The 72,089-nt window shown below is 35.7% G+C and overlaps 1 long non-coding RNA gene across 1 annotated transcript; it reads right to left on the reverse strand.

Annotated features, from left to right (window-relative positions):
- Nucleotides 1-5,306: 5,306 nt before the first annotated feature.
- On the reverse strand, nt 5,307-49,639 carry LOC129532357 (uncharacterized). The gene is made up of 4 exons (XR_008678058.1): nt 49,565-49,639; nt 48,807-48,843; nt 40,709-40,838; nt 5,307-5,407 (listed from the first exon to the last, which is right to left on the reverse strand). It is a non-coding gene; the product is annotated as an uncharacterized lncRNA (long non-coding RNA).
- Nucleotides 49,640-72,089: the final 22,450 nt, after the last annotated feature.

Consider the following 72,089-nt stretch of genomic DNA (forward strand, 5'->3'; position numbering starts at 1 on the left):
AAAGGACCACCTGGGCTGTGGCAGGACTTTGTCTGAAGGCAATGAAGCACACTGATATGGAACCTTTGCATTTCATTTAAAATAAATTTATTTTTTATTTCCATAGGTTTTTTGGGGAACAAGTGTGTTTGGTTACATGAGTAAGTTCTTTAGTGGTGATTTCTGAGATTTTGGTGCACCCATCGCCCAGGCAGTATACCCTGTACCCAATTTGTAGTCTTTTATCCGTCACCATCTTCCACTCTTCTCCCTAGGTCTCCAAAGTCCATTGTATCATTCTGATGCCTTTGAATCCTCATAGCTTAGCTCCCACTTATGAATGAGAACATATGATGTTTGGTTTTCCCATCTTGAGTTAATTCATTTAGAATAATGGTCTCTGATTCCATCCAGGTTTCTCTGAATGCCGTTATTTTGTTCCTTTTTATGGCTGAGTAGTATTCCATGGTATGTATGTGTGTATATACATATATATGTTACATATATATATATCACAATTTATGTATACACTCATTGATTGATGGGCATTTGGGCTGGTTCCATATTTTCGCAATTGCAAATCGTGCTGCTATAAACATGTGTGTACAAGTAACTTTTTCGTATAATGACTTATTTTCCTGTGGGTAGATACCCAGCAGTGGGATTGTTGGATCAAATTATAGTTCTACTTTTAGTTCTTTAAGGAATCTCACGCTGTTTTCCACAGTGGCTGAGCTACTTTACATTCCCACCAGCAGTGTGAAAGTATTTCCTTTTCACCACATCCCTGCCAACATCTATTATTTTTTGATTTTCTTTTATTATGGCCATTCTTGCAAGAGTAAGATGGTATGGCATTGTGGTTTTGATTTGCATTTCTCTGATCATTAGTGATGTTGAGCGTTTTTTTCATGTTGTTGGCCATTTGTATAACTTTTTGTTTTGTTTTGCTTTTGAGATAGTATCTTGCTGTGTCACCCAGTCTGGAGTGCAGGGGTAAGATATTGGCTTACTGCAACATCAGCCTCCTGGGTTCAAGTGATTCTCCTGCCTCAGCCCCCCTAGTAGCTGGGATTACAGGCATGTGCCACCACACTGAGCTAATTTTTATATTTTAGTAGAGACGGTGTTTCACCAGATTTGTCAGGCTGGACTTAAACTCCTGACCTCAGGTGATCTGCCCACCTTGGCCTCCTAAAGTGCTGGTATTACAGGCATGAGCCACCATGCCCGGCCCATTTGTATATCTTCTTTTGAGAATTGTCTGTTCATATCCTTAGCCCACTTTTGGATGGGATTGTTTTTTTCTTGCTGATTCGTTTGAGTTCCCTAGATTCCTAATATTAGTCCTTTGTCAGATGTGTAGATTATGAAGATTTTTTTGCACTCTGTGGTTTGTCTGTTTACTCTGCTGATTGCTTCTTTCACTGTGTGGAAACTTTTTAGTTTAATTAAGTCCCATCTATTTATCTTTGTTTTTGTTGCATTTGCTTTTGGGTTTTTGGTCATGAAATCTTTGTGTAAGCCAATGTCTAGAGGGGTTTTTCCAACGATATCTTCTAGAATTTTTATGGTTTCAGGTCTTAGATTTAAGTCCTTGATTCATCTGGAGTTGAGTTTTGTATAAGGTGGGAGATGAGGATTCAGTTTCATTCTTCTACATGTGGCTTGCCAATTATCCCAGCACCATTTGTTGAAGGGAGTGTCCTTTCCCCACTTTATGCTTTTATTTGCTTTGTCAAAGATCAGTTGGCTTTAAGTATTTGGCATTATTTCTAGGTTCTCTATTATTTTCCATTGATCTATGTTCTTATCTTATTCAAAAACCTTGTCTTTGAGTCTTCAAGCTCTGAAGTTCTTTCTTCTGCTTGTTCGATTCTATTGCTGAGACTTTTCAGTGCATTTTGCAATTCTCTAAGTGTGTCCTTCATTTCCAGGAGTTGTGATCATTTTTTATTTATGCTATTATTTTTCACTGAAGATATTTTTCATTCATATCCTGTATCATGTTTTTGATTTCTTTAATTTGGACTTCACCTTTCTCTGGCACCTCTGTGATTAGCTTAAGAATTGACTTTCTGAATTCTTTTTCTGGCAGTTCAGAGATTTTGTCTCTGTTTGGATCCATTGCTGGTGAGTGAGTGTGATCTTTTGTGGGTGTTAAAGAACCTTGTTTTGCCATATTACCAGAATTGTTTTCCTGGATTCTTCTCATTTGGGTAGACTATGTCAGAGGGAAGATCTGAGGTACAAGGGCTGCTGTTCGGTTTCCTTTGTCCTGTGGTGTTCCATTGATATAGTGCTCTTCCCCTTTTTCTAGGGATGTGGCTTCTTGAGATCCAAACTGCAGTGATTGTTATTTCTCTTCTGGATCTAGCTACCAAGCAGAGCTACCTGGCTCCAGGCTGGTACTGGGTGGTATCTGCACAGAAACCTGTGATGTGAGCCATCTTCAGATTTCTCAGCAGTGGATAGTAGCATCTGCTCTGGTGGAGGTGGCAGGGGAACAAAATGGTCTCTGTGTGGGTCCTTAGTTGTAGTTTTATTTATTGCACCAGTTTTGTGCTCGTTGGCCTCGAGCCAGTAGGTGGCACTCTCAAGAGAGCATCAACTGTGGTAGTATAGGGAGGATCAGGTGGTGGGTGGGGCTCTAGAGCTCTGAAGATAATATGTTATTTGTCTTTGGCTACTAGGGCAGGTAGAGAAAGACCATCAGGTTGGGGCTGGACTAGGTATGTCTGAGCTCAGACTCTCCTTGGGCAGGGCTTGCCGCAGCTGCTGTGGGGGATCCGGGTGTGGTTCTCAGGCCAATGGAGTTATGTTCCCAGGAGGATTACAGCTGCTTCTGCTGTTTCATGCAGGTCACCAGGGAAGTGGGGGAAAGCCAGCAGTTACAGGCCTCACCTAGCTCCCATGCAACACAAAGGCCCGTCTCAGTCTCACAGTGCCCCCATTGACAGCACCACATTTGTTTCTGGGCAATGGGTGAGCAGGGCTGAGAATCTGTCTTATGCTACCAGCCCTCTGGCTGTGAAAGTAAGCAGAGTTTTCAGGTTTCATGCCTCCCTGGCTGCTGTGGCTTCTGTGCTGTGTCTGCACTCCAGATTCACCCCTGCCCCCGAGTCCTGTCCAGGAAACTTTGTTAGGTTGAAATCATTACAAAGTTCAGCTGGAAGTTTCTTTCTCCCTGTGGTCTTTTCCCAGTTCCTCTAGCAGCCCTCCCCAAGGACCTCTGCAAGGCAAAGTCATAAATGGCTTTCCTGGGGACTGAGAGAACCCACGGGGCTCTTCCCACTGCTTCTTCTACCCCTGTATTTTGCTCAGCTCTCTAAAATTGTCTCAGCTTCAGATAAGGTCAAATTCTTCTCTTGTGATCTGGACCTTCAGGTTCCCCAGTGAGGGTGTGTGTTCAGGGGTGGATGATCCCCCTTTCACACTTTCACACTTAGGGTATTCACAGTTGTTGGGCTGTCCCCAGGGGGCCTGCAGGAGCAATCAACTTCCTTCAAAGAGTCTGTGGATTCTCTCGGCTTTTCTGGTATGTTCCTGCAGTAGTTCTTGGAGCAAAAGTTCACAATGTGAGTCTCCACACGCTACTCTGTCTGAGTGAGAGATGAAATTTAGTTCTGCCTCCTATCTACCATTTTTCTTTGCATTTCAGAAAGGTGTTTCTGGGTGTATTACAGAGGATAGATGGAAGGTACAGAAATTTGGAGAAGGGGAGTTGTCATAGTAAAAGAGAAGCACTGATGGCCGAACTGAAGTGATTTGCGAGAACAAAACAGAGAGGGATAGGGAAATAGGGAATGATGTGGATGGAGGTTAGAGATTCACCATAGAGTATTGGTAGTTTAAAATCATTCATGGTTGGAAGAGCCACAACACATAAATTAGCAAACACAAAAAATGACTTTTTTTTTTTTTTTTGGAGAGCTCTTTGTTAAATATTTACCGGCATATGTCACTGAGAATATATTTGGAATAGAAACAAATTTATATTCTATATTTCTTTAGCTTGTAAAGATAGTCATATATTATGTTAGTGGCACTGAGAGCAAACTACCTACTAAATTATTTTCATTATTTGGAGTCTTTTACAAAGACCATCCCTTCTGTTTTGCAAGGAAAAAAAAATAAAGGAAAAGGGTTGCGTTTAGGGGTTATCACATGACTGGAAAAAGTGTTGAAAAGTCCTCTGCAGGTCTCTGCAGCTTCAGGCAGCTTCTGAGTTGCCAAGTATATTTATTTATATGGGCTCAGAGGGGCTTTATGATTAGAGTTGTATACTGTGTGAATTTTTGAGTTTTATAATATGAACAAATGAAAGAAATACATTCTAAAGAATGGAGTTATATTAAGAATGTTGCCTGAAATAATAGTCCCTGTAATAAAAAATAAAGGATAATGCTATAATTTGAACGGATTTTTGAGGGTGTATATAAGTTACAATTATTGATATATGGCTCTATAGAAAGCCATTCATAAATAGATGTATTTACAATGTTGACCTGGTCTTTCCATTATGAATACAGATAACTACTTTTAGTGTCTTTCTCTGATCATGAGTGCATTTATAATAGATTAGCTGATGTAATTATTTAAAGTTTATTCCGTAAGTAGTCATAGAAATGAGACTTTGATACTGGAAGTAACTTTCATAAAATGCATTAAGACCCTTTTCTTCCATTTTCCATATTAGATATATTTAAGTTCTGTATGCGGCTATAGCATACAGAACTAACTTCCTTCCTTCCTTCCTTCTTTCCTTCCTTCCTTTTCCTTTCCTTTCTTCCTTTTATTTCCATCCTACTTCCTTCATTCACTCTTTGTTTCTTTATTAGTTCTTAAATTAAAATTTTGAGTTAACTTAATCACATGCCTCAAACATTTAAAAATCAAATAAAAATTCACAGTGGAAAATATTTTCACATTTCTGGTCCTTCATCCTTCCTGTTCCCATTTCCTTCTTCCTCACAAGTGACAAGCATGGCACGTCTAATAACAGCTTTAACCAGACTCCTATGCATATATATATATATAGAGAGAGAGAGAGAGAGAGTTATAAGCATCTATATAAATATAAATATATATATTTATATTTAGATCTTATCTATAGATTGATCTATAGATCTATCTTATCTATCTTAAATGTGTATGTATTTAGATTTAGATTTAGATCTTATCCATATATAGATCTTATCTATATATATTTTATGACAACTATGAAAATAACTGTTATTTTGCATTTTAAGTATTAATTTGTCTACTTACTTTTAGTAAGGATCAAGATGCAGTCTAGAAAATGATCTCAAACATCCCTCACTTATGCCTGGTAAAATTTACTCATAGGTTCTTGAGGATCTACCTTCCAACAGGCCAACCAATCAGAAACCTAGTCGGATTTGAATAGGTCTGCCTTACGTTCCACCTAGGAATTAACAAGGGTGACAGAGCTGAGATTTATCAGAAGGTAAAACAAAAATTGGCTGAGCACGGTGGCTCACGCCTGTAATCCCAGCACTTTGGGGGACTGAGGAGGGCAGATCACGAGGTCAGGAGATGAGACCATCCTGGCTAACACGGTGAAACCCCGTCTCCACTAAAAATACAAAAAAAAAATTAGCTGAGCGTGGTAGTGGGTGCCTGCGGTCCCACCTACTTGGGAGGCTGAGGCAGGAGAATGGGGTGAATCCGGGAGGCGGAGGTGGTAGTGAGCCGAGATCGTGCCACTGCTTGGGCGACAGAGCGAGACTCCGTCTCAAAAAAAAAAAAAAAGAAAAGAAAAAGAAAAAAGGGGGGGATGAGATAGCCTCCAAAGTGAGGGAGAACAGCAGGAACAAGCCTTTGAAAGAATTGTACCTTTCTACATGGCCTCTGCTTTCCTTCTGCCAAGCAGTTCTCCAAAATGAGAAGGTTAAGAAACTTTGTCACAGACACAAGGACATATGTGTATAGAACCAAGAACTCTCAAGACAGGGGAAAAGAAAACAACTCTAGGAATCCCAGGGTATGGTTCAAAAAAGAATGAAAATAATTTGATTTTAAAGAGATCTGAATATGTTATCCACCCCAAAAGTATATTTCACAACTATCCAGTTTAGTGATATGCAAGTTTGTCTTCTTGGTTTCATGTTAATAAACACACCAGCAGCATTCTGATAAAGAATATGTAGATCTCACACCTAGTTTAGCAATACTAATAAAATATACTTTTTCTCATCTTCTATTTTATAAAAAACAGTGTTGACATAACCTTTCTATTGTAGTTCATTTTTGGCTCCACTTATTTTTCGACGTGTCTTTTTCTTACCTATATGTTTTTTCATATCACATTTATCTTTGTTATACATCATAAGTTCTTTATTTTTAGAGAAACATTGCATATGGTTGAATTACAAAAGTAAATTATTCAAGTAGAGAAATGTTGATGGTGACATTTCATTTGAAAATTGTTTCTGGAACAATATGGTTACAGGTAAGTAAATTAAATAAGGCCCATAGGGAAATGTTAGAACACACATTTCATCCAGGATATAGCCACTTGAATGTCTTGAGGTCAATTGTTTACCCAGAAATACCAATAGTATCTGCTTGCTCCCTGGCTTGCTGAGTGGGTGTACATTCTCTTCTCTCCTCCTTTACCCCTTCTCCTTTGTAAACGTACACTGTTTTAAAATCTCGGAGGCACAGACAGAAGATCATGACTCATAAATTTTGTTTTGTTTGGTTTTGATTCAGAATTATATACCTGTTGGATTGTACTCAATAGTAAACCTTGCAGAAGTATATGAAGCAAAACCTCATTATATTTACCAAAATGTAAACATAGAGATTGTTGATTGAAATAAACAGACTTCAAAACAGTATGTATAATATCACATTTGTTTGTTAAACAAATATACATTTTTTTAAAAAGTATTTCTTTCACAGAGTAAGATCTGGGAAGACATCCACTAAGATATTAGCAGTGTAGATCTCAGGGTGATAAGAATATTTCTTATTTATTTTTCAAAAACTTCATTGTAGCATAAATTACCATTCTATGAACTCAGATGTATCAAGTGTAAACCGCTTCACTACTCACACGTACATTATGTTCTACTAGTAATCATTAATATTGCAGGCTTCTTACATTAGTGTTATTACAAAAACCAATTTTATGAAAATAAAAAAATTAATAAAAGCAACCAGTCAGAGAATGTGCCAGAACAGTGCTTGATGCTGGGATATAATAAAGAGCCAAATACCTATAGTCTTTTTTCTCATGATGCTCAGAGGCTAGTGGGACAGAAAAACAGACAAACTGATTAAGGGTTGCACTTACCACAGTGTATAGCCATAGAAATGTACAATCTGTTCACTTTAATGTATACATGTTTGGTATCTTAGAGGCTACTGATAATTTAAATTTAAAATAAATTTCAGGTTGAGCATGGTGGCCCATGCCTATAAACCTAGCACTTTGGGAGGCCAAGACGAGAGAACGGCGTGAGCCCAGGAATTTGAGACTAGCTTGGGCAGCATGGCAAGACCCCATCTCTATAAAAAATTTAAAGGTCAGCCAAGCATGATGGCGTGTGCCTGTGGTGGCAGCTATCTGGGAGGCTGAGGTGGGAGAATCACATGGGCTCAGGAGGTCGAGGCTACAGTGAGCCATGTTTGTACCACTGCACTCCAGGCTGGGTGACAGAGTGAGACCCTGCATCAAAAAAATTAAAAGTATAAACATAAATAAAATACATTTAATGGGAGATCAAATAAGCAGCTAGACCTCATAAGAATCTGAATAAACCATTTCTGATATTATTGATTTACACGATGCATTGAAAAGTGAATTTATATCCCTCCAAAAAACTTTTATGTGGGCATGTGAATTTGTATATGCTTTCAGAAAAAACATGATATCCGACAATACCTATTATTTGAATCTAGCTTTTCACTTAATATTCCTAGGGCAGTTTTCCAGATCATCATATAAATCTACTTTATTCTTTTAAATTCTGCATTAAGCTTGGCAATTTATTTAACCAGTGATCAACATTGATTTCAAGTTTCTTGTTATTAAACACATTTCATGGAATATCTAATATCTATGTATCCATATATTTTTGTGGTCTGTGTAATATAATTGTAAAATAAATTTCTAAATTGGTAATTATGGCTAAAGAGTGTTAAATATTAATTTAAATAAATAGGTCCAAATTGTTCTTTAAACAGTTTTGCCTCTACTATCTGTGTATGAAAGTTTTTGCTTTATCACACTAATTTTGTCAGGTTATTTAGTATTTAGTAAATTTCTTTGCATATTTAAATTCTAAATACAGTTAAACATATTTTCAGATTTTTGTTAAATTTTTTAGTAAATTAACATTTGCTTTTTTCTCATTCCTTTCACTCCATTCATTTCACAATATTTGTTTATGGCCAATAATGTGCTAAGCATAATTAGAGATACTAGAAGCATAACAGTCAAAAAACAGAAGAAAACATTTTCCTTATAGAACCTATATTATAGAAGAAAGACAAAAAAGAACAAAATAGATACTATAGTATTAGAAATGTTAGGTGGTGATAAGCTCAATGGTGAAAAAATGATTAAGAAAAATGGGATAGGAAATGTGAGGCATGAGGTTGGGCTATTGGGTAGCACATTCAGTGAAGGCTTCAGAGAAGGTGACCTTTGCATAAAGACCATAGGAGGTAACAGGAAAGCCATGTTATATCCAGGCCAAGAACAGCCCATACTCAGGACCTGCAGGTGCAAAGACTCTGAGCAAAGATCAACCCAGGATGCTAGAGTTGCTGGAGCTGAGCAAGCAAGGGAGGGGAGCCTCCCTCTACTAAGCTGATCTTGAGTCAAAATTGTAGGAATTATTTTCTATTTTCCACCTCCTATCTGGACTATACTACTTATCCTTCTCTTTCCTAAGGCTGTGGGTCCCATCAAGCTCAGAAAATAAGGGGAGGGAAAACTAGACAACCTTAGCAATGCTTTCTAAGTTTAAAAAAATATAGTCAAGGCAAATATAATCACACTTCTGAGTTATGCTGTAAGTGGCAAATAAAGTCAACAAAAATAAAAAAAAAAAACTAAACAAGAAAAACAAAACCAGTCCGATTGTCTCCTAGATAAGTGGTCCTCAATGGAATAAGGTGATGATTTTGGCACCCAGGGGATATTTGGCCATGTCTGTAGACATTTTTGGTTGTCATAACTGGGTGGAAATTTGCCACTGACATTTAATGGGTAGAGGGCAAGGATCCTGGTAAAAATTATACAATGCATGGAGCAACTACTCACAGCAAAGAATCATCTGGCCCAAAATGTCAATAGTTCTGAGATTCTGAAACTCTGACCCAGATAAACGTTCTTAAAATATAAAATCTAAGTATTATGAATTAGCAAATAAAGCCCTACAACTATTAATGCTGGTTTATCTAAAATACTTATCTCTATGGATGTTATCTACTTTGGTATTATTAGTCAAAATATTGAAGCAGATTAAATGAACAACAAAATCTGAAAAGTATGTCATCACAAAATTAATTTTAAGATTAACTATTTTGCCCAAGGTCATGAAGTGAAAATAAAAGAGATACAGCTGGAAAACATATCACATATCAAGACTTTGACAATAGAGAGCTAAAGACAATGTGAAATAAACCGTGAATTCATCTGGGTTATACTGTGAAATCTACTCCTGTAAGCAGACCTGTATGGGAACTAAATTATAATCAGAAGATAACTTCATGATTATGGAATTAAACACAAAAAGATTTATTTATTATCTAAATGATTATGTGTATGTTATACAATACCAAGTAAATAAACCATTTTAACCATCATTAAATCATAAATGTTTTAACTATTGACAAAGATATTAAACATATTCCTAACATATGACTATAAATAAGCAATTACAAAAGGAAACACTAAAGATATAATAACTATAAATTCTGTGTCATTTAGAATGATTTTGTTGCAAGTTAAAAAAAAAAGGCCTATCTCAAAATGTTATGGACAATAAGTGGGTTTTCTAGTTCACATAACAAGAAGTAAAGAGGTGGTTTGGGTTTGATCCTTAACTATATCATCAAGGGTTGAGGTTCTTTTGATCTTTCTGTTCTGACATGTTGACCTGTTGGCTCCTGTCCTTAAGCTTGTCCTTTTGTGGTTGTAAAAATGACTGCACCAGCACCATGCACACATCCTCAGATAATGGTATAAAACGTTACAAGAGGATTTCATGTTTTTGTGTTCCTTTTAAAGAGAAAGAAATTCTCTTATTTGACCAATGAAACAAGAGGACATTTCCTGCTTTAAAGGAAATTTCAAATTAGTCTCATTGATCAAATAAGTCACATGCCCATTTTGTAAACAAATCTTTTATGGGAATGAAATGACCATGATTTTTCTGCATCATTGGTCCACAAATTTTGGTCTCAGACCACTTTATAACCCTAAACATTATTAAAGATTTCTAAAAGTCTTTGTTAATGTGGTACATCTATCAATATTTACCCTATTTGAAATTAAAATAATTTTTGATAATTGATTTACTAATTAATTTTTAAATAATAAACCTATTACATAACATAAATATTTTTATAAAATATCTATATTTTCAAAAAATATTTAAAGAGAAGGGTAGCATTGTTTTCCATTATTCCAAATCTCTTTAACATCTAACTTCGTATAAAACATTTAGATTCTCATATCTGTTTCTGCATTCAATCTCTTGTGATGCATTCTTTTGGTTGAAGTATATAAAGAAAATCCAGCCTCACTGAGCTATGTAGTTGAAAAGGGAGAATTTAATAATCTTTTCAAAATAATTGTAGCTGTTCTTTAATACTACATCAAAACTTGACATGTTTTAATATCTTAGAGGTTCGTTGTAATGTGGAATCTGAAGCCATATCAATTACTTTTCTTACTATGTTACCTTAACAATCTATTTGTTTATTTTGCACTTTGAATGGGTCTTCTACACATGCATGATTTTGTAATAGCTTGAATTGATCATTTACAAAATATTTGTTTTCTGAATTATACAGATATTCCAAGTGTTGACACATTTCCTTCTATGATATCAAAGCACCATATTTTAAATGTCTCCACTAATTTCATCCAAAGATTCGTTAAGAGTGAGGAAGCTGTGCATGCTCACAGTGGAGTATACATTTTCTAAAATTCTAAATTTTGCTTAAAAGCCCAAATTTTATCATAGGCAACAAATGTTACACATTGACAGTTTATTGAGAAATGGCTGTTAAAAACTGAAGTCTGATAACCATAGCTTTTCTGTGGGTCATCTTTCAAATAAAAATGCTGCTCCATGAAAAAAACAGTGGTTAATTCAGCTCTCAACTTTAAAAATCAAACAAGCATTTTTCTGTGAAATAATCATTATACTTCAAAATGCAGTGTGTTTTCCACGTATAACAATAAACCTAATGTATTAATGAGTTTGTTTCTTCACAAGGAATTCCAAAATGACAAGCATTCAAGAGTCAAGTTTTAACAAAAGTAATAATTTGTACTGTTTCATGAAGAAAATTCTTAATGAAACTTGATATTCTTTCTGTCTTATTTTGAGTGTATGGTGGTGAACAATACAATGGCTATCGGTAAAGTTTTCGCCCTTGCCTTGCTTTGTGTTGAGGTGCTAGAAATTTTACCCAGCATTACTTTTGAGCTATCAGTTCAAATGTCAACACAATAACACAATAAAAAGGTAATTAGTTCATTACTATTTGTATAAGAATAATTTTGATATTTTAAAATTGTTTTTCTCATATTGATATTTGATTATTTGATAATATTGTGTATTGTCTGTAAACAACATTTTGAGAACCACAGCTCCAAACTGAGATTCACCCACTGGGGTTAGAGTTTAACTGAGCGCCCTGGGAGCATATTCACCCATCACCTGAACAAGCTTATGGTTCTGTTAACAGGAACTATGGCATGATTGATGAGCAAGCAACTATTAACAACATTGTATGCCATGGTTTATACATTTAAGATAAGCTTAGTTTATTAAGTGAAACTATTTTCTGTCAGGTGAAATAAGCACTATGCCTGTCTGTAAAGTGAAATTTGAGAGTGGAAAACGTACGTAGTATAAAATGTCTTACATATTGCTGTAAATTCAGTAATTTACAACCTTATTCCCTTACTGGTTAGATCTATTTTAGTAGTATTCCTGATTTCATTACTTACTAACTGTGGATTTAGGTAAGTTGCTTTGCTTCTTTAGGTCTTAATTTTGTACATTTAAAGTGGATACCTTGTAACATGTTCTACTACGTGGTTATGGATAAGTATATTCTATTTCTAGCTAAAAAATAACTTAGTGCTCAGAGTGCTTATGCTGAAGCCAAAAAATTGGAAGAAATATTTCTTTAATCTCGATAAGAAGCCTAACGGAGCCACCATTAGTTGCCGTTGGCATACAATTTAACAAACCTTACCTTCTATTGTATGCTACCTTTGTACTTACCTGCTGTGGGTGTAAGAATATATTTAACTTCTGAGTGATTTGTGTAATAATTTCCCTTAGAAGTTAGCAGCATATTCAAGGAAAGACTTTTGTGTCTAATTTTATTTGAAATATGTGTTTCCAATTTGGTTTTTACTGAGAAAAAAATAGTGTCTCTTCAAGAGAACAACAGGTGACCTTTAAAAATAAAATGACAGAAGAACTATGTGTACTCAATGAAATTTGCATAATTTCATATTCAGAAATTAACTCAAGGGAGGACTCTTAAGTCTTCAAGCAACCTTAGTGTACTTTGAGAGCCCAGAGATGAAGCATTGGGAAGTGTATTTCAACTAAAATAAGAAAAGGAAATTTTTTAAAAATTAACATTTATAGAATTTAGTAAACTGCCCAAGCTCTTCTCTATTTCTTTTATCTGTTCAAATTTGTTTCATTCTTTAAAGTGTCAGTTTGAATCCTTCCTCTTGTATGCAGTTTCTCCTACCTTCTTCAAGCCTCAGAAATTTAATTTTCCTCTGGATACCTACATTCTGTACAAAATATTTTAACACTTTATTCCATTGCATATTGTTGTTTCATGACTTTTAGTCTTGTTACCTGGATTACAGGTTTCTTTTGGTAAGAAATTATAATGTATAGGTCTTTCATTGTTCCCTATTGCTTAATACAGTGATGAGCACATAGTGGGTACGTAGTAAATGTTTGCTGCTTATTTTCAACTCTTTATTATGGTAAACTTGAAAATAATATAATGAACCCATGAGTCTATCACCAGTCTCAACAATTATCAACTTATGACCAATTTTATCATCTCATCTGTATCCCTACATATTTCCTATCCCTGGATTGTTCTGAAGCACATACCTAAGATCTTATCATTATGTCTGTGCTTCAGTATATTTATCTAAATGTAAGAATTATTTTAAAGAATAAATCATTATTCAATTATACCTAAAGAGAATTAAATATAATTACATGACAATATATAATAATTTGTCATTGTTCAAAATTTTCTTGGTTATCACACTTTATTTTATAGTTTGTTGGAATCAGGATCTATCTATATAAGATCCATAATTACCATTGATATATGCCTCTTAACTCTCTAATAATCTCTAGGTTACCCTCTTATCATCCATTTTTTCCTGAGATTTATTTGTTGAAGAAAGAGAATGGTTTGTCCTATGGAGTTGCCAACACTTGGATTTTGTTGAAAGTATCTCTGTTATGTTATTTAATAAGTTTCTATGTTCTCTGCTTCTAAAATCATTGTAGTAAGATCTAAAGGCTTGATAGGATTCCAATTTTTTCTTTTTCAAAACTACTTCATAGATGAAAAGTGTGTAATTCCATCTGGAGACACAAAATAACTGATTGTCTCTCTATGATTTTAGCCGCCTTTGATGTTTGTTGCATAAATCCATTCATTCATTAGAGTGGTGAAAGTCGACATCTACTATTTGTTAGTTGGAATATTTCTTTAGAGAGGAACATCCACTAATCAAATTTGAGGGACATTTTATTACTATGATGAACAGTTCTCATAAAAAGACAGGAAAATGATTTGTCCTTTAACTCTATTTACTACTTTTCAATTGGTTCCCTAGCAGTCCCCAAAGGTAGTCAATGAATTATTTTGTATTATTAGGATTTAAAGAATTGTTACATTGGCATCAAATGATCTCAACTTTGGCCCTTAAAGATCTCTTTGAGTTGACTTCAGAATATTTTTGATATGAGCACAAGAGTTTTTTTATAGCCTTCTAGTTATCTGGTATGACAAAATATTCCAAAATAATCTTAAATATTTCCTGATATGAAATGTATAAGATGATTATACATCTATACATTTGACCTGTGGTCAGCCATTTCCACAAGGAGCTCTTTTTTTTTCTTAGTAAGGAATGGTATTTATAGACCCAAGTCTGATTGCTGGGGTACTCATTTCTATTTGCTGTTCAGTGAACAGAAGTAAGAGGATATTTCATGCTGATGTTTCCAATATATATTCAGGTCCATAGGATTATTTTCCTAACTTCATCTCTCTTACACTTACATCTATCCTTTTTCTCCCGACCTGGAAACCCCAGTTCTCAATGATACCAACATAAGTACTAATTATCATTATCCCACCATACACAGACAATGGTCTCAGATTTACAGTACCAACACTACTATTGATTACTGAAAATAGGTTAAGCTTTTTCAGTTTTTCTTGACCTTATAATATATCCAATTAGTGATGTACAGTCAGATCCCTGTGTTTTAAAGTCAGTTAAAGTTATTTATCACTGGTTATACCATTGACTTGATACACAAGTAAGTGCATTTGCTTCATATTACCTTTTATGTTAAGGGTTACTGTATTTAAAACATGTTTTATAACTAGGTAAAATATGTGCAACTTTCATATTTAAATCTACAAAACAAAGCATATTTAGAAAAATCTAGTTTATATTCCAATCCACTCTCCTATAGGATAATAAAATTATAATTTATTCTCTCATTAAATGTATAATATAAATAATATAAATATATTTAACATACATTTGTTTACAAATGATACATATTCATATAGAAATACACATATAATTATATTTAATATGCCCCTTCTTGGACAGTTGCATTCTCTAAACACTTTTATCTATTTTTCTTTTTCACTTAACATATACTGGAGAATATTTCATAGCAAAATAAAGAAATAGCCGCACTGCTTCACTGCTTTTGCATCTGCCTATTAGTTCATTGTGTGTATGTGTACCATATTTTATTCAATCAACTTTCTATTGCTAGGTATTTAATGCTGTAATTGATAGACTTGGCTATACTTTTTTTTTTTTTTGAAATGGAGTTTTGCTCTTGTTGTCCAAGCCAGAATGCGATGGTGCAATCTTGGCTCACTGCAACCTCTGCCTCCCTGGTTCAAGCGATTCTCCTGCCTCTGCCTCCCAAGTAGCTGGAATTACAGGCATTTAACAATGTATCTTTGAGTTAAATTTCTACAAGAGGATTTGCTACGTCACAAGGAAAATACATATGTAAGCACTAAGTACTGCAAATTTTCTTCCTTCTGAAATGGATAAATGGTATCTCAGAATAGCATAATTTGCATTTTTAAATTATAGTGGAGCCTGGGTATTTTTTTTCACGTTGTCAAAGGCCATTTGCTTTTTATTTTCAAATTTTTTCTTCATGTTTCTAGACCTTTTTTTTTCTGTTTTATGTATTAGGTTGTTAACTTATTTGTGTGTGATAAATGTTGTTTTGTTGTTCAATTTTTTTTGTTTGTCTTTGCATATGATGGTTTTGGTATGCAAAGAGATTTTGAAATTATGTAATCAAACATTATTTTGCCTTATTGCTTTTGAATTCTGGTCATAGTTGGGAAAATATTCTTCAAAGTTTCTACAGAAGAAAGTTACAGTAGGTAGCTAGTCAGACATAAGCAGAACAGGAGAGGGCTCCTTCCTGCACGCCCCACCAGGAATGTCAGGTGACCATTTAGGTGATGGTCAGGTGGTTGTTAACTGTCTCTCCAAAATAATAATTGGTCACAGCCAGTGCCAGGGAAAGGAAGTCTCCCAATAGATGCAAAACACCTGAAACTGGTGATCAGCAGCTTCCTGGAAAGATCTCAGGGGTTGGGGGAGTGGACTCAAGCATGTGTATTAAGGGGCAAAATGGCAGAGTTTAACTGGTATATAACTTGTTAGGGACATTTGACTGGCAAAGGAAGAATGCCTCAAGGGAGCATGTGTACAACTCCAGTAAGCACACTGTGCATGCTCCCTTCCCAAATGCTAGCAGGACGCTGCACATGCAGACAGCCCACCCCAAGGGAAGAATCAGGGGAGATGGGATGCAAGACTCCAGAAGTATGCATGCCAGTGTATAAAATCCCAAGTCAAAAGGTCAAAGTGCACACTTGATCTCTCAAGTTGCACACTTAGCCCTCTTTCAAATGTACTTCACTTCCTTTTCATTTCATTCTAAAGCTTTTTAATAAACTTTTACTCTTACTCTAAAACTTGCCTTGTTCTCGCCTTCTGCCTTATGCCCCTCAGTTGAATTCTTTCTTCTGAGGAGGCAAGAACTGAGGTTGCTGCAGACATGTAGGAATTTGCTGCTGGTAACATATTTTGTTTCGGGGAGACTTGGATACATTCTGCTGCTAACAAGAAGCAACTGGCATTTATTCTAGTACTTATCCCTATTCCATACTATTCTATATTTGAAAACAATAGCGCAATCAGCTGGCAATTAGTTGAGGTTAAGGATAGCATGTGAAACCAGTAATGACAAACCAGACAGAAACTTAATGGGGAGATCAGGAAAAGAGACAGTCAAGAGGGCAGACTAAAATCACAGTCATCCGTGGTGCAACTGTTCATGCCCAAGGTTGTGCCCTGTGAAGAATGATGTCAGAGACTGCATACTATGGGGGAAATAGTCTTCACTAATTCAGTGCAGGTGAGTAAAAAAAAATCCCAGAACCAATAAACAAGGAAACAACAACAAGAAGCTTAAGGAATAAGAATCAGTAGCAGAGTTGCTACAATGTGTTATAAAAAATAGCCAGTTTTTAGCAAAGGATTGTGAGACACAAAGAAACAAAAAGGTGCAACCCACACTGAGGGATAGAAAGCAATAGAAAACTACCTATGAGAAAGTCTAAAGATTGGACTTCTCAGATATTTTAAAGCAGTTATATGAATACACCAAAAACCAAGGACAAATATGTTTACACAATTCAAGGAAGGTATGACAATGTCACATCAAATAGTTGAAATTATAGTACAAAATGACCAGACGAAAATTCTAGAGTTGAAACTAGAGAGCTCAAAAATAAGTTAGAGCTTATAGAAGAATGAACCCATGAACTTGAAGATAGAGTAATAGAGATTATACAATCTGAAGAACAAAGAAAAAATAATGGAGAAAAATAAAAATAATAATGGAGAAAAATAAAAATAAAGGGAACCTCAAAGAAATGTGATGTCATTAACTGCATCAACATATGTGTAATGGAAGTGCCAGAAAGGGGGAGAAAGAGAAAAAAATTTGAAGAAATAATGAGTGAAAGCTTTCCATTTTGAGGTAAAACAGCAATCTACACATTCATGAGGCTCAATAAGCTCCACGTAAAATAAACACAAAAAGATTCATGCCAAAACACATCATAGGTCAGGAGCAGTGGCTCATGCCTGTAATCCCAGCACTTTGGGAGGCCAAGGCGGGTGGATCACCTGAGGTCAGGAGTTCAAGACAAGCCTGGGCAACATGGTGAAACCTCATCTTTACAAAAATACAAAATTAGCTGTGCATGATGGTTGGTGCCTGTAATCCCAGCTACTTGGAAGGCTGAGGCGGGAGAATCGCTTGAACCCAGGAAGCTGAGGTTGCAGTGAGCCGAGATCATGCCATCTCACTCCAGCTTGGAAGACAGACTGGGACTCTGTCTCAAAAAGAAAAAAAAAGAGACATATCATGGTCAAAATGTACAAAGACAAAGAGAAAGATCTTGAAAACTTCTAGAGAATAATGACTCAGCAGATAAAAATGAATGCAGATAAAATTAATGCTGACTTCTCATCAGAAACAACATGCTGAAAGTAAAATATGTCCATTAAAAATCACAGTCGGCAAAACTATCTTTGAGAAACAAAGCCAAAATAGAGACTTTTCAGGTAAATAAATCTGAGAGAATTCATTGATAGCAGATCTATCTTATAAGAAATACTAAAGGAAATTCTCTAGGCTGAAAGCAAGTGACCCCCAGACAGTAATCCAGCTTACAGAAGAGAAACATAGAGTGCCAGTAAAGGAATTAAGTAGGTAATTATAAAAGGCAGTATAATTTCATACTTCTTCTTTCTTCTCTTAAGTAATTTTAAAAACAATTGCATTAAACAATATATATAATTATATTGTTTGGCCTGTAACATACAGATATGTGATATATTTGACAATAACAGCACAAAGAAGGTGGGTGGGAACAAAGCTGTATTAGAATAAGGAATGACTCCTCAAATTCATAAGAACAAATGAAAATAACTATAAATGGTATATTAGAAGACTAATATAAAAATCTGTAAATATATACTTTCTCTCCATTCTTCTTTCAGCTTCTTGAAAAGACATATATCATAATTTTGACAATATATTCTTGAATTTGTCACAGATGTATATATAATCAACATGTTTAACAAAAATAACACACAAAAATGAAGACAGAGCTATATAGAATCAAATTTTATATAATCTCAATAGAAATCATTAGTATAAACCAGAGGTAGATTTTGATGGCTATTGTAAGCCACAAAGCAATTACTAAAAATATAATTCAAAAAACATAATTCAAAAAATATAATTTGAAAAACATTTAAAGAAATCAACACATTATACTAGAAAATATTTCCCAAGTACAAAAGAAAAAAAAGAAGAAATAAGACATGAGACAAATAGAAAACAAAAAGCAAACTGGCAAACTAAAATCCAACCATGTCAAGAGTAACATTAAATGTAAATTCATTAATCAATTCAACCAAAAGGCAGATATTATCAGTTTGGATTAAGAAATGAAGATTCAACCATAACCATATGCTGTCTACAGAAGGTATACTTTAGACTCAAAGATACAAATAGGCCGAAAATAGGAAAATGGAAAAAGATATACGAGGCAAACTACAACCATAAGCTGGAGAAAAATGAACTTGAAAATAGAGCAACAGATAAATCAATAATCTCAAAAGTTAGTTCGTTTTATTTTTTGAGACAGGGTCTCACTCTGCCACTCAGCCTGGCGTCCACTGGTGAAATCACAGTTCACTGCAGCCTCAATATCCCAGGCTCAGGTGATTCTCCTACTTTTTCCTCCCATGTAGCTGAAATTATAGGCACCCAACACTACGCTCAGCTAATTTTTTGTATTTTTTGAAGAGACGGGGTTTCACCATGTTGCCCAGACTGGTCTTGAATTCCTGGGCTTAAGCAATCCACACCTTGGCCTCCCAAAGTGCTGGGATTACAGGCATGAGCCACAGCGACCAGTCAAAAGTCAGTTCTTTTAAAAGACCAGTAAAGTTGACAAACGGAGAACACTCAAAATTTCTAAAATCAGGAATGACAGAGTGAACCTCAGTACTCAACTTACAAAAAATAAAAAGAAATTGCATAGGAATACTATGAACAACAGTATGCCTACAAATTAGATTACTTAGATAAAATGGATGAATTCTTAGAAATATGAGAGCTATAAAACTGATTCAATAATAAATAGATAATTCAAACAAACAAATAGTGTGTAGTGAGGTTGAACTAGTAGTTAAAAAAATTCACAAAGAAAGACTAGGGCATATAACTTCACTGGTGAATTCTACCTAACATTTAAAGCGGAATTAATACTAACCCTTCACCAACTCTTTCAAACAATAGAAGAGGAAAGAATACTTCCTAACTCATTCTCTAAGGCCACTGTTATTATCTTGACACCAAAGCAGACAAAAACAGCACAAGAAAACTATAAAAAATATCTCTTATATAAATGCAAAAGTCTTCAACACTATACTAGTAAACCAAATCTAGCAAAATACAAAAAGGATTATATACCAGGGACAAATAGTATTTATACTATACAAGGTTAGATTAATATAGAAAAATCAGCTCATGCAATATACTCTATTAATAGAATAAAGACCAAAACTACATTATTATATCAGTAGATGCAGGAGAAGACATTTGACAAAATACCATACCCACTTATAATAAAAACACTAAGCAAACTAGGAATAGAAGGGAACTTCATAACTTAATAAAAGGTCTCTACAGAATTAGCTAACCTCACACTGAATGATGAATCTCTGAAGACAATAGTCAAGAACAAGCAAAAAATGTGTCCTCTTACCATTTCTATTCAACATTGTCCTGGATGTAGTAACCAGATCAATTAGGTAAGAAAAAGACATAAAAGGTATCCAGACTGGAAAGGAAGAAATAAACCTATCTCTTGTCTGTAGATGTTATGCTTTTGTATACAGAAAATCCTAAGGAATCTACAGAAAAATGTATCTTAACAAATACATGATTTCAGTAAGGTTGATACAAGATCAATACACAAAAATCAACTGTATTTCTATAAAAAATAAACAATCTGAAAATGAATTTAAGAAAATAATTCAATTTGTAACATCAAAAATAATAAAGTACTTAGAAGTAAGCATAAGGAAAGAAGTGCAAGGCTTACATACTAAAAACTATAAAACATTGCCAATTAAAATTAAAGAAGACCTAAATAAATGGGAAGACATCTTATAGTTATAAATTGGAAGACTTAATGTTGTTAATATGGTCATTCTTTCCAAGTACTGATCTACAGATTTAATGCAACTCTTAAAGTCACAGCTGACTTTTTTGGTGCAGAAATTGAGAATCTGAGCCAAAAATTTATATGAAAATGCAAGGGACCCAGAATAGCCAAAATAATTCTGAAGAAGTGTAAAATTGGTAGACAAAATTCAGGATTTCAAACTTTACTGAAATTCAAGAGAGTATGGTACTAGCATGAGAATAGGTATGTACATCAATGAATATAATTGAGAGTCCAGAAATAAGCCCTTTCATTTTCTCTTAATTGATTTTCAATAAGGGTGCTAAGACCATTCATTAAGGAAAAATAGTCTTTTCAATGAATGGTACTGAGACAACTAGATATCCAGATGCAAAAGATTGAAGTTAGACCAGATTAACTCAAACTGGTTACCTAAACATAAAAGGTAGTACAGATGCTTCTTAATTTACAGTGAGGTTGGATTTCAATAAATCCATCACAAGTTGGAAATATCATCAGTTTAAAATGCGTTAAATATATCTTACCTATTAAACATCATAGCTTAGCCTAGCCCACCTTAAATGTGCTCAGAACATTTACATTAGCCTACAGTTGGGCAAAATTATCTAACACAAAGCCTATTTTATAATAAAGTGTTGAATATCACATGCATGTAATGTATTTAATAATGTATTGAAGGTGAAAAACAGAATGATAATATGGGCACTCTCAAATTATGGTTTTCACTGAATGCATATGTGTCAAAAAATGTTAAGTCAAACCATTGGAAGTTAGAGACAGTCTGCACTATAAAACTCAGGAGAAAACAGAGGGGTAAATCTTCATTATTGTGAGTTAATACTTCTTACATATGACACCGAAAGCAAAGCAACAAATTTTAAAAAATACATAAATTGGATGTCATCAAAATTAAAAACTTTTGTGCTGCAAATGATACCATCAGGAAAGTGAAAGAACATTCCACAGAATGAGATAAAATATTGGTAAATTATATATCTACCTAATAAGGAAATTTTACCCAGGATGTATTTTTAAAACTCTTACAACTCAATAATAGAAAAATAAGTAACCCAGTTAAAAATTCAGCAAAGGTTCCAAATAGACATTTCTCCAAAAAGATATAAAAATGCCCAATAAGTACATGAAAATATTCTCAACATCATTAATTACTAGGGAAATGCAAAATTTAAACCTTAATGAGATGCATTGTCACATTTTGTAGAATGTCTATAACAAAAAAGACTGACAATAACAAACATTGGTGAGGATGTAGGAAAATTGGGAGCTATCATTCATTCATGGGATTGTAAAATGGTGAAGCCACTTTTGAAAACAGCTTGTCAGTTCCTCAAAATGTTGAATATAGAGCTACGTGTGAACTGGCAATTCTACTCCTAAATATATACCCAGGAGAAATACGAAGACATATTCTCAAAATCATGTACATGAATTTTCATAGATGCTTTCTTCATTGTAGCCCCAAAATGGATAACATCCAAATGTCCTGCAAGTGATGAATGGATAAATAAATGTGGTATATATCCATAATATAAGACTCTTCTACAATAAAAAAAAATGAAGTACTGATACATGCTATGGCATGGATGAACCTTCAAAACATGCTAAGTGAAAAAAGCCAGTCACAAAAGAGAACATATATAGTATGATTTCATTTTATATGAAATGTCTACAAGAGGCAAAATAGAGACAGAAAAGTGGATTATTCATTGACTAGGGCTGGGGCAGGATATAGAGTAGTGACAAATGACCGCTAATGGGTACTGGGCTTCCTTTTGCAGTGATAAAATGCTCTAAAATTAGGATGTAATGATGGTTGCACAACTGTGAATATACCATAAATCATTGAATTGTACACTTTAAACAGGTGAATTTTGTTATATGTTATATATGTAATTACATCTCCATAAACTGTTAATGACTTTTATATGTAGATTCATATGCAATTAGATCAATTTTTGAATTTCTATCCTTTTCTATTGATCTATTTAATCACAAATACTATACTGTTTTAACTGCAGAACTTGATAATATGTCTTAGGGTCTGCTATGCTTAGTTGGTCCTCATTGCTTATGTTACATAGGAATGTTTGCTGGCTATTCCTGCTTGTTTACTTTTCCATTTGAATTTTATAATCAATTTGTTGTACTCCAGAACAAACCAAAAAAATCCCATTAATGTTATTTTTATTGGTATTTTATTAAATTTGTTTGTCTTGGGGAGTAAAAAAGCAGATCTATAAATCTTTTGTTGATTTTAGGCAGCTGACGCATACTGAGTAGCATGTCTTAGCACAATAGAAGGAGGGTGAATTTTGTATACATGTAGCTTCAGGTTTCACTTTAGTCCCTCATTAAACATGCAAACTTGAACAAGCTGATTATTTTCTCTCTACTTGAGTTTTCTCATTTAGAAAGTTAAAATGATATTACTCAAGATACTGGTTGTTTGGAGAATTAAACCTTCACAAGTGTGTGGGTCTTTTTCTGTTCTTTTTTTTTTTCTCTGATATGTTTCCAATGCTAGAATAGTGCCTGCTCCATAGTAGAAGCTTAATAAATGAATGAAACATCTATTAAAGTTCTCAGCACATATTGGGCAATTAAATGTTAGTGCCTTTTAAAAATCTTTATTTCACAAACAATGCCAACGTCAAATTTATAATTATATGTTAAGCAATTTCCTTTGGCTTTTCATATTATTGAAATATTTTGGATAAAAGCTAAGACTGAACATTTTTCTCTGTTGTATCTATTTTATTTATTTTTATTTATGTATTTATTTATTTATATTTATTTTTGAGATGGGGCCTTGCTGTGTTGCCCAGACTGGTCTCAATCTCCTAGAATCAAGTGATCCTACTGCCTCAGCCTCCCAAATCACTGGGTGTTCAGGCATAAGCCACTGTGCTCAGACTCTCTATGATGTTTACAATGAAATTTTGATGTGGTTGAATATGATTTTCTAAAGTTTAAGTTTTAATTTCATATTTTCTTTAGTTTTGTACAAATAATAGCACTATGTAGTTGCATTCCAGAAGCAACTCATGTAAATAATCCATTAAGAGTGGACTCACAGGAATAATGAAAAGGCAGTAAGTCATATCTGTATCATCCATATGCGTGATGCATGTTAACACTGTGTGGGATTTGCAGTTGGAAGAAAATGCCCTAAACAGACATTTTTATTACTTTGACTTGTTTATGAGCGAGGTCATGTTTGTTATTAAATAGTAAAATTTACATAGTAAAGATTGCAAAACAAACAAACAAACCCAGCCCTGAAAAACATTAATACTCTGTGAATTGGTAGCAAGAGTAGAATGAGAAAATGACTAATGCACCTGTGAACAGATTCTCAACAGTGGTAAAATTAAGCTTTAATTGCTGTCTTTCTCTCTCTCTCTCAGTAAATATTCTCTCTCTCACTAAATGAATATAATATATATTTAGAACATTCTCTATAAAGAGGAAATATAGAATATTTTAAATATATAAAAAGTAAAATATATATTTAGAATAATTTAACGTATTTAGAATATTCTAAATAAACAGAGGAATAATACAGAATATTATATATGTGTATATATAGTGTATGTGAAAGAGAGACAGATTGTTAAATTACAATAAACACAGTTTATCTTTGTATAAATAAGTGTAGGGTAGAAAAATTCATGTTGATTTATTGATAGAAGCTCTAGCTTCTGACAGCAATTGCTGGAATATCTGGCATCCTTAATAATCCAAGAAGTTTGGGGTACTATGTGTGTATTTATAAGTACAAGATTGTCTTCCTTTAATTAACTGGAATAGTTTTTCTAATGGTATCATGGAGGAATACCTAAACTGGTTGTAAACATAACTATTTTTTTTTTCAAAATGTCAAGGTTGTTTGTACAGCAACCAACACTAATTGGCTTGAAGATAGGCTTCTCTCTTGGCCTTGGCTCTTCTGGTATAAAATTTTTCCTCCAAATGGCACATACATATGATGAGATGCAACTCTCTATATAACTGTGGTGTAGTAAAACTTGTAGACTTTGAAATCAAGGAAAAAAATCAAATTTTGGTATTATTATTTATTAACTGAATGACTGGGGCCAATCATTTAATTTCTCTAAACCTCAATTTCTTACTAAGGAATGGTGCAGAAACTTCATTGGTGCATATAACTTCATTGGTGAATTCTACCTAACATTTAAAGCAGAATTAATACTAACCCTTCACCAACCCTTTCAAACAACAGAAGAGAAAAGAATACTTCCCAACTCATTCTCTAATGCCACTATTATTATCCTGACACCAAACCAGACAAAAACAGCACAAGAAAACTATAAAAAATTTCTCTTATATAAATACAAAAATCTCCAACACTATACTAGCAAACCAAATCTGCAAAATACAGAAAGGATTATGTAACAGGGACAAGTAGTATTTATACTATACAAGGTCAGATTAACATAGAAAAATCAGTTCATGCAATATACCTCGTTAAAACCCACAGAATGGGGAAAAATATTCATAATCTATACATGCAACAAAGGACTAATATTCATCCAGTGGGCCTAGTGTTCTAGTCATTTCTTTGCCTGTCCTCAGATAAAAAGTTTCTTATAGCTCGCTTGCAGATTTTGCCTTTCTCATGCTTGTCTTGTGTAATTCCAACAACTATGAAATGCACTATCAGCAAATAGCATATAATTCCATATATGAATGGACCATGACTTGGGGGAATTGATTTTAAGTTTTGTCAACACAGAGTGGCTATCAAGGCACTGAGACTCATTCTGAGCCTTCTTTTGCCTGTTTTACACCAACAATGACCAAGCTGAGAATTATATCAAGAACTCAATCCCTTTTACAATAGCTGCAAAAAAATAAAATACCTAGGAATATACATAACTAAGAAAGTGAAAGACTCTACAAGGAGAACTACAAAACAATGCTGAAATAAATTATAGATGACATAAACAAATGGAAATATATCCTATGCTCATGGATTGGAAGAATCAATATCATGAAAATGACCATACTGCTTAAATTGATCTACAGATTCAATTCAATTCCTATCAAAATATCAATGACATTTTTCATAGAATTAGAAAAAAATTCTAAAATTCATATGGAACCAAAAGGGAGTCAGAATAGCCAAGGCAATCCTAAACACAAAGAACAAATCTGAAGGCATCCCATCATCTGACTTCAAATTATATGACAAGGCTATAGTAACCAAAACTGCATGGTAGGGGTATAAAAGCAGATACATAGACCAATGAAACAGAATAGAGAACCTAGAAGTAAAGCCAAACACTTCCAGCCAACTGACCTTTGACAAAGCATACAAAAACATAAACTGGGGAAAGGACACCCTATTCAATAAATGGTACTGGGAAAACTGGATAGCCACATGCAGAAGAATAAATCTCAATCCCTGTCTCTCACCATATACAAAAATCAGCTCAGGATAGATGAAAAACTTAAATCTAAAACCTGGACCATAAAAACCCTAGAATAAATCCCAGGAAAAACCCTTCTAGACATTGGCAAAGACTTCGTGATCAAGAAACTCAAAGCAAATGCAACAAAAACAAAAATAAATAAATAAATAGAACTAATTAAAACACTTATGCATAGCAAAAAAATAAATAACAATAATAATCAGAAAACCCACAGAATGGGGAAAAATATTCATAGACTATGCATGTGACAAAGGGCTAATATTCAGAATCTGTAAATAACTCAAGCAAATCAGCACGATAAAAACAATCCCATCAAAAAGTGGGCAAATGATACGAATAGGCATTTCTCAAAAGAAGATATACAAATGGCCAAAAAACATAGGAAAAATGCTCAACATCGCTAACCATCAGGGAAATGCAAATTAAAACCACAATAAGGTACTTCATACAATTCATTAATGTATCCAAAAACTACTTCTACCCCTACAGCTATCAAAATAATCAAACAAATTAATAAACGAGGGATGATGGTTTGGATCATAAAGCGCATGTTTATCTGTGGGACTGGCAAAGGGAAAAAAATAACATGAAGTTAATAATAGACAAGTTACAATTAGCAAGTGCAATCTTATACCCAAATGCAAAAATGAGGGTTAGAGTAACTATGCATATATTTTCCTTGCTTTATTATGATGATATTTGTACATATTGATGAATCTTTCCATCTCTCTTTCCCTAATATTTAATATAAGGTGTATTGGTACATGTGACTCTTATAATCAACCTTTAATAATATCAGCCTCATCCACTTTAAGTAGCAAAATGTCAAAAGGGGATTGTAATTTTACTGGAAGATCAATGAGCATTATTTCAAGATAAAAACAGTGACTTATAGGTTTTGGGATCTCCCCTTCTTTGGAAAACAATGAATGTATCTTATACAAGGGACAGTTACATTAGGTAGGTGGAAACATGTTGTTTCTGTTTCAGTTTGTCAGTTTAAATGTGATTGAAGGGTGTGTGTGTCAACACAGAGCGGCTATCAAGGCACTGAGACTCATTCTGAGCCTTCTTTTTCCTGTTTGTTTATTTGTTTATCATAAGGGCAACTACTGACCTGTGAAATGGAATAAAGTCACGCCCTGAAGATGAAGACAAAGTCATCGCATCTGATTTTGTTTTCTGTCTACCTAGCTGGATAAAGTCCTACCTGCTCATGTCCTTTCCAAAGATGTGAATAAATGCAGTGCATCTAAGCCTTCTCCAGGACTTGAAGTCCAGCCTTCCAGCCAGTAGCTATTTTCTCCGCTTCAACACTTGCCAGCATTTGGAACCACACATGCCTTGGCCAACCCAAGGGAGAGTCGGGGCTGCGGCTATTCGGGGTGAAAGCCCTCAGGTTTGTAGGTTAAATGGGACTTGTTACAAAAGGGTTTTCAGATAGCTTTATCCATTTAGGGAATTAAGTTCAGTGTGTTCTTAGCTACCAGTGACTTGGTCCCTGATTCCTTATCTGCCTGTCTTTGGGGAGCACAGATTCGGTTAAATAGCTGAAAAAAAAAGAAGGCAGGTACAGTTAACAAGTAGCTGGCATACAGCAGGCAGCTGTGGTACAAAAATACAGTAAGATACAGGCCAGTATTCTGTTTTCTCTCTTCATTTTCACCCTGTAATCCTCCTCATCAGATCCCATGGATGGGAGCTTTTTATCACTTCAAGGAGTGCAAAATCGGAAATGAAAGGAAAAATTAATGATTTTAAAAGAAGCTAATAAAATAAAAATTAATAGTCCAGAAAAGATTGAGGGGAGGTGGAATCCAGCAGAACCAATTTTTTCTTTGTTCTTCAAATACATAAAAGTCCTCTGAGATGGGATTAGAAGAAAATTTAAGTTAACAGTTTGATGCTGGCACATATATGCATATTGGGGTAGAGGATGGGGGCTGTGCCATCCTCTTCCTCAGGTCTAACATAAAGAATAGTAAAATAATGTGTGGATCTGAGAGTAAAGCAGGCAAGTGCCCTGCTACTGTCTTGTTTGCCTTGAAAGAGCAAATCTCAAGGAGTGTTTCCTTTTCCTCAGTGGTAGAATAAGGCCATGCTGCATAGGGTCTTAGGCGTGGGTCCAAGTTAGCCTCAGAGAGTCCACCTGGCCCACCCCCACCTGGCCAGTTAAACAGCATAACACTTTCCTTGTGAGGCTATTTGGATACGGCATTGATTACTGAAAGATGGAAAGGGTTCCATGATGTGGCCGATCGGGTGGCATGGATGGTGAGCTGGCAGCCAGGTGGTGGGTGCTGCCTCCTTGTGGATTGCTGAGAGAGGAAATTCAAGACTGAGAAGTGGGCGGGACTCCCCACTCATTTCCCACCACTGAATCCAGTTGAGAATCAGCTTCGGGAAGAAATCCCTATAACTGAGTTTCAAACTTAAATGATGAGAAAATACTTTGAATAGTCTACTTACAAGTGACTAGATTAGATGGAAATTCAAAACAGAAACCAAGTCCCTATATAGGGAAACAAAATTAAATATCTGCACACCTAATATATCAGCAAATATATGGTGTAGTTATAATTGCATTCTGTTTCAATTATTCTAATGAGCCTCCTTTTATTTTAGTGAGAGAAGGGAGAAAGTGCTATTTTTATTTTTAGCAAATGCAAACGTTATCTTGGCACTGGTGGGATTGAAGGGGGGTTGGCATTAAGTCTCTTGAATAGAGTTTCTCAAAATACTAGCAGAGCATGCAATTCTAATAAGTAATACAACTATTTTAAAAGAGGTTTTGTAATTGGGCTTTAATAATTGCTTCATATATTTTAAAACATATATTACTATTCAACAGAGATTTTTTTACTTCACAATTGACTGACTTCTTCAATTTGCCTAATGATAAGCTCATAAAAAATGCTAACATTAATCATGTGGCTACTATATATTACATATATATTAGTTAACTTTAAGACAAGAAAGTTGCTTTTTGTAAAATTATATATATACATCATATATATTATTATTATCCTTACTATTCCCATTATCGATATTCTCCTGATCTTCCTTCCCAGCTCAGGCGATTTGAAAGTACAAATTATTTCTTTGAAAATAACTTTTTATGAGAAAACATATGGAGAATTTAATAAAATAAAACAAAACTAGCACTTTCCTAAGGGATTTGTAGAGCAGAAGCTTCACTTCAAATGCTGTTTTCACAAATGGCTGAAAAGTAGTTGGTTTTCTTCAGCTTCTATTTTATCTTAAACAAAGTAAGACAAAAACGTTTTATCATATTATTTTCACTTGTCTTCTCACTGTAAGAACATTTTATTAGAGTTTCTTCCTCTGACGAATATGTGATTTTAGAATGGCTATGGAAGCTCAGAATCCCTCATTATTATTTGTCTGTAAACTGTTACCTGAAAAGACTTTCTTGAAGTGAACATCACACAGCAACTGCCTGGAGAGAGGAAAGTTTGCCCAGAAAGCAACTTGCGGTTTTTAGAAACCACGTCTGCACCTACAATGTAAATTCAACCTGCCATTCCCAAACTACAGTCCCTTAAGACCGTAATTTACTTTACAAGGAAAAATGTTTTACTTTAACTCACATTAAAGCCTCCTTCTATGACAGAAAGATAATTATAATAATGAACAACATCTCGTCTCTGCCCTTCAGTCATTTCAGTAGAACATGTAAGCATATGCCCTACACTAGCTCTTGATCAGTCTGCCTACAGATGAGGTTCTTTTCCATTTTTCAATCACTCAGAGACATAAATTGCACATAATACTTGGTACAGATAAGCTGTATTAGATCCATTTTTAACCTCAAAGGAAGGTTACTTATAAAATGGTGGCTCATGAGGGAGAATAAATGATCTTTATTAAAATGAAGGAAATTGCATACTTCTAAATCTTAAATAATTCCAACATTGCAGAAAGCAATATAATCCCTTGGCAAACCTTGATAGATTATTTATGCTTTGGAATAGAGTCGTCCAGGTGTATGACCATCCTTGATTAATAATGAGTGTATATTCTGGATGACCATAGCGCAGTATTGTGTTACAAAGCCAGCACCAATTGTTTGGAATAGAAGCAGCAAATGTGGCTACTACTCTGTAATCAAAATAGATCAGCAAATAATGGCTTATCAGAGGGAAGTGTACAATATAATCGTGATTCTATATATTGGCCTTATATAATGAAACAGAAAAAAAAACCAGTCTAGATTCTGCTGATTGGTTTGAAGATAATCTTATTGTCATCCTCTTAAAGAGATGATCACGTTAGGTGGGTTTAAAAGGGGCAAATGGACACAAGAAAATGAGGAAGTTAACTCAACAAAATCGGGGTAATCATGCGTTGATATTTCAAACCTGTTCAGACCGCATTCCTCTCCTTTTTGTTCTCTTCAAGAATGCTGCCCAGGCTCTGTGACACCCTGTATCTTTTTATCAATGGTTATTGCAGAGGGCATATTAAACTGACCTCAAAGTTTGGGTTTGAATTCATCTTGTGTTCTGTTCACCATAGACACTTCATATGTAATAGACAACATCATCTATAATATCTTGTATTCTCTGAAGGTTTTTTGTGGCTGAGGTATGTTCAGATAATCACAGCTGGAATTCTCTGTATTTACTCTGACATTCCCTGTATTTACCCTGCATGATCTCTATAACCTTGGTGTATCCCTATCTATGAATGTAGGTCACGTGCAGAGGAGTGCAGGCACCTATCCTGGTGTTCCTCAGCAAGAACTCAGTTGCACCTTGATGTGAAAGAAAGCGTTCACATAAGCCAGGCCTGATGGCCTGTGCCTGTAGTTTGAGCTACTTGGGAGGCTGAGGGGAGAGGACTCCATGAGTCCAGGGGTTTGAGGCCAGCCTGGGCCTAGTGAAAAATTCTGTCTCTTAAAAGACAGAGAGAAATGGAGACAGAGAAAGAGGTCACTTGTGCATTGATAATGTTAAAGGACCACAAGTTCTGTAGAGAGACTTGAGAAAAAACACTACTGAACTTTAGGAAAATGTTGAATCTTTAGGTTCCCTCTTTCTATCTTCCCTCACAATGCCCCTGCAACTATTAAAAGTGGATTTTGTTATTGTGATGGAATAAAATGGAAGTAAAAGGAGATTGTGAAAGTTGTTTCTATATGAATGAGGCTAAGCAAATATTATCCATTAGAAAATGTATTCCTTAGAGCTAATCATGAGATATGACATGGCTTTATAATGTTTTGTATCCCAAACCTCTAAAGTTAGAATAGCTTCTGCTTTTACCAACTTAACCTTCCAATTAGGTGACATATCTGACTCGATTTGAGAAATCCTTATAAGGAAGTTGAAATAAAAAATTTATTGAGAAGTGAAAAATTCAACTTTCTCCTTGATTCCCCAAATAAGTTTTGGAGAAGCAACAGAAAGTAAGAAAAGAGCCCAGTGTAAGAGTCATTGAAGGCTTAGTCTCTCCCACAAGACTTCATTTTCTCTCTGTGTTGTCTTCGATTCACAAGGGTCTGGGGGAGGATCTATGCATTCCTCCATACCTTCCTGACTCATTGAATGTCTATATCCTCAGAATAAATGTATCTCAACCATTTGTTGCTCCCTATGCACTTCTCTTCACACACTGTTTCAGACAATAATAACACTTTATAAATGCTTTTTGATGATAATGCTTCATAAGTGGTATAGCGGATTAGGAGTAAAGAGACATGATTTCTAGTATCTTCCTCTTATTCATTTCTTTTGGAAATAGAATTTTCATGTATCAATTTTGTATAAGAGGTGGGAGGTAAAACTTTATTTTAATGCAATTGTGTGTGTGTGTGTGTGTGTGTGTGTGTGTGTATGTGCATGTTTAAAAAGTGCTTCACATTTTCAATGCCAAAATGTCCAAGCATTATCTACTTTAATGGTGTGATTTTAAGGTGACTGATGTTACATATTAAAACCAGATATTTTGCTTTTATCCAGATATTTGAATTTTTATCTTTTTTATTCTTTTAAAGTTTTATTTTTTATACATAGAAATAGCTCCTATAATCCCACAGATTTAAAATGTATCTTCTGTTGTAGAAAATTTGCAAAGTATAGAAAAAACTGGCCTTACAACCAATTTTCAAATAAAGTTGGACTTAATTTTTCCACTCTTAAAAGACAGCATGGTATCTATGGATAAGTGAGGTTTGCTTGCAGCTTCAGACCCATGGTCTGTCTAGCCATTTTCCATGAAAGTGCAGTCTTGCGAGGATCAAGAAAGGCTGCCTGACTACTAGAGACATTGCCATGACAGAGGCAGTAACCTCTCTATGCCTCCTCTGTTTCTTCCTCTGTACAATGAAGATAATGTTTACTTCCAAAATTTATTGTAAAGATGAGTTGAGCTAATATGGTAAGCAATCATGCTTGACATTATTAAACATTCATTAACATTTTAAATGTAGGTACCACACTCAACATTCCAGTTGTGTTCTGAACATTCTTCTTTTAGCAACCAATTTCAATACTTTCATCTGTGAATCCACATAAACCTTTTGGAATGGTATCTGTTTTCCCTCTGTACCACTGGTAAAGGAATGAGTGCCTCAGTTTTACGACTCTCCGTTGTTTATTTGTAGGACTTTCCAAAAACCCAGTATCTCCCCTTGTTCTTACTACTCTAGAATATGGTAAACTGCCTAGTTTGCCATTTGCTAAGTATCCATCCAGTGGGCCTAGTGTTCTAGTCATTTTTTTGCCTGTCCTCAGATAAAAAGTTTCTTATAGCTTGCTTGCAGATTTTCCCTTTCTCATGCTTGTCTTGTGTCATTCCAACAACTGTGAAATGCACTATCAGCAAATAGCATATAATTCCATATATGAATGGACCATGACTTGGGGGAATTGATTTTAAGTTTTGTCAAAAGGCAAGAAAATCTCCATTAGCAACTTTTGAAAAACATAGCAATTAAGACCCAGCTCTAACCTCAAGAGACTGGAATTTAATGGTACTCCATTTTCTTACAGAATACCCAGAAGTCTTTCAGAGCCATACAATAATTGTCTAGGAAGGTCAGTGCATTAAAAAGCATAATAAGTGAGTTTCTTTCCTCTCCTTCCTTTAATGTACAGCTAAGATGCTTTGTCAGTTGATTAAATCTCTAATGTCTGCTGCACTTAGTGCCACCCAGAGAGAACATTGTAAAAACTTTCCTGAAAATTTCCCAGGTTTGAGACTGGCTTTATTTCTAGGGTTTTCTCAAATGCACAGATTACAGTTTTAGATTTCTTTTCCTTTTTGAGCATAAATCAGTAGTGTTTTTGACTATACAAAAGACATCTGTGTCATATAGAGCAGTAACAAATCAAAGGATACGATGTCTGCAACCAGGTAATTGATAAGAAAATGGGTCCTTATGAACATTCTTCAGCATGCTGTACCACAGTTGAACTTTCCAATTTTTGTATCACATCATAGCCAAAGTATCTGTTAGCCACTTATTTTGTAATATGTTTATGTAGTTTATATCTATGTAATGTGTTTTGTAAAACATGGGAAAGCATTTCACTACATTTTAACTTGAGCACATTAGGGGGTAAGTACTATTGTGCAGAAATTCAAATGAGTTGAGATTCTTTTGACCATTCACTCTTTCTTATTTAAAAACACTATAAAACTTATTTTAAAGAAATCCTCAACAGATATAGCCTTCAAAGAACTTCCACCATTGCACCAGATGTAGCACATCTAATGAAAGTAAGACACAAAGTGAAAGATATAAGAGCCAGAAGAAAGAGCTACCCAAATCGCAGGGAAATTCAGAGTGGGGAGAAATTATAGAAAACTTCACTGATAAGGAAATGCTGGAAGACTCAGTGAGGAGAGATGGAACCATGACGTGGGTATGTGGAGTCAGGTGAAGGGCACTGAAAGCACCAGAGTAGTGTAAACAAAGGTAAAGATAACCTGTCATTTTTTTTGAGAAGAAAGCAGGCAGTAATGGTCACCACATTGTTGGGGTCTTGAATGTTAGAGGAAGGAGCTTGAACATAACTCTTGTCAGTGGAAAGCCATTGAAGACCTTTGATGAAAACATTGGTGGGAAAAGATTGATAATTAATCTAGTCATGTTGTTTAAAAATGATTGAATAAGCAATGGAGAAAAAGAGAACTTTAGGAGAAGTGAAGAAAGGAATGGCATCTTTGGTATTTTTTATGGAATATTTATGCTTGCTGCTTTTGTATTATCTCATTTACTATGTTACACTTAAAACATTCTCATTGCATGGGAAATTGAGGATCAGCACAGTTTTGTACAGGAGGATATTAAGGTTAAAAATTGAGAAGTAATTTGACAATGTATGAAGCTTTGTGCTATGTTAGAAACAGCAAATTTGAAAGTCTTACAAAAGTATGTTTGGATCCTTGCTTTGCCTAGCTAACTAGCTTGGTGAAATCGTGGAATTTCTAAGAACATTAGTGACTCTCCAACCTGAAAAAAAGCTACCTTGTGGGACTGATGTGAAGATTAAATAGAGAACACGAATTAAAGCCACTCATACAATTTAAGTTTAAATTGTATCAGTGGCTTTAATTCCTCAAATAATTACTTGCTCAAGATCACACAACTATGGTGAAGTGGAGTCAGAAGTCAGACCTGCATCTTTTGCTGTTAAACCAGGCTCCCTTTGTATTTAACCACTTGTATTTCACCACTCTGTCTGGTGAAGGCCTAGAGGATCAGAAATGAGGATGTGGAGCTTGGGAGGGGTAGTTGCAAAGAGGAAGAGAGGAAAGACACAATTGATATTAGAGAGATAGGATTACAAGGAATTGGCAACGACCCAATTAGTATTGGCAGCTGACCCAGTTGGTATTGGAATGTGCCTTTTGCATGGACTTTTGTAGAGACTATGTTCTAGAACACATAATGGACACATTGCTGATGCCAAAACCGTGCTGGCATAATGTGATCACTGTGCAGTCACATCGAATGTTCAATGATGAACACAGGCCAAGGGAGTTGTTAGGCTGTTTCTAGTTTAGTCCTCAGTATTGCTTTATGTAACTGGAAATTTATCTTGTTTGTGACAAAATACAACTTTGAAAAAGACATTTTCAGATAATAGGATGACTTTTTTGCTTCAGATTCTTCACTGCTAGAAATCTGCAGTGTCTACTCTGCTCCATATGAAAGTCAGATGAAGGAAAGTGAGTTTTCTCAAACAACATATATGACACCTGACTACGTTAAAACAGGAAATGAAAAACTGGTACTTAATATGAATAAAATAGAAAAATTGATAATACACTGGCTTGTGATATCAAGGACAGCCACCCTCTTTCACCCCGTTCCACCCACTTTTTAAAGCACAAAACTGCTCATATTGCAGGAAATGATCTTTGTACATCAAACCCATAAATTGTTCAATCACATTTTCTTTGCTTTTAGAGTCAAGTTGCAGCATATTGTATGTGGTAATTTGGTGTATTTGGGGAAATGTCAGCTTTCTCCACCTGTGTCCACTCCATTAAATAAGCAATGCTGCTCTCACTGCACCAAGGAAAATAATTTATCACATTTCCCAACTCCAAGGTGGCTAGTGAAGGCTTCAGCTGTACTCTGAAGGTTGACAGGGGCCAGTAGGTCTAGGAGAAGGGGCAGGAGGGGCTAAGATCCTTCTCACCTTCACATGGGTGCCTTCAAAGGGAGAGGACAGCCCAGCTGTTAAGAGAACTTGTTTGTGGGCCAAGCACAGTGGCTCATGCCTGTAATCCCAGCACTTTGGGAGGCTGAGGCGGCTGGATCACGAGGTCGGGAGATCAAGACTATCCTGGCTAACACCGTGAAACCCCGTCTCTACTAAACATACAAAAAATTAGCCAGGCGTGGTGGCGGGTGCCTGTACTCCCAGCTACTCGGGAGGCTGAGGCAGGAGAATGGCATGAACCCGGGAGGTGGAGCGTGCAGTGAGCCGAGATTGCGCCACTGCACTACAGCCTGGGCGACAGAGTGAGACTCCGTCTCAAAAAAAAAAAAAAAAAAAGGAGCTTGTTTGTCTACTGCATATTTATACTCTAGGTTTATTCAGAAATAAAGAGAGAGGGAGAGAGGAAGAAAGGAAAGGAAAAAAGAAAAGAAGGAAGGAGGAGGAAGGAAAGAGAGAAAAAAGGAAAGATAGAAGACAATCTGAATGAATGAGCACTCTGACTGCAAACTGGCATTCCACTGCAAATTTGACTAATGAAGTTGTCAATTTACTACTTAATTTAGTACCCTGAGACTGGTTTATCCATCTGTGAAATGGTATAGCTTTATTTAACATTACTCAAAGGATGTTTTGATCATGTTAACAATGACTGACATTTTACATAGCATCCTTTCTTGAGAAAAGCAAAGTGCCGATGACATATTCTTCATAGACTATAAATTATCCTAGGAATGTAGATATTATATCAACTTTTCTCATCATCAACCAAGCTCTTCTTTCATGAGAGGACCTCTATTTGATGGCATTTTAAAGTTAAATTTCCAGCCAGGCACGGTGGCTCATGCCTGTAATCCCAGCACTTTGGGAGGCCAAGGTGGGCGGATCATTTGAGGTCAGGAATTCAAGACCAGCCTGGCCAACATGGTGAAACCCCGTCTCTACTAAAAATAGAAAAATTAGCTGGGCATGGTGGTGCATGCCTGTAATCCCAGCTACTTGGAAGGCTGAGGCGAGAGAATCACTTGAATCCAGGAGGCAGAGGTTGCAGTGAGCTGAGATTGCACCACTGCACTCCAGCCCAGGCAGCAGAGCGAGATTCCATTTCAAAAATAATAAAATAAAATAAAATAAAAAGAAAGTTAAATCTCCAAATCAAAGAAAAAATTCCATGTGATTATTTCTATCTTAAAAACAGGACATAAATTGTTTTCAGATATGAGACAAGTGAAAATTCCACTTAGTCTTGAAAAATTGGCAGTCTTTACAAATGTACCTAGCATCCCTAGCTTTCCCAAGTGACCCGAAGAGAATACCACAAATCTAATACCTCCCTTCCATAGGAACAGTTTCTTTAAAAAATCAGTAAAAGCAGTACATTTAACTAACTCTACCTGCAATGCACTATTTTTAGTAGGCTCATTTCTTATCAGTAGGCTGTTTTGTTTTCAGATAGGACCAGAGATTTCCGAATATTTAATTTTCATGTTTTCTTTATAATAGACTTATAATTTCCCTTGCTTTGGTCTGACCAAATAACTCTGCAATGCAGAACTTATTTGCTTCTTAAGTATTGGCTAGTATACTTTAAATTACATGCTCTTGTAATAAATTATGAGACCATGCTGTGCGTGCGTGTTGCATCTGCATGTGTGCTTTTAAAATCAGGGTCCCTTCATGTTTTGTTTCTACATAATACCTCAATTAAATGGGATAAGTTGACTAAAACTATTGAAAATCAGAGAGATTTTTTAAACAAATAAGACATTGAAACTTGTAAGTGATTTACATTTATAGATTATCCAGTGCAAATGTGAACCTCTATGTAATTTTTCTGTTTTATAAGAAATAATTTCCACATTGGAAAGTCCCCTTTAAGAAAGAGTTTCAAAATAGAAAAATGTAGAAATTTAGGCACTTAGCAAAATAGAGAAGTGCGTCCTGAAATTCAAAGAAAGAATCAGAAACATTTTCTTAGATTTTTACACAGTACTGGTTACCATGGTCATATCAATTCAAGGTTATTTAATGGCAAGCAACATGAAAAATTGACACAATGCAATAAAAAGTTATAAACAATTCCAGAGATACTCTCGCACTCTTTAGTGAAGTCCTATTATAATCTGTTTGACTTTGTTTTAACCTTCTACAGAATAACTGTAAGCATGTGTCTACCTACATCTGAGGGTAGCTTTTGGGATGCTCTAAAGACAGCTGATCTTAATAAAAGACTATGAAAACTCCTAAACTCTGTGATTATAAAAATGCTCCTCAATTCTATTTAGATATGAATGAGGAAAAGGTAAAGGGCCAGTGCTATCATAATCATGGCACCATGGCAATAAGTTTTAATGTTAATTAATTTATTCATTTAATTAGTTCATCAATTTATTTATTTAATGTTGAGTACCTAGCAGGTAGTAAGTACCTTCTAAATACTAAATCTTTAAATATTAATATGGCACTTTGCATAATCTTCAGAGGCTGGTCTAGTGGAAGAAAAGAATGTATGAAAAGTAACATGCCAAAAGAAAGATGATAAATGCCAAAAGAAAGATCTATCTGTACAAGGAGCCATGCAAACACGAAGAATGAATGGAGTTTGGCATGGGAGGAAGAGAGAAGGGGAGGACATGGCGGGATTTCCAGAGGAGGTGTCATTTAATCTGGACCTTCCTTATTCTGTGTAATAAAAGAAAAATAAAGGGCACTTAGAGAGAGAAGCTAATCTGAACAAACTCATGGCATACCAATTTTTAGGTACAGCAAATATTTTGATATGACCGGAAGAGGTCAGATTAAGGAATATCAAGAAAAATAAGTTGGTTAGGGCTGGATTATAAGGTGATATATTTTGAGCTGCATTGAGGAATATGTTTTTGCTCATATGGGCAATCAGAAGCTATTAAATATTTAAAACAGAAAATAAACATTGGTGCATATGTATTTTAGAAAAGTAAACAGAGTATATGTGTGGATTGAAAGTGTGAGACCTGGAAGCAGGAAATCTAGTCCGGAGAGACAAGTTCAGGTGGGTAATAGTGAGATCCTAAGTTAGACACTGTTGTGTTAATAGAAAGAAGGGGAAGTTGTAGGAATTTCTTGGTGATCAACTGAACATGGCTGGGAAGAAGAGAGGCAGCCATAGACAACTGTAGTTTCTAATACCATAGGGATACAAAGGTTTTCGTAAGTAAAGTCTATCATGTTTGTCTAAGAAAGTTATATGGGTAATTGAAAGAAAAATTGACTAGTACAATTTTTGGTACGAAAGTAATTCAAGAAAAGCAGATGTTATTTATATTTTCATTTTAACTCATATTTTATTTGGCCAAAATCCCTTTTAAAAGAACTGAAACACAAAAGTTCATCCTTGTTTAAAGAGTTCCAACTTTCAGAGTAATGTAGAGGCTGAGTCTAGAATGGTGATGATGTTGTTGATACTGGAGACAGTCATTTTAATATTACTCTAGCAGCTCAGATAAAAGGCCAAATATACTGCCAAGTATCAGAGTTTTGAAAGAATAAGTCTCTAAGAGACTAAAATTGAAAATATAGCTGATAACATACTGTAAATTGAGAACTAGAAACCAGGAAGAATGAATCTGGTGAAACCCCATCATTACACTTTATAATGCACAAGATGGTGCATATTGGAGTGTTTGATGAATGCCGCAATATGAGTAAACTTAAAAAAAAAATTTAGGGACAAGGAAGGATCTGTTACCCAGGCTAGAGTGCAGTTGTGTGATCATAGCTCACTGCAGCCTCCAACTCGGGGGCACAAGCAATCCTCTAGCCTCAACCTCTTGAGTATCTGAGACTACAGGTGCATGCCACTGTGCCGAGTTAAATTTTTAAATTTTTTTAAAGATGGGGGTCTCGCTGTAGTGCCTAGGCTGATCTAGAACATCTGGTCTCAAGTGATCCTCCTATTTCAGTCTCCCAGAGCACTGAGATTACAGGTGTAATTGCCATGCCTGGCCTGAGAAAACTCTAATTCAGAATTAAAACTTTATTCAATATTCTTAAAAATCCATACTAAGTAGAAATCTTCTAAATGTTGTATCACTCCCCAAACTAATACCACTGGCCATGTTTCTATTTTCCTAACTCTTCAATTAGTGCCATCTTTCTGTAAGCTCCATCTTATCCCAGTTTCTATCATGAGCCCATCAAGGATGAGGTATTCTTACCATCTCAGCCTTTTTGTCTCCATTCTGGGGAGGGTTAGCACAACCACAGTATTTAAGCCAGCGACATGTGAGTCTGGGAGCCATCTCAGATTAGTCCCGTCAGCTGTGGACTAGATTCAGATTCTGAATCAAGTGCCTCGGCAATGATTACTTGTGTTGCTCCCAGAATTGCAACTCTTCCTGCACTTTAAGGCTTATTTTCAGAAGTGAGCTTCTCATCTGGGTCCCTGTGTTCTCATCATTCTCCCTTCTGGACTGCAGTGCTCCTTCCCAGAACATGGAGCTGTGTCCCTGAACTCTATTTTGGTGCCTGGAACTCTAATTCCCTGCGTGTAGACACCTGGGCAATGACCAGCAGCTGCTGCCCCAAGATTACTTGGGCTCTGCCCATCTGCTAGAACCCTTAACTCCTTACTGGGTGCCAATTGCTTTTTTGAATTGTTCTCAATATGTTGGCACTCTCACTTCTCCATGCCCTGCCACCCCAGGACTCCACATTGTTTACCTTCATGCCAGGTACAATCTTCATCCTTTGACTTGTTCCAGTTGATCAGGGATTTGCGCCAGTCCTGGTCCCGGTTCCCTTACCCTCTTTACTTTCCTTGGTTTGCTATGTGGAGACTTCATACTTTATCCTATAGCCAAAAAGAAAATGAGCAAGTACAAAAGAAAGGAGAGAGAGTGAGATCAAGAGCGAGAGCAAGAGAGAGAGAAAACAGAGAGAGAGTAGATGGCTTTTAATAAGTTTAAGCATATAATCTACTCTTCTTAATACCACCCCACAGGACTAGGCCTGCAGTGACAGATTGCCAGGACACCCTCCTCTGACAAAATTGACCTTTTTTCACAGTCCAAGATGCAGTGGAATTATGGGGCTGTGCGTGGAGCTTTTGTGAGCCTGGCTGCCACTCTTATCAAATGTGACAGGAAGGTCTGGTTCCTCATCCATGGCAAGGTGAGACATGTGGGCAGTAGTTGCTCCATAAAAATGTACTGGGAAGCTACCTTCTACTTATAATCCTGGTTTTGCTTCATGGGGAACAGGTCCTTTCCATTCTAATCTACTTAACACTTCTTTGAATGTTATTCAGGCCCAGTATGGAGAAACAGCAACATGGACGTTGGTGGTGAGAATAGATGAAGCCAACTTATCTCTCAAATAAGGAGACAAGGACTTGGTAGCTAAAAATTGACATACTTAGTTGGCAAAAAGATAGTACATATAGGCTTGATCGTCTCTTAAATATATAAAGATAAGTGGGAGTCCTTGGAGAACATTTTGCATTGTTCTGCCTTCTTCAATTAATAGATAAATGTATGTGACCAATCTGCTAACATAATGTTCTCCTGGGTTAATCCTTATCTAAATGTGACAAGTTGTAATTATCAACAAAGCTGAAGGTCCCATTCATTGTTTTTAAATTACTTTTTAACTATATAATAAAACATGAATATATTATCTGTGTAAGAATTAAAATATTATACATAAGGCTAAAGTGCTATCTGATCATCTCTATCCCATTACTTTTGAAACTGCACATTTATTTTTTGAGGTTAAGTATCTTTCCTCTTCACAATTATTGCTTAGTGTATCCATTTGGTATTTTACAAAAAGTGTTTCTTAAGGACCTCTGGAAAGTTAAATATCCTCCAAGATTTTAAGTTTGTTATAGGTAACTCAATTTTGTTTGTTTTGTGATCCCGATAACTTGCTTATATGCAGCTCTGTGGGGGAAATGTCAGAAAGACAGAGGAAGAGGAGGTGACAGCTCACAGCTGGATGTTGTGTTTGGATTTCTCTCCAGAAGCAAAGGAATTCGTGGAGGTAGTGCCTTTGCTAAGGAAAGTACACAGCGACATTCAGTTGACAAAAATCTCAAGTTGACTATTGTATTAGATTTCTAGGGCTGCCTTAACAAAATACCACAAACTGGGTGGCTTAAAATAACAGAAATATAATCTACTGTCTGGAGGCTAGAAGTCCAAAGTCAAGGTGTTGGCAGGACTGTTCTCCCTCTGAAACCTGGAGGCGAATCTTTTCTAGTCTCTTTCTAGCTTCCGGTGTTTGTTGGTATCTTTGGTGTTCCTTGGCTTGTTGCATTACTCCCATCCCCCATCTTCACCTGAGACTCTCCCTGTGTCTCTTCATATTGCTTTCTCTCTGGGCATGTTTGTGTTTGTGTCCAAATTTCCTCTTTTGACAAGGACATTAGTTATATTGAATTAGGGCCCATCCTAATGACCTCATCTTAGCTTGATCATACATGCAACGATCTAGTTTCAAATAAGGCCACATTCTGAAGTACTTGGGGTTAGGACTTCAACATATCTTTTGAGGGGTATACAATGCAACACGTAAAAACTAGAAAAACAAAACCAAGTAAATCAGTTGGCTATAAAAATAAAGTATTTTTATCTAATAAGAGAACCTGAGAGAAAGCGGCCTTTAATTAATAATAAAGCATTCTTGTCCAAAGAAGGGAAGCAATTCTGTTAAGTCTGCATGAAATTAATTAGGATTTTAACAGGATTCCGATCTCTTGAAAGTCGTATTAAGCATTAAGTGATTGATACCTCAAAAGATTTAATGTTATGGAAAATGGAAAACCATTAAACTACATTACACTATAAAATCATTGTGAAGAGTTCCTATTCCATTACTCAGGTACGAGTAACTTGTGAAGAGCTCAAATATGTCTTTGCTATAATGAATGTTCATTTGTTTTCTTCTGAAAAACTAAACTTAAGGGATGCTATTTTTATTTCAGAAGTTTATGGTAAATTATTAAGTATGTAATTTAGCCTGTGAATTGGTTTCTGAAAAATTTGTGTTTCAGCACAAACTAGACAACAAGATGAATGCACTGATATAAGCCTGACAGATGTGAATGATGGATTTTGTGCATTGTCAATAAGTCCATTCCATCTTCTAGAGATATGGCACAGTACTCAGGTGTAAATGGCTAACTCCCACATTACATTTGGGTGTTGAGTTTACTATGAAGAAATCCTAACTGGCACACCAGCATTTGTTCTGGGCCCCATCAATTTCACAAGCTGTTTTTTTGTTTGTTTGTTTGTTTTGTTTTTTTAGCAATGCTTTGTTCAGACTTCCTTTCCAAGGAGCCTGGTCACCTTGAACACACTAACTGATATTATATTGGCCTCTAGTTTACAAAAAACTGATTGCAAATATGTTCTTTGTCCACAACATGTGGGGTTTTCACACTGCCATACCACACGCCTAAATACAGAACCTAAGCCAGTTCTAACCTGCGTGTCCTGTGCGATATGTAGCTTTCATTATGTGAAGTCATCCTTACTGGCCAAATCTGGAATTGTGTCCCAACTTTCTTAAATTCTTGCTCTCTTATACCTCTTGTGTTTATTTTTGGTTACCTGGCCCATGTACTTAATCCTTCTTTTAAACCCTGAACACTCACCGTATATTGAATCAGAGCATTTAAGGGGTTAATTTGTCTTATACACCATTTCTGTGGGAAGATATCTGCTGCATTCCAAACAATTTATAGATAGACTTAAAATCACAGTCTGCGGCTATGTTTTAGATTTTTGAGACTTTGATCGGAAAGTCATTCAATGTGAACAAATGGATACATGATTATGTAAAGAAAGTATAATATGGCAACCAAAGAAACTTAAAGTTGATCTATCATACTCATTTTAATTGGATTTTGTTCTATAGTAATTGGAAATAAATAGCAAACATCTGATTAAAGTGACTCAAGGTCTTTTACTTTGAAAAAAGAATTTGTGGCCAGGTGTGGTGGCTCACGCCTGTAATCCCAGCACTTTGGGAGGCCGAGGTGGGCGGATCATCTGAGGTCAGGAGTTTGAGACCAGCCTGACCAAGTTGGAGAAACCCTGTCTCTACTAAAAATACAAAATTAGCCGGGCCTGGTGGCACATGCCTGAGGCTGAGGCCGGAGAATTGCTTGAACCTGGGAGGTGGAGGTTGCAGTGAGCCGAGATCATGCCATTGCACTCCAGCCTGGGCAACAAGAGCAAAACTACACCTCAAAAAAAAAAAAAAAAAGAAAGAAAGAAAGAAAAAGAAAAGAAAAAAGAATTTGTTCACCTAATCTTGCAGAAAAAAAGAGAACCAAACATAAGGGAGGCTATTCTGATGTGTCTCTGAAGATTCCTGAATGCCCTTTCCCTTTTTTTTCTTTGAGCTAGGATACTACCTAGGATACTTCACTTAAGTGGGGCCTTCCTGGAAAGAGAAAGAAGGGCAAAAATCGTGGCTTGCAGATGCCTTCTTCCAGCTAAGTGGAGAAGATAAATGGTGGGAGATTCTTTAGAACAGTTATTTTGATGTCCAAAGGCAAGATCTTGGATATTTAGCCTAAAGCAACCCACTGGCATACTTCCACTTTTCCTCCACAGAGAACCCCCACTTCCTGAAATATTAGCAACCGATTCCTTTTGTTTACCAATACCTTCAGGAATCATTCTCATAGTATATATTAATTTACTTATCTTTGTTTCTTGAGTTAAATATAATGCTCTGGAATTTTGGTGATAGGTGGGGTGCCAAGTCGGGAAATGATTAAGGATGAGTAAAAAATAGTTTTAGAACATCGACCGTTTTAGAAGCAGTCAGAATAGGCTGGGATCCTCAGTAGCAAAAGCTGAAGGCATCCCAGTGGGCCACATGAGGTAGTGGGTCCAAGAGAGGGAGCGAAACCCAGTTTAAGCATCTTGCTGTTCTATCTGGTCTGCACCTTCTCAAGTGAGAATTCAGTGCAATTGCCCTTTGAGGAGAAGCAGATGAAGGTGTGTCTAGTCTGAGAAAGGGAGTTTCCTGCGCATTCCTTCACAGCAGGACTAGAAGAGCCATTCTCATGCCCATGCCTTCCAGATCTATTTCTTGATTTTCAGTATCTCTTACTAGACTCCCCTGTGACTCTGACATTACTTTCTCATGAAGGAACAGAATAGGGGAGTATTTAGCAGGAAATGACTTCTGGGTGCTGAAATAGTGAATATAGGATTGTTCCTCTTCCAGAGCCCTACAAGCTGCTTATACCTTTTGTGGATGATGGTACAGATTGCCAAGTTTAGTCAACTACAGAGATAAACAGAGAAATAAGAAAGGAAGGGGGAGGGGGGTGTTGGCTAAAAAACTACCATTGAGTACTATGCTCACCACCCAGGTAATAGAATCATCTGTATCCCAAACCTCAGCATCAAGCAATATACCCATATAACAACCGTGCACATGTACTGGCTGAATCCAAATTTTTTTTTTAAATAAGATTTTTAAAAGAAAATAATATAATTTAAATAATTTTTCTTCAAAGGAAAGAAAAGTTAAACCTGCCTCATCAGAACTTTAGGTGTGCAAGTCAAAAATTTAAAAGATATTTTAAAGTCTACAAATCTAATTACGAGCCCCTGTCTCCCTGAGTTGGTGTAAAGTTCAATTTGGAGTTCTGTAGTCTCTGGATTCTCATGAAGGGCCAAAACGTTAAGAAGGCCCTATTGGGCATTGATATGCTCTCCACTGGTTTTATCACCAAGATAACTTCTGTATCAGCCTGCATTTTCTTTCCATGGCTTGTGTTCCAATGATCTCCATTATGCTTGGGGCATAAACATTGATAGTTCAATAAATAATTCTTCCATATTGTTAAAAATGTTTTTAGGTGTTAGGTCTTTGAGGAGTACTGCTCCTCAAATATTAAAGACAGTGTAGTATTTATAATATTATCTTAAGCTTTTCCTATGGATTACAATATAGATGATTGGAAAAGCAAATTCACTACATATGGTTTTTAGTTTCTCACTAAATTTACTGTCAGTCTTTTTGAATGGGTGTGGTCACAAATTTAGTTGCTCTTACGTTTGATTCTCTGAAATACTGGAGAATGTTTAACATTTCTTTATCCTCAAATCAATAAAGCCGAATAAGTGTGATATTATGTTGAAATAACCTGCTATGGGCACTGGAGAAAGGAAGCGATAGCTCTGATCCCAGAACTCAGTACAAACTGCACCAGACCACCCCCAACCCATGTGTCATAAGGGATAGTAATGACCCTTATAATTGAAGATCTTGCTGTTGGGCCTGTAACTGACCCCCCTGAAATTGTGTTTAAAATGCTGTATTTATTTGCATTTCTTTGAGGAATTCATCGATAGCTTTTCTTAATATCTCAAAACTCCCATAAGAGCCCTATATAATTGCAATATTTTTCCAAGGGTCCCCCATGCTTAGTGGATTATCATGCCTGATTATGTTACTCGGCACTCTTAAGTGTGAATTTATTCTCAGACAATGATCCTTATAAAACTGATGATTAAATTGGATGAAGCAGCATTATTTTCGCCAGCAGAATCTAGAGGTCTGAAAATGTGCTTGCAGTTCTTGCAGTTGCTGACATGAATTCTTTCGGATTCTGAGGTGATTTAGTGTTTTTGTCTAGAAAACAAGAATCACATATCGTTCATCTTTCTGAGCCATAAAAAAGAATTGTGATGCATAACGATATTAAAATTCTATGAAAGAAACATATGACTGCAAAGTGTTTCTGTTACCAAGGACTCAGAGTCACACCTCTGTTATTTTGCTTTTATGCCAAGGAGAACAAGGTCATTAAATGCAGCCCAGACCCACATATTGCATTCCCACTAGCTCAAGAGGATGCTGCCTGCAAAGAATGTAGGACAATTTAGTAAAACTGTTAACAGCTAGCTGAAAAAGAATTTTAAAATGCAGAGGGTAATTTGACAAAATTGAAATCTTTTATAATAGCACTGCAAAGATTAAAATAATTATAGCACAAGATAATTCTGTCACACTTTATCATTCTGTTCTTAACATCTGGAGATGTTATGAGGTAGATTTGGCATTCTACTATAATTTCTACCAGCATGTGCTATTATTTCTTTCCATCAACCCTGCAAGGCAAAGCTCACCCAAGTGCATTAAGTCATTCTCTGGCACATGATTTCTTTCAGTTATTTTAGAGCAGGAAATTTAATGGTACTCTAGCACTCTCCTGTGACCAGCTGAGCATAACACCTCCAGGCACTCTATGCACTCTTCTCATAAGTAAGTTTAATGACATTAATTTGGCAAAGCAATCTAAAATTCTTTACAATCTGTCTCTCCCCTCTTTACTCATGCTTGCATAGGTATATACACCCACATCTGACTGAGTTATAAAATGCTTTCTAGTTGAAAGCAAAATATTTTCCTTTCATATGACGCTGGAATGATAATTACTGCACTGTTGGTCATTAAACCAATAACTCTATAGGGAAATAGTGCGATGAATGAACAAATTCCTTCTAAGACTTTTAATCAAAATATCTTCAATGAATATGAGTATGTGTCATAGTACAGTTGTTACTGAATTGCACATGTACATTTAAGATATTTACTATAATGTGGCTGGTCTATTTTCAAATAGCAACAAAACCAAGATACAGAAAATGATGATTCATTATTCTGCCAAAGTCCTAGAGTGCTGAAATTTGCAGCCTTAGATTTAAAAAAGCAATATTCTCAGGCATTCTGTAAATACTCAGTGAGCTGAAAATGGGCCCAATTTCTTCCACACTTCCAATAGTCTGTTATCTTACTCAGATTTTATATCGCAAAAAAAAAGGTGGGGGTGACTCTGCTACTGTGGAAAGCAGCTTGGAGATTTCTCAAAGAACTTAAAATGATAACTACCATTTGACCCAGTAATCCTGTTACTGGGTGTATATCCAAAAGAAAACAAATTGTTCTAACAAAGAAACACATACACTCACATGTTCATCACAGCATTATTCACAATAACAAGGACATGGAATCAACCTAGGTGCCCATCAATGGTGGATGGGATAAAGAAAGGGTGGTATACATACACCATGGAATACTACACAGCCATAAAAAAGAATGAAATCATGTCCTTTGAAGCAACATGGAAAGAGCTGAAGGCCATTATCCTAAGTGAATTAACACAGAAACAGAAAACCACATACTACATGTTCTCACCTATAAATGGAGCCTAATATTGGGTACTCATGGACATAAAGAGAACAATAGAAACAGGAGCTACTAGAAAAGGGAAGGAGGAATGGGGATAGGGTTGAAAAACTCATTATTGGGTCACAGGATCATTTGTACCCCAAAACTCAGCATCACACAATTACCCAGCTAACAAACCTGCACATGTACCCTCTGAATCTGAAATAAAAATTGGAAGAAATATGGCTTTACAAAAGTACACCTAGATAGGAAGAATAAGTTCTAGCATTGAATAGCACTATGGGGTGACTGTAATTAACAAAAATTAATTGTGTATTTTCAACTAGCTAGAAGAATAGATTTTGAACACTCCCAACACAAGGAAATAATACATGCTTGAGGTGATGAATATACTAATTACCCTGATTTGAGATCGTTACATATTGTATACCTGTGTCAAAATAGCACACTGCACCTTGTAAATATATATAATTATGTGTCAATTGAAAATAATAAAAGCAAAAAAAAGTAAGCCAAAAGTGACTTTAGGTTAGTTAACATATCATCAACTTTTCTATGCTAACAAATCTAAAAATGTAAAATAAAAAATACATACATTTAGTCATCAAATTACTCTGTCTCTTGTTTCTTTTCTAGGTAGGAATAGGAATGCCAAAAAGAGAAAAAAATTGATTAGTTTTCTTTTTGTTATTTGGGTCCCTATAGAAATGAATAATTTAAATAATTATTGTGATACTGTGCTTATTAAATGATCCAGCTGACTCATTTCTTGATGAAATGAAAAGAAGAAGACAGAAGCTGCTTCTTTTCCATTTCATCCATACCTCTCATCTCAGCCTTTCATGATTTCATGCCAGAGACAACTGCTTTAGCTTTTAGGATATCACTCTTCACTTCTCCCCTCTCTAATTTCTCCATTACTACATTATTCCCATTGTGTCACTTAGCAACAAACACCTGCAATAATAATACCTGCCATGACCTAAAAGATGGAAATGTAACTGTTTTCGGCATTTTAAATGTACAGCTAATTTTTCAATACTGTCTACCATGGCCATCTTCCTTAAATCCATCAGAATTAAATGTCTGCCGAACTCCACATTCATTCCCGATTCGTGCAATATTACTCATAAACATCTCACCTAGAATGCTTTCTCTCTGCTTATCTCATCTTAGCTATTTCTTATCCTCCTTCCTCTGGCTAATCAGATTCTCTCTTCCTGACAAAACCTTTCCTCAAAGTTCAATCCAAAGTGATTTTCCCATAGTGAATTTCATTGGTCTGTTTTCCTCTTTAGGTAATCCATCATATTCTGTATTATGATATTTAAGAGAGTAGAGAATTTTATTCACCTGAATTTCAGAAGAGCTGTTCTTCTTACAATAAGTGATCAGAGCAGGGAAATGAAAGCACATCTATGTGGACTCTGTTGGTGGGGAAGGGTGAGAAACTGAGTGTGAGGAGCAGAGGACAAGAGGCAGAGGAGGAGGAAAGTGACATGGTTTGGCTGTGTCCCCACCCAAATCTCATCTTGAATTGTAGCTCCCATAATTCCCATGCATTGTGGGAAGGACCCAGTGGGTGATAATTGAATCACGGGGGCAGTTTTCCCCATACTGTTATGGTAGTGAATAAGTCTCACGAGTTCTGATGGTTTTTATAAGGGGAAATCCGTTTTGCTTGATTCTAATTCTCTTTTTGCCTGCTGCCATGGAAGACGTGCCTTTCACCTTTTGCCATGATTGTGAGGTCTCCCCAGCCACATGGAACTGTGAGTCCACTAAACCTCTTTTTCTTTATAAATTACCCAGTCTCCAGTATGTCTTTATCAGCAGCATAAAAACAGACTAATACACAGGGGATGAGGGAAACGTGGTGATGAGGGGACTTCATGGATAGAGAGGAGAGCTGCCATGAAGGTGAAGTGCTAGAGAGAATTAAACCATAAGAAGATATTTAGAATATTGTGTTGAGAAAAGCAGTATGTTATCTAATTTTCTATACTATTTCTAGAAGAAAGACTACTAGAAGGGTATTATTTTTCAAGGTTATCAAAATGAAATATGAGGTGTTTTGAATACACTGAGACTAGACACAAAAAGATGTAGGTTTATACATAAGACATAAGATGTATTGATAACCTTTAAATTTTTTATTTGAAGGAATATTTAAATATTTTTATGAGTTTATGATGTCATTCTTATTTACACTCTTGAGAGGAGAAAATGTATATATTTTGTTATCTTAGAATATGTAGTCTACAGAATAGGACTAATAATATAAGTTTTTCTTGAGTGCTTCTGTGGAGAGTCCAGAAAACTTTTTTGAATAAAAGGTTTCTCAATGTCAAAGTTACTTCAGAAATAGAGTTTTGTTAGGCAAATTTTAAAAATATACTTAGTGACTCAAGGAGATGTCAACCTACCACTTTTGACTCAAGGAGATGTCAACCTACCACTTTTTTTTTTTTTTTTTTTTTTTTTTTTGAGTCATGCTCTGTCGCCCAGGCTGGAGTGCAGAGGCCCGATTTCAGCTCACTGCAACTTCCGTCTCCCAGGTTCAAACGATTCTCCTGCCTTAGCCTCCCAAGTAGCTGGGATTACAGGCGCACACCACCACGCCCTGCTAATTTTTGTATTTTTAGTAGAGACGGGGTTTCATCATGCTGGTGAGGCTTGTCTCAAACTCCTGACCTTGTGATCCGCCCACCTTGGCCTCCCAAAATGCTGTGGTTACAGGCATGAGCCACCGCGCCGGCCTCAAACTAACACTTTTAAGTGCGTGTGCATGTGTGTGTGTGTGTGTGTGTTTTCCTGGCCCTAAAAGCTTAAGGGATAACTTAGTTAAAATATCCAAAAAAGAATTAGGAAGCATATAATCTGCTCCTTTAGAAGAAGAGTTAGAATAAAGAGAGGAAGTAGTTGATAACATCAATTATGAGTTCCTTATGACATTTTTATTTTAATTCCCTTATTCAAATACCAATGCTGCTGGAGTCTATTCTGAACACATTGTGCCTAAGATGGAAGAACCTTCCCCCAAAAATGCAACTAGAGCATCAAGATCCATTTTTATGGCTGAAAGCCAGACAGTGGAGTACAGTGGGTAGTTTCCTATGGTGGGTAATTTTGTGTAATAAAAATAAAAATTTTTCCATCTTCTTTTGTTAATGAAACAGTGAGTCACGGTCTAGGAGTCTGAGGAATAGAAAGAAGTGGGAAGAACCAGAATCTATTCCTGGACCCGCCCCTGATTCATGGAGTATATTTGGACAAATCTCTAAATACTTCTCTGTTTTAGCATCGTTAGAACATTGATTTATTAATTCACTCATTCATGCATGCAACATTAGTGAGTAACTGTAAGGTGCCCACATATGAAGATGAAAAGCTATAGTTCCTGAAACACACAGTCTGGGAAGAGTCAGATATGTAAACAAGTCATTACAATTCCTTGTGATAGGAATATAATACATATCCTCAAGGTACCGTGATGGGACAAAGATGTATGTTGACTAGGACATGCTAGGGTGGGGTTCAGAGAAGAAGAAACACCTAGGTGGGTCTTGAAAAGTAGGTTAAAGTTTATTAGAAGGGGTTGGGAAAAGAGAATTCCAAGTACAGGGAACAATATATGCAAATACATGGAAACATAACAGAACATTGCGGAGGGTACTGTAAATAGTTTAATATGAAAGCATAAGGGGGGTGGGTGGGAGGCAATGGAGGATGGAATTAGGGAGAGAAAACAGTGCCAAATATTGGAGGACCTTATATGCTATGCAAAGAGTTTGGTTGAATGCTTTAATCACAATAAAAATATAATCTTATTTCTGTTTTTCAGGAAGATTGCTGGTCATATGACAGCTAGATGGCAAGGTGCAGCTAGAGTTAGGCAAGCCATTTAGAAGTAAATTGCAATAATCCAGGCAGATGATGATATGACCCTGCATCAGAACAATGGGAACGAAGAGGCTGAAGCAGATACTAATGATGTTAAGGAAGTAAAATGTAAAGGAAATCTGTAGAACCATTAGAAATGGAAGGAATAAGGGGAATCTGGGAGAATACCTCCCAGATTTCTTGCTCAGTTGACAGGTTACTCACTTATGTCATTAATTTATTACTAGAAGAAAGATAATTAATAATATTTATGTGTGTTGAACTTTAGGTGGGTAAGCAAAAAAATGTCTTCAGAAATTTCATTTTTATTTCTCAATAGAATTTTCTTTTTCTTAAATTATACTTTAAGTTCTGGGGTACATGTGCAGAACATGCAGGTTTGTTACATAGGTTTACACGTGCCATGGTGGTTTGCTGCACCCATTAATCCGTTCTACATTAGGTATTTCTCCTAATGCTATCCCTCCCCTACCCCCCAACCCTATGACAGGCTCTGGTATGTGATGTTCCCCACCCTGTGTCCATGTGTTCTCATTGTTCAACTACCACTTACCAGTGAGAACATGTGGTGTTTGTTTTTCTGTTCTTGTGTTAGTTTGCTGAGAATGATGCTATTTTCTAAAGATTAAACAGTACATTTTCTAGAGTCTGGAGTGAGTCCAATGAATTTTATATTTACACACTTTTCTCTCATAGAAGGTTTACCAATGGTCTCTTTCTAAAACTTCCTTTCTGTTCACTTTTCTCCCTTTAATTTTGGTCTTACAGGAAATGACTGTGTGGCAATACAGAATTATTACTGAAAAATTTGGAGGATGACACCTACAAATAACTTCATAAGAAAACACTCTGGACTTTCACACTACCATTAATTGTTGTTAATTTTTTAAAAAGGAGTTTCTTTTGATTGTTGTTGCTATACTAAAAGGGAAATGTCAGCACTATTTGCCCATAGTTATAGAAATTCTTCTAAATGAATGGGTTTATCGTGTTCAAAATGAGATGATGTATGATACTGACTTAGGTTTTTCATGATTAAAAATAATTAATCCTGGTCAAAGGCTATTATTTTTGTCCAAGGTAGAAAAGAAGAAAGGGAGGAGAGAGGGAAAGCTAAATAGTGAAAGAGAGAAATAACAAAAACCTCTCTAAACCATATATGAAAATTGAATGAGAGGTTTATATTCTAATATTATCATTATTTTCTGGGTATTTTTGTATTTCTTGTTTACCCTCTGGAAAAAGAGTTCTGATTTAACAATTTCTCTTTGAACATCTTTTGTCAGTAATCAAGCTGACTTGAGTTGATTGCTCCAAATAAAGTATTTCTGTCAATTTGGAATTAATTGTGAAAAGGCATGTGATGCCATAACACAATTCCATCCTTTAATATGACTACAAGAAAGAAAGCAAATCATGGCTAATTCAATCCATAATAAACTGACCACATTTCCTAAAGGGCATTATATTTATATACTCCAGTGTGTATTACATATACTAAACTTTCAAAAATACCATCAGAAAGACTTGTGTTTTTAGTCAAAAATTAAGCTAAAAATAAATATCTATTTTAAGAATCGCCAGACAAAATATCTCTTTATATTTTCTAATTCCACATTCTTAAAAGCATCAGCTTTCCTTCTTCTGCATCATTACATCAGTTTTTGAATGCAATCAAGCTTCCATTATTTAAGATCTGATTAGCAAATTCTATTACTCCTGTTCTCTGCTCAACTCCTTCATCTCGCCTCTGAAGAACATCACTATGATTTGATGAAAAAGTAGAAAAATATGAAGTCAAATATTAATCAGTCTAATCTGCGATTTTAATAGTCCTGGAAAAATATTTGGTGTGGAGGACTTTGAAACTAAATATTAAGGTTAAGAAAAAAAAAGGATAAAAGAGAAAAAAAGAAACCAAAAACACCCTAAAACCAAAAATTAAAACCACCACATTTGCCTTAATATAAGAACTTGAGTTATTGTTTGCTCACCATATGCGATCAGCATAGAGAGTTGGCTTTAACTAGTATGAGTGGAAAAGTATGTTTTTAATATGAAACGTTCTGTTCAATAGAAGCTATTGTCCTTTAGCTTCTCTGCTTTTTAACATATCACATAAGTGTAAATTCATTATGAAAATTATACATTGACCAAATAATGCGATTATTACAGAAACTAGTAAGTTACTTATTTAATATTTATTTATTCTCTCTCCTATACCTTTCTCTTGTTTTTTTTCTTCCTTTCTGTTTACCTACCTGCTTTACTTCTTTTAAAAAATGTAAAGGATAATATTTTTCTAACATTTGTTTACTTCCAATGGATAAGGTTTAATTAATTTTAAGAACATATGGACACGGAGGGGAACATCACACACTGGGGCTGCTGGGGGCGGGGGTGGGGGGCGGCGGGGGTGGAGAGCATTAGGACAAATATTTAATCATGAGGGTCTTAAAACCTAGATGACGGGTTGATAGGTGCAGCAAACCACCATGGCACATGTATATGTAAGTAATAAACCTGCACGTTCTGCACATGTATCCCATAACTTAAAGTAAAATTTTAAAAAATGTAAAAGCTTTAAAAAATGAACACAGTAAAATGCTATTAAATGCTGTGAACAATGGAAGTAAATTCTGCTGGTAGGAGAATTTCCAGTTATAACTAATCTAGACCTATAATATTTTGGTAGGTTTAATTGAATATAAGGGTACTGAAACTTCGAATTTTATAGTAATAGATTATTATATTTTTAGCAGATTGTAATACCAGAAGTTGTAACATATAATTTAATTTTATAACTTATTTTTTATTCAATGCAATCAAAAAGATTTTTTAAATTGGCTTTTTACAGAGATTCTTTTTAAGCCTCTCTTAAGTATAATTTTCCTGAAGATTTTATAGTACATTATAGTTTACTACGATATGTCTTATATGTTATTATATTGCTACAGTATATTATTTAAAACTAGATTTTTTTTCTATTCTGAAGTTAAAAGAATCAATTCAAATTTATATATAACTAAATGGCTTTATCACTAAGTGATAAAGAGCATATGGTGTTAGCTAGTTCAACATTATCAGGTGAAGAAAAGGGTGATAAAAATAATAGCTTTACTCAGAAAAGATTAACGAGAAAATGAGGTTGCCCCGACAAAATGATTTGGATTTTCTCACACCTTTTAAAAAATGCATTTAATCATTTTTATCTGAGTCTATGTTATTTATAAAAAGAAACTAATTAGAATAGCTCTCCAAAATAACATTGTTAATGCCTCAGTGGTTTTTTCATATAATCAAAGTTGTACAAACATGTTTATGATGGAATCATCTATTTCTAAAGGTTTAAATGTTGTAATGATAAAATTGTGTTAAGACTTGAAATCTGGTAAGCTAATTCAAGTTAAGAAAAATACTAATTGTAACAAAGCTTAAAATAAAAATATGATTTTTTTCATAAAAGCTGATGACAAAAAAATTATATTCAATTCCAGCAGGAAAAGCCCACCATTGCAGCAGGGCTCGAATAAACCCACTCTGTGGGTTGTCTATCCTATTTATAATTGTTTTTGTTGCATTTACTTTTGGGTTCATGAAGTCTTTGCCTAAGCCAATGTCTAAAGGGTTTTTCCAGTGTTATCTTCTAGAATTATTATAGTTTCAGATCTTAGATTTAAGTCCTTGATACATCTTGAGTTGATTTTTTTGTGAGGTGAGAGATGAGGACCCAGTTTCATTCTCCTACATGTGGCTAGCCAGTTATCCCAGGTGTCCTTTCCCCACTTTATGTTTTTGTTTGCTTTGTCAAAGATCAGTTGGCTCTAAGTATTTGGGTTTATGTCTGGGTTCTCTATTTTGTTCCATTGGTCTATGTGCCTATTTTTATACCAGTACCATGCTGTTTTGGTGACTACAGCCTTATAATATAGTTTGAAATCAGGTAATTTGATGCCTCCAGATTTGTTATTTTTGCTTAGCCTTGCTTTGGCTATGCAGGCTCTTTTTTGGTTCCATATGAATTTTAGAATTTTTTTTCTAATGCTGTGAAGAATGATGGTGGTATTTTGATGAGAATTGTGTTGAATTTGTAGATTGCTTTTAGCAGTATGGTCATCACGACAATATTAATTCTACCCATCCATGAGCATGGGTTGTGTTCCCATTTGTTTGTGTCATCTATGATTTCTTTCAGGAGTGTTTTGTAGTTTTCCTTGAGAGGTCTTTCACCTCCTTGGTTAGGTATATTCCTAAGTATTTTTTTTTTTGCAGCTATTGTAAAAAGGGTTGATTTCTTGATTTGATTCTCAGCTTGGTCACTATTGATGTATTGCAGAGCTACTGATTTGTATACATTAATTTTGTATCCAGGAACTTTGCTGACTTTATTTATTAGTTCTAGGAGCTTTCTGGAGGAGTCTTTAGGGTTTTTGAGGTACATGATTATATCGTCAGCAAAAAAAATGACAGTTTGACTTCCTTTTTACAGAAGAAATAAAGGGTATTTGGATGCCTTTTATTTCTTTCTCTTGTCTGGTTGTTCTGGCTAGGACTTCCAATGCTATGTTGAAGAGGCATTGTGAGAGTGGGCATCCTTGTCTTTTTCCAGTTCACAGACGGAATACTTTCAACTTTTCCCCATTCAGTATTGTGTTGGCTGTGGGTTTGTCATAGATGGCTTTTATTACATTGAGCTGTGTCCCTTGTTTGCCAATTTTGCTGAGGTTTTTATTCATAAAGGGATGCTGGATTTTGTTGAATGTTTTTTCTGCATCTATTGAGATGATTATGTGATTTTTGTTTTTAATTCTGTTTATGTGGTGTATCACATTTATTGACTTGAGCATGTTAAACCATCCCTGCACCCCTGTTATAAACCCAGTTGATCATGGTGGATTATCTTTTTGTTATGTTGTTGGATTTGGTTAGCTAATATTTTGTTAAGGATTTTAGCATCTATGTTCATCAGGGATATTAGTCTATAGTTTCCTTTTTTAGTTATGTCCATTCCTGGTTTTTGGTATTAGGGTGATACTGGCTTTATAGAATGATTTAGGGTGGGTTCCTTCTTTCTTGATCTTGTGGAATAGTGTCAAAAGAATTGGTACCAATTCTTTGAATTTCTGGTAGAATTTTGCTGTGAATCCATCTGATCCCGGACTTTTTTTGTTTGTAGTTTTTTAATTGCTAGTTCAATCTTGCTGCTTATTATTGGTCTCTTCAGGGTGCCTAATTCTTCATAATTTAAGCTAGGAGGGTTGTATCTTTCCAGGAACTTACCCATCTCTTCTAGGTTTTCTAGTTTATGTACATGAATGTGTTCATAGTAGCTTCAAATGAACTTTTTGTATTTCTGTGGTTTCAGTTGTAATATCTCCCGTTTCATTTCTTATTGGATTTTCTTTCTTCTTTTATTGGTTAACCTTGATAATAGTCTATTACTTTTATTTATCTTTTCAAAGAACCAGATTTTTGTTTCATTTATCTTCGGTTTAAGAACTGCTTAAAGAAGCTCTAAGTCTTGAAACAAATCCTAGAAACACATCAAAACAGAATCTCTTTAAAGCATAAATCTTACAGGACCTATAAAACAAAAATATGATTTAAAAAACAAAAACAAAAAGCAAAAAACAAAGGTACACAGTCAACAAATAGTACAATGAATGGAATGGTACCTCACATCTCAATACTAACGTTGAATGTAAATGGCCTAAATGCTCCACTTAAAAGATACAGAACTGCAGAATAGATAATAATTCACCAACCAATTATCTGCTGCCTTCAAGAGACTCATCTAACACATGAGTACTCACATAAACTTAAGGTAAAAGGGTGGAAAATAACATTTCATGCAAATGGACACCAAAAGCAGGCAGGAGTAGCTATTCTTATATCAGACAAAAGAAACTGTAAAACAACAGCAGTTAGTAAAGACAAAGAGGACATTATATAATGGTAAAAGGGCTTGTCCAACAGGAAAATATCACAATCCTAAACGTATATGCACTATGCTGGAGTATATGCTGACAACTGGAGCTGCCAAATTTATAAAACAATTAGTAATAGACCTAAGAAATGAGATAGACAGCAACACAACAATAGTGGGGGACTTCAATACTTCACTGATAGCACTAGACAGGTTATCAAGACAGAAAGTCAACAAAGAAACAATGGATTTCAACTATAACTTGGAACAAATGGACTTAAGACATATATACAGAACAGCCTATCCAACAACCACAGAATATCCATTCTATTCCACAGTGCATGGAACTTTCTCCAAGATAGACCATATTATATGCCACAAAATGAGCCTCAATAAATTTAAAAAAATTGAAAGTATATCAGGCACTCTCTCAGACCACAGTGGAATAAAACTGGAAATTGACTCCAAAAGGAATCTTCAAAACCATGCAAATTCATGGAAATTAAATAATTTGTTCCTGAATGGTCATTGGGTCAAAAATGAAATCAAGATGGAAATTAAAAAATTCTTTAACTAGTCACAACAGTGACACAACATACCAAAACCTCTGGGATACAGCAAAGGCAGTGCTAAGAGGAAAATTCATAGCCCTAAATGACTACATCAAAAAGACTGAAAGAACACAGACAGACAATCTAAGGGCACACCTCAAGGAACTAGAAAATGAGAACAAAGCAAACCCAAACCCAGCAGAAGAAAGGAAATAACCAAGATCAGAACAGAACTAGGTAAAATTGAATTCTTTATTACAATACTTATTATTTAAGTTCTTTATAGATTCTGGATATTAGACCTTTGTCAGATGCAGAGTTTTTGAATATTTTCTCCCACTCTGTAGGTTGTCTGTTTTTGTTGTTGGTAATTTCTTTTGTTTTGCTGTGGAAAGCAGTTTGGAGATTTCTCAAAGAACTTAGAATTACCATCCAACCCAGCAATCCCATTGATGGGTACATATCCAAAAGAAAACAAATTGTTCTATTGAAAAGACACATGCATCTATGTGTTCATTGCAGCATATTCACGATAGCAAAGACATGGAATCAACCTAGGTGCCTAGCAGTGGTGGATTGAAAAAAGAAATGTGGTACATATACACCACGGAATACTATACAGCCATAAGAATGAAGTCATTGTCCTTTGCAGCAACATGGATGGAGCTGGAGGCCATTATCCTAAGTGAATTAACACAAGAACAGAAGACTAAATACCACATGTTCTCACATAAATAGGAGTTAAACATTGAATACACATAGACATAAAGATGGGAACAGCAGATACTGGGGACTGCTATACAGGGAAGGAAAAGAGGGGGGCATGGGCTAAAAAACTATGTACTGGGTACTATTCTCATTACCGGGTGATGGATCCTTTGAAATCCAAACCTTAGCATCACACAATATACCCTTGTAACAAACCTGCACATGTACCCTTTAATCTATAATAAAAGTTGAAATTAACAAAAATAATTATTGTTAATAAGAATAACAAAAATAATTGACAAAATTTCTGAAAACAGATGAACAAAAAAGTTCCCTTTCTCTCCAAGACTTGACTTAAATGACATGGAAAATACAAATAGAAGAAAGCTGTTGTCATTAGTAGACGCTCAGAACAATATGCCATCCACATACCACAGACATTAAAGAATATTGTCTCTATATAAGATAAGATAGATGGGACAAGATAATTAAGGGTAAGAAAACAGTGTGTTTCCTGGGGAGGCAGACAGGGGATCATCACTGAAAACGTGTAACTTTTCCTAATTTGAGTGATAAAGGATGGAGAAAAGTACAGGCCAGGAGATAGATGAGAGATGCTAATTTCCAGGGAGAGGCCTATAGACAGCAAACAAAAACCCATGGGAGGCAAATTTCTTTCTCAAGAGTCTAATCACTGACCTGAGGGGACTTTCTAATATGGCAGGCATCACTACCCCACGGGAGGTGAGGCAGCTCAAGGTTGTTTCCTGAATGCAAACACTGAACCAAGCAAACAAACTCTTACGCCTTTCCCCCCGATAAGGGAAATAATGAATGCAACTTCAGGCCTTGGCTGTCACCCACAAGCTTCTAGATTATGTACAGAAAACAGAAACTTACAGAAAGGAGCATAAAATTAGAGAATAATAAGAGCTTACAAGAAAGATTTCTCACACATTTGGGAAAATGTCCTGACTCACCTTCATCTCTCCTCAAACAGAGTGAGAAAAATTAATGTGCCACAGCTAGCTTGTACTGGCTTCAAAGAGCCTATTGTTGTTAGCTTTTTAGGAATAGTGCAAGCCTCTTTTTGCCATGTCAGCAGTTTGAAGTCAGCTATTATGGAGTTGTAAAGTACAGTAATAACCAAAATGAAAAATTCTCTACAGAGGCTCAAGAGTAGATTTGAGCAGACAGAAGAATCATCAATCTTGAAGATAGATAAAAAAAGATTAGGCAGTCTGAAAAACAGAAAGAAAATGAAGAAATACGAGAAAAGATTCTCAGATGATTTTGAGACAACATTGAATGCACCAACATATGTGTAACGGGAGTACCAAAGGAGAGGAAAGAGGGAAAAGGGCAAAAAAAAAAAAAAAAATACGTGAAGAAGTAATGCCATTTACAATTTTGTTAAAAGAATTAAGTAAATAGGAATAAACTTAGGGAAAGAAGTGCACAGCTTTTATACTAAAAATTACAAAACTTTGTTGAATGAAATTAAATAACTAAATTAATGGAAACACATCCTATGTTTATGGATCAGAATACTTTACTATTGCTAAAATAGCAATACTCCCCAAATTAATCGGCACATTTAACATAATTGCTATCAAAATTTCCAGAAATGGAGAAGTTGATTATAAAATTTATTAAAAAGCAAAGGACCTGGAATAGCCAGAATGATCTAGAAAGAACAAAGTTGATGGACTCACACTTCCCAAGTGCTAAACTTACTACAAAGCTAGAGTAATCAAGACAGTGTGGCTGGATGCAGTGGCTCACACCTGTAATCCCAGCATTTTGGGAGGCTGAGGCAGGTCAATCATTTGAGGCCAAGAGTTTGAGACCAGCCTGGCCAACATAGTGAAACCCCATCTTTACTAAAAATACAAAACTTAGCTAAGCATGGTGGCCCATGCATGTAATCCCAGCTACTCAGGTGGCTGATGTGGGAGAGTCACCTGAGCCTGAAGAGTTGAGGCTGCAGTGAGCTGAGATTGTGCCACTGCACTCCAGCCTGGATGACAGAGAGAGACCCTGTCTCAAAAATAAATACATAAATAAAAAAGAGAGTATGGCTCTTGTGTTCATATGGACATATAGATCAATGAAATAGAACCAAGACTCTAGGAGTGAACCTTTATATTTGTCGTCAGTTGCTTTTTGACAAGGGTGCCAAGACAACTGAATGGGCACAAATAGGCTTTTTAACAAATGGTTCCAGGACAACTGGATAACTACATGCAAAAGAATTAAATTGGGTCCCCTACTTTATTCACACCATATGCAAAAATTAACTCAACATGGATTATAGAACTAAATATAAGAGCTGAAACTATAAAACTCTGAGGAGAAAACATAAGAGTAAATTTTAAGACCTTGGATTAAGCAATTTTTCTTAGGCATGACACCTAAAATATAAATAACAAAAAAAAGATAAATTGAACTTTATCAAAATTAAGAACTTTTGTGCCTCAAAGCACACTATCAAGAATATGAAAAGACAACCCATACAATGGGAAAAATATTTGCAAGTCATATACATAATAAGAGTCTAGTATTCAGTATATACATATATAAAGAACTCTACAATTCAATAGAAAAAAAACCCAATTTTAAAATTGACAAAGCATTTGAAAATATTTTTCCAAAGAAGACATACAACTGGCCAATAGGCATAGGAAAAAAATGCGTAATATCTTTATTCACTAAAGAAATGAAAATCAAAACCACAGTGGGATGCCATTTCACACTCACTAAAATGGCTAAAATCAAAAATACAGACAATAACCAGTGTTGATGAAGATGTGGAGAAATTGCAACCCTCCTGCATTGCTAGTGGGATTGTGAAAATGTTGCAGCCACTTTAGAAAATACTGTTTGGCAGTTTCTCAAAATGTTAAACATAGATTTATCATTAGTCGAAGCAAATGTATTCTTAAATATATACTCAAGAGAAATGAAAACATGTTAATAACTAAACTTGTACATTAACATATATGATATTAATCATAATATCCAATAAGTGAAAACAACCCAAATGTCCATCAAATGATGAACGGATTTTTATAAATGCATCTTATTTGTACAATAGTGTATTATTTGGCAATAAAAATAGGGAAATGGTATTACATGCTATTGCACGAATGAATCTTGATACATCAAGCCAGCCACAAAGGAACACGTGTATTATTGCATTTATATGTAACGTCCAAAGTAGGCAAATCTATAGAGACAGAATAGTGGATTACTTGGTTGCTTAAGTCTTGGAGGTGCCGGGGTGGGGAATGCCTCCTAATGGACAAAATGTTTTTTTGGAGGGTGTTGAAAATGTTTTCAAGTTAGATTGTGATGATGATTATTGTACAACTCAGTGAATATACTAAAAACCATTTAATTGTACACTTTAAATGGATGAATTTTATGGTATGTGAAGTAGATCTCAGTAAAGGTATTTTTTAAAAAAATAAGGAAGAAAGAACATTTTTCTGAAGAGAATTTTAGTAGTGATATTGAAAATATGACAACTGATGTTACAGGCACTGATTATTGAAAGAGAAGATGGCCTCAGCTCTGAGCTGGAACCCGGAGGACCCCTGCTGGCATAGCCATTAACTATTTTGGAACAGGTAGGTTTTCCAGGGATTACGGACAGAAGCAATTTGCCAGTGCACACAAGTATAGGCCCACAATCCTCAGGCTAAATTGTTTAGAGCCAGATGTGTTTCAGAATTCAGAATTTTTCAGATCTTATAAAGATCTCATGGCTACTATATTCAACTACCAAGTTATAGAAAGTACAGGGGCCCAAGGAACAGCTTAAACTTTACCATGAATATTCAATCAGCAGAATTTAGGCTGTGGGACAATCTATAAGACAAATGCCTAGATGTCTTTAATAAATACCTTATGAAGTTAAAACAAAAAAGATGTAGAGAAAACTATTGTTTTAAAAAGGCTTGAGATAAATTAACTAATGACAGTTAAATGAACCCACACACTCCCAGCCTCCCAGGGACCTCTCTCCGTAAGCCATCCTCTATCTCTCTCTTACTTTCAAGTTCTCTCTCCAGTTAGATCCTTTCCATCAGCAATTAAAATGCTCAAAGCTTTTCGATCTTTAAAAAGCACTCTTCACTACATCTCATCCTGACATCTTATTAGTTGCTAGGTTTCTTAGTCTGTTTTCTGTCCCTTTTAACAGAATATCTGAAACTAGATAATTTGCAAAGAAATGGAATTTATTTCTTGCAATTCTGGAGGCCTGGGGATACGAGGTTAAGAGGTACATCTCGTGAAGGTGTTTCTGCTGGTGAAGACTCTCTGTTGTGTCCTGAAGTAGCACAGAGCATGACATGGTGAGAGGATTGAGCATTATAACATGCTCACTCAGGTTTTTTCTCTTATTACAAAGCCACCAGTTCCCCTCCCATAATAACCCATTTGTCTATTAACCCATTAATCTATTAATCCATTAATGGATTAATCCATTTATGATCGAATACCTGTTAAGGGCTCCACCTCTCAGTACTGCCACATTGGAGATTAAGTTTCAACATGAGTTTTGGAGGGGACATTCAAACTGTAGCACTATATCTCGGCATCTCTTTCATGCGAATGTCTCTTAATCTCCATCTTTACTGCACTTCACTTAGTTTGGACTGCTATGGTTTTTACCTGAATATATAGTTTCTATACAGATTTGGACTGCTATGGTTTTTACCTGAATATATAGTTTCTATACAGATTTCCTGTCTTTTGGTCTTGCTCCCTGCTATGAGCTGAAGAGTGTCCCCTCAAAATTCATATGTTGAAACCCTAACCACTAAAAAGATGGTATTTAAAAGTAGGGCCTTTGAGAGGTAATTGGGTTTAGATGAGGTAATGGGATTAGTACCCTTATAAGAAGACCAAGAGAGACCAGAATTTGCTCTTTCTCTCTTCATCATCCAAGGACACAGCAAGAAGGCCACCATCTGCAATCCAGGAAGAAAGCTCTTACCAGGAACTGAATCAGTAGCCACCTTGCTCTTGAACTCAGCCTTCAGAACTATGAGAAATAAATGTCTGTCGATCATAGTCTCTCCTACATTAAACGCATCATTGATTTTCCACTGTCACAAAAATAAAAAAAAAACAAATTTAAATTCTTTTGCCTAGTATACTCCTATTGTGGCCTAGATGAGCTCTCCAACCACTGGCACTCATGCCAATTGCCTTCCTAATATTTCATATTCAGTCTCACTCCTGACCTTTGCATCTAGTCATTACCCAAGACTCCCAACTTTAACTCATTCTTCAGCTCTCAATTTAAATGTCACCTCCTCTGCAAGATTGGTCTGCCTTCACCACCCAAAACTGTCCTCCCAAAATGCTTTGTGTTTACTAATTCAAGGCATGTTCACAATCTATTAAAATAAACTATCTCAGAGGAGAATCATGCAGTATTTAATCTAAATGAATTAAACACATTGACATTTCATAAAACAAGCAAGCTGATAAGCAAACAGTCTCCATCCCTCCCTCAACAAAACCAGAAATTCAAAAAAGTAAATTATTATTTGTATAACCTACCCTTTAATTGGTAGAGAACTATTTTATCTGGTGGGTAATTGTTATGTTTCGATGCTAAGAAAAGACAAAACAAACTAAATTAGGCTTACTGATAGTTGGTACAGGATAAACACAATAATGACTGCAATAATGACTACTACACTTTAAAAAATAAATTAAGAGGTCTTCAAAGAGATCTATTCAACACTACCTATCATTCCACATCTTTCTTGCTAATGGAATTCTGGTTAGGAAATCATGAGTTTCACATTGAAATCTCTAACCTTAGACAGCAACTCATACATCTAATCCAATTATAATTCTTTTCCCTTTGGAAGAGACTGGTTTGAGCATGAATATGTGACACAACACTTACCAATAATATGTAAAGAAAGTCTGAGAAGCATTATGGAAATTTCCAGCTCTTGAGAGCAGGTGATAACTCAAATTTTGGTTCAACACAAAAGCTTTATTCTAGCTTTCTCACTTTCCCCTCTTTCTCATGTGTATCTTGTAGGTAACCAATTTCATTAATTTGCTGACTATGCTTTCTATGTTTCTTTTTGCCCAAATGAGCAGATGCGTGTATATTCTCTTACTTAGTCTTTCTCATACAAATGTAGCAATCATACTTACTCTTTTATATTTTGCTTGCTTTCATTTAATATTTGTAGCAATCACTCTAAATCAGTTCAATGAAGATCTTCCTCCTTGTTTCTTCATAGCTATATGATATGCCATTGTATACTATGTATATTATACCATAGTTTATTCAACCGCTCTCTTATTTATGTCAGTAAGATCCTTCCTAACATTTTATAATACAAACAATACTGCAACAGATAATTTTATACATATATATGTTTTTATTGCTGGAGGGTGTATCCTTAGGGTAAGTTCCTAAAAGTGGTCAAAAAATAATGTTTATGTAATCAGTTAGACACTGTTAAATTTCCTTCCAAAAAGTTAGTATGTGATTAATTTCTGTCAGCAGTAAATTAGCATACCAAAGCCTTACAAACAATGCATTGTCTTGCTTTTTTTTTTTTTTTTGCCATTGTGATGGGCAAAAGATGGAAGGTAAAAAACACTATAGAGATAGACAGAGCAAGATAACCAAATAGAAGCCTCCACTAATTGTCCTCCTGACAGGAACACCAGATTTAACAACATGTACACACGAAAGCACCTTCATTAAAACCAAAAATCAGGTGAGTGATCACAGTACCTAGTATTAATTTTATATCACTGAAAGAGGCACAAAAGAGGTTGAAAGACAATCTTAAACCATTGACACCACTGCTCCTCCATTCCTTAGCAGTGGCTGCATGGCACACAGAATTTGAATTCTTTGGGGAAGGAGAATGCAATGATTATGGGACTTTGCATTGGAACTCAGTGCTGCCCTTCACTGCAGAAAGGAACCCAGGCAAAACTCAGGTGACACACACACAGGGAGTATTTAAATTAGCCCTAGCCAGAAGGGAAATGTCCATCCCAGTGGTTGGAACTTGAGTTCTCACAAGCCTCACCACCATAGACTAAAGTGCTCTGGGGCCCTAAATAAACTTAAAGGGCAGTCCAGGCAGCAAGGACTGCACTCTTAGATAAGTCCTGGTACTGTGCTGGGTTTGGAGCCAGTGGACTTGGGGGGCTCATGACTTAGGAAGATGACAGCCAGTGGGAGCAAGGGAGTGCTTATGCCACCACTCCCCCAACCCCAGGCAGCACAGCTCCCAGCTCCAAAAGGGACTCTTTCCTTCTGCTTGAGGACAAGAGGAGGGAGAGTAAAGAAGACTTTGTCTTGCAACTTGAATACAAGCTCAGCCACAGCAGGATAGGGCACCAGACAGAGCCATCAGGCCCCCATTCAAGGCCCTAGCTCCTAGATGACATTTCAAGACACACTCTAGGCCAGAAGGGAAGCTGCTGCTGTAAAGGGAAGAACTAGTCTTGGCAGGATGCATTACCTACTGACTAAAGAACCCTTGGGCTCTGATAATCAGCAGCATTAGTGAGGTAGTAGATGCCATGGGTTTGGGGTGAGATTCTGAGATGTGCTGGCTTCAGATATGACCCAGGAGATTGCCAGCTGTGGTGGCTATGAGGAAAGACTCCTTCTGCCTGAGAAAAACAGAGGAAAACATAGATGAGACTTTGTCTTGCAGCTTAGGCACCAATTCAGCCACTGTAGGGTAGAGCACCAAGGAAGCTCTTGGAGTTCCTGATTCCTGGCCTTGGCTCTTGGGTGGCATTTCTGGACCTGCCATGGCTAGAAGGGAGTCCACTTCCCTGAAGGGTGAGTTCCAGGCCTGGCAGCACTTACCACTACCTGACTTAAGAGCTCTTGGGCCTTAAGTGAACATAAACAGTAGCCTGCAGTAATCCCATGGGCCTGTGGTAGTGGTGGCCATGAGGAGAGACTCCTCTGCCTGGGGAAAGAGGAGAGGATAGTAGAAAGAACATTGTCCTGTGGTTTTGGTGCTAGTTCAGTCACAGTAGAATAGAACACCAGGCAGATTTCTAATTTCCTAACTTTGGGCCCTGGCTCCCCGATGGCATCTCTAGACCAGCCTGGGTCTGGGGGAACTTGCTGCCATTAAAGGAAAGACACAAGTCTGGCTGGATTTCCACCTACTGATTGTAGAGCCTTGGATCCCTGAGTAAACATAGGCGGTAACCAGGTAGGGGTTAGAGCAGGCCTTGGTTGAGAGCCAGTATTGTGCTGGTTTCAGGTCTGACCCAGCAGTCCTTGTGGTGTGATCACGGGGGTGCTTGTGTTACCCCTACCACAGCTCCAGGCTGCTCAGCACAGAGAGAAACTCCCTTTGTTTGGGAGAAAGTAAGGGATGAGAACAAGTGTCTCTTCATGGCAATCAGAGAATTTTTCCAGATCTTATCGAACACCACCAAACAATACCTCTACAAGGCTGAAAGAGTCATATCACTACTGGGCTCAGGGTGCCCCCTAATGCAGATCTGGCTATAGTGACCAAAAACTTAGATCACAACACCCAAGTCCCTTCAAATACCTAAAAAGCCTTCCCAAGAAGGATGAGGAAAAGAAGTCCAGACTGTGAAGACAACAATAGATACCTAACTCTTCAATGCCCAGACACCAATTAAATCCACAGACATCAAGACTTCAGGAAAACATGGCCTCACCAAACTAAATAAGGCACTAGAGACCAATGCTGGTGACCCAGAATATGTGACCTTTCAGACAGAGGATTCAAAATAGCTGTTTTGAGGAAGCTCAGTGAAATTCAAGATAATACAGAGAAGGAATTCAAAATTCTATCAGATAAATTTAACACAGAGATTAAAATAATTAAAAATAATCAAGCAGAAAAATGCAATTCCCATATCGAATAATGCATTAGAGTGTCTTAATAGCAGAATGAATCAAGCAGAAGAAAAAATTAGTGAGCCTAGAGATAGACTATTTGAAAATACACAGTCAGAAGAGACAAAAGAAAAAATAAGAAGGGTCTACAAAATCTGTAAAATAGCATCAAAAGGGCAAATCTAAGAGTTATGGCCTTAAAGAAAAGGTAGAGAAAAAGACAGGGATATAAAGTATATTAAAAAATACAATATCAGAGAAGTTCTCGAACCTAGAGAAAGATATCAATATTCAAGTACAAGAAGGTTATAGAACACCAAGCAGATTTAATCCAAAGGAGACTACCTGAAGGCATTTAATAATCAAACTCCCAAAGGTCAAGAATAAAGAAAGGATCCTAAAGGTAACAAGCGAAAAGAGATAGCATACAAGAGAACTCTAAAACATCTGGCAGCAGGCTTTTCAGTGGAAACCTTACAGGCCAGGAGAGAGTGACATGACATATTTAAAATGCTGAAGGAAAAATATTTTAACCTAGAATAGTACATCCAGTGAAAATATTCTTCAGCCATGAAAGAGAAATAGGCTTTCCCAGGCAAACAAAAGATGAGGGATTTCATCAATACCTCTGTCCTACAAAAAGTTAAAGGAGTTCTTCAATCTGAAAATACAAAGAATGTTAATGAGCAATAAGAAAACATCTTTATATACAAAACTCACTGGTAGTACTAAGTACATAGAAAAACACAGACAATTATAACACTGTAATTGTGGTGTGTAAACTGCTCATATCTTAAACAGAAAAAATAAAAGATGAACCAATAAAAAATAATAACTACAACTTTGCAAGACATAGTCCAATAAGATATAAATAGAAACAACAAAAGTTAAAAAGTGGGGGGTGTCGGGACAAAGTTGAAGTTTAGAGTTTATATTAGTTTTCCCTTTGCTTGTTTGTTAGTTTATGCAATCGGTGTTGTCATCAGCTGAAAATAATGGGTTATAAGACATTATTAGCAAGCCTCATGGTAACCTTAAATCAAAAAACATACAATGGATACACAACAAATAAAAAGCAAGACATTAAAACATAATACCAGAAAAAGTCATCTTCACTAAAAGGAAAACAGGAAGAAAAGAAAGAAGGACGAGAAGACCACAAAACAACAAGAAAACAAATAAGAAAATGGGAAGTGTAAGTCCTTACTTATTAATAATAATGTTTAATGAAAATGGACTAAACCCTTAATAAAAAGACAGAGTGCCTAAATGGATAAAAAGACAAAACCCAATGATCTGTTGCCTCTAAGAAAAACACTTCACCTATAAAGACATACACAGACTGAAATTAAAGGGGTGGAAAAAGATATTCCATACAAATGCAAATAGAAACAATAAAAGAGCAGAAATAGCTATACTTATATCAGACAAATAGATTTCAAGACAAAAAGTATAAAAATAGACAAAGAAGGCCATTATATAATGATAAAAGTGTCATTTCAGCAACAGGATATAACAATTGTAAATATATATGCACCCAAAACTGGAGCAACCAGATATATAAAGCAAATATTATTAGAACTAATGAGAGAGATAGACTACAATACAATAATAGCTGGAGATTTCAACACCCCACTTTCAGCAATGGACAGATCGTTCAGACAGAAAATCAACAAAGAAATATCGGACTTAATCTTCCCTATAGATCAAATGGATTTCATAGATATTTACAGAAAACTCCATTCGATGGCTGAAGAACACACATATTTTTTCCTCAACCCATGGATCATTTACAAGCGTAGACCATATGTTAGGCCACAAAACACATCTTAAAACAGTCAAAAAATTGAAATCATATCAAGTATCTGACCACATTGGAATAGAACTAGAAGTAAATAACAAGAGGAATTTTGGAAACTGTACAAACAGATGGAAATTAAACAATATGCTCCTGAATGACCAGTGGGCCAATGAAGAAATTCAGAGGAAACCTGAAAATGTTCTTGAAATGATAATGTAAATACAACATACCAAACCCTATGAGATACAACAACAGCATCACTAAGATGGAAGTTTATAGCTGTAAGCACCTACATCAAAAAAAGAAAAGCTCCACACAAGTAACCTAATGATGCATCTTAAAGAAATAGAAAAGCGAGAACAAACTGAAGCCAAAACTAGAAGAAAAGAAATAATAAATATTAGAGCAGAAATAAATGAAATTGAAACGAATAAAATAGTACAAAAGACTAATGAAATGAAAAGTTTTTTTTGAAAAGATAAAATTGACAAAACTTTAGCTAAACTAAATAAAAAATATATAGAAAACCAAATAAATAAAATCAGGGTTGAAAAGGGTGACATTATACCTGATACCCCAGAAATTCGATGGATCATTACAGGTTACTACGAGCAATTATATGCCAATAAATTGGAAGAAATAGATAAGTTCCTATACACATTCAACCTACGGAGGTTGAACCACAAAGAAATCCAAAACCTGGACAGACCAATAATAATGAGATTGAAGCCATAATAATAATAATAATAAAATGTCTCCCAGCAAAGAGAAGCCAGATACCCCATGGTTTCACAGCAGAATTCAAATCTTTATTTGAAGAAGAAATAATACCAATTCTACTCAAGCTATTCCAAAAAAATGGAGAAGTAGAAAATACTTCTACTCATTCTCTCAGCCAGTATTACTCCGATACCAAAAACAAAGACACATCAAAAAAAGAAAACTACAAGCCATTATCCCTTATGAACACTGATGCAAAAACTCTCAAAAACATACTAAAAAAATTAAATTCAACAACCTGTTTAAAAAGATCATCATGACGAAGTGGGATTTATCTCAGGGATAGAAGGGTGATTCAACACAAACAAATCAATCACTGCTTTCATGCTACAACAGCAGAACTTACTTTTTTTGCGACAGAGACCACGTGGCCTGTAAGTCCTAAAATATTTGCTAACGGCCGGGCGTGGTGGCTCACGCCTGTAATCCCAGCACTTTGGGAGGCCGAGGCAGGAGGATCACGAGGTCAGGAGATCGAGACCATCCTGGCTGACGCGGTGAAACCCCGTCTCTACTAGAAATACAAAAAAATTAGCCGGCCTAGTGGCAGACGCCTGTAGTCCCAGCTACTCAGGAGGCTGACGCAGGAGAATGACGAGAACCCGGGAGGCGGAGCTTGCAGTGAGCCGAGATTGCGCCACTGCACTCCAGCCTGGGCGACGGAGCGAGACTGCGTCTCAAAACAAAACAAAACAAAAAAGTTTGCTAACTAGTGTTTTCCAGCAAAAATTAAAAACTACTGTTCTACATCATACCAACCATAGCCAAACTTCAGGAGTTCCAGTGAGGAGTTCTTTCTTCAACAGCTGTCTGATGTTTTACATTGCTAAAGTTACACAATTCAGTTTTCATCCTCAGTGATATCAAAGAAAGCAACTGGATATTTAAAGTGCTGATTTAAATAGTGATATTTATGTCTGTGTACAGAAATTAGCATTTAAAAATCATATCTTTCTATTGAATCATAAGCTTCTTTATTGGATTTAAAAAAAAAACGTAAACTGATTTTTATTGAACATACCAGAGTGCATTTATATTTCTGGGCCTGGCTTTCCCAGTGAGCAAAGAGAACAAGTTGAACACCAGGGTCACTCCCCGTATTGACATGTTTAAAAGAGCATTAAACTAAGAAAGACCATTAACAAATGACTTGGAACGTTATTAGAATTTTTATCCTCTATAATAAAAGTCGATCTTCTCAAGTGTTTATTTTGAGATTCAATTTCAAAGGGTTTTATATAAATAATCTAGAAAGCCGGTTGGTTTCTTGGTGGAAACATTATTGTTATCACTAGAGGGAGCTGGTT

This window comes from Gorilla gorilla, chromosome 2 (genome assembly GCF_029281585.2).
Source record: "Gorilla gorilla gorilla isolate KB3781 chromosome 2, NHGRI_mGorGor1-v2.1_pri, whole genome shotgun sequence".
In the NCBI taxonomy this organism is placed as follows: domain Eukaryota; kingdom Metazoa; phylum Chordata; class Mammalia; order Primates; family Hominidae; genus Gorilla; species Gorilla gorilla.